This window comes from Rhyacophila brunnea, unplaced genomic scaffold (genome assembly GCF_057557595.1).
Source record: "Rhyacophila brunnea isolate RB1 unplaced genomic scaffold, BYU_Rbru_1.0 scaffold_21, whole genome shotgun sequence".
Lineage (NCBI taxonomy): Eukaryota > Metazoa > Arthropoda > Insecta > Trichoptera > Rhyacophilidae > Rhyacophila > Rhyacophila brunnea.
The window spans coordinates 2,009,556-2,060,908 of NW_028232871.1; the positions used below are offsets into that span (position 1 = coordinate 2,009,556).

Below are 51,353 nucleotides of genomic sequence, written 5' to 3' on the forward strand. Positions count from 1 at the left end.
TCGACGTTCGCTCTCCGATTGCCAGTGAGTCCAAAATTTCGTCGCACCTATAGTTGAAAATTATTTGCCGTTTCACTGAAGTACCGTCTTAATGAAATCATAGTTTTTAAAACCCTGCTTTAATGAAAGTAGGGGTACACCAAAGAATTTGGACTATAAATAATATAATCTTATACGTTATTTCTGTTATAAAATTTGAATTTATTTAGAAAACGCATGACGCTTGGTTAAGTCTGCCATTCCGATGTTTTATATCCACAGTGATTACTTACTCGAGTGCTGTTATACACACTTTTAAACACATTTTACAGGATTGTTCAACTAAATAATAATGCCGTAAGTATAGTAGTATTAACTGCTTATCTACTCATCGTGATAAATTATCTTTTTATACGCCCTGCAAATTGGTAAGTACCTAAATGTAGTAGTAGTTGTGTGAAGTTCTCTGCAAATCAACCTGTATTGCGAAATCATTTGTAGCTAACTTAATTGGTGAACAAGTGTTCCTTTTTTGTTTCAATTTCGTACATTTAGGATCCATCTTTATAGAAGGTTTATTTCAACACCTTTGAGTTACACAGAGCCGACTATCTTCAAAGATTATCTAAGCATTGTGGAAGCTTTTAAGCAGTGCAATAATTATTCTATTAGTTGTTTTAAGCACTGTGTCTAGAACGGCTTATCGCACAGGCAAAATGTTGCAAGGATCCTCCAAATCTCTCATCAATACGAACGACATTTTTGTCTCTGTTTATGCCAGTGTGCGCCGTTCGAAAACAATATTGTAGACCAGTGGTCGGCAACCTACTACCCGCGGGTAATTGAATTACCCACTAAAACATTTTGAGTTACCCACCAAGAAAATATGAACATTTATGTTGGAAAGGTTTTTGTTTGAAATTATCTGTATTTGAAAAACACACGAAGGCATTGAAGATGTAGATTTGAATATAGGTAATTGTGAAATATATCAGCGCTATAAAAACGGAATTTGATGCGAGATTTGATGATGAAACCGGATGAGATAGATTTAAAGGAGAGATTGAGCTCACATATTTTGAATATCTTTTGTTGGAATTGGATTTTATATCTATTATAATTATTATTTAAGTATAGAATTGGATTTTATATTGGAATAAATAATCTGGAATTAGAATACATAGAATTCAAATGTTCAGTTCAAATGGACAGATAAATTTAAATATCTTCGCCAGCATCTTGAAAACACAGAACATGATCACATTACTGTAATACCATCATGCTGGGCGTCATTACTACAAAATATTTCATGCTTAAAAAAAATTCATTTGCTCTATTACCAACATTTGGTTCAATATATTCTTGTAAGCAAACATTTTCTCAAATGAAATGTGTCCAGAATACTCTGCGAAATGTATGCATATGTATCTATATATTTTTACTTTATAAAAATAAAATTGTTTTTTTTAATATTAAAAATTTGTTTCGAACTTTTACCCACTAACCAAATATTTTTTTTTAATTGATTTTTTACCCAATCTCTCAAAAGGTTGCCGACCACTGATGTAGACAATATAAATCAATCCAATTCCCAGATGCATATCACATTGATTTTTATATTTCGGCGACCAAGACTTCAGGCGTCAACAAAAATTAAAGTGTTTTTCCTTATGCACAGATAGAGTCGAATACGGATATCGTCGTCCCAAAAGCAAAAGGGCACTTGTGCAAAAATAGAGTTTTGAGAAAAACGCATTTATTTTTTTTTAGTGAAAAAAAAAATCGTTTGGAGGCATTTTGGAGGTTATTTCTTAATATTTTGAAATAAAATTCAGAGCACAGGTGACTTATTATTCAAAGATTGAAATCTATTTCTTTTTCATAACTTGTGAACATTCTCATCACAACGGGACTTTTTCTGCAACAAAATGTTTTGTTTTTGTACAAAGGCCTTTACACATTTTAAAATAATTACACATAGTAGATACCCTTTTCTTATATTATTTTTTAACCACTGCACATAGACTGACAACATCGTATACATGTTACGTTTTTGCTATACTTACGTTAATTGAAGATTAGTTTACAAACACACAAGTGACCTTTATTTTCTTTCGGAAATTGTGATTTAATGGATTTAGTTCCACAAATGCTATTTTGCCTATAATGTAGAGAACAGAACTACATTCATAACTCAAAATGTCACAAGTGCCCTTATGATTTTAGGGCGAAGATATGCCTTGACTTCCGAAGGGCCAATAATAACTGACAGGCACCTTTCAGAAAATCCAAAAGATAAGCTGTCGAATTTGCTTCTGGACGGCAAATTTTCAATTGACTGCATTGAAAGCATTGCAACTAGGGAATCCAATCCCGACCCAAAATTCTGATCCCGGGATTTCAGGATTACAATTTGACAATCCCGGGACTGATCCCGGGATTGGCATTTTTTTCCATTGTTAATATAAAATTTTTATATTTACAAATAACATTGATAAAATCGGTCAAAAATAAATCTAGTATAATTTATACTATTTAAGACATTTATTGTTAATATTGTATACGTTCAATCTTGGAAATACATAAGTTTTGCTGTTTCTGATAGTAAAGACTTATAGAATGGGTTAGCGAGATTTAAAATAGTAAAGCAAATCATGGTGTACTTATGGCCTTTCCGCTTCATAAATCTAATTAGTCAGCCAAATATGAAACTGCCGTAAAACGTATGAGATCATGGTGGAATTACTTTGTTAATAGTGCTAAGCATTGTTTTTTTCCAATCTTTCTCATTTTTATTAATTTATGTGAAAAAATAAAATGAATCGGCAACTTACACATGGGAATAAATCAAACTTCATTCAAACTTAGTTTATTTCTAATGTAGTTATATTTGTTATTAAAAGTATTTTTTCCTGCTATATTTTCGTTTTTATTTTATTTTCCATAAAAATTGATAAAAAAATCAATCCTGAAAGTCTCGGAATTATGTTTATCAATCCCGGGATTCATAGGTATCGAAAATAGCTCGGGATCCCGGGATTGGAATCCCTAATTGCAACAAATCTTTCATAAATAATGAAGTTAGGTAGTGAATTATTTTACTATTTTATTACCTTTTCTTTGTGCATTCATAAAGTGATAATTTTATAAAAAATCTTATAATTATACAAAAATAAAATGTTAAAGTTATCAAGTATAGTATTATGATTTTTTTATAAAAGTTATTACAGTAAACAAAGAAATACAGAAGAATAATACACAGTAAAAATATTTTAAAAAAAATCGCAGAGGCTTGCGAACTCAGTGGTTAACTTTCAAAACTGGACATGTCCATATATGCCGAAAATGAGTTATTATCGGAATATTATTCTATAACCTCATACACACTTTGTTGACTTTCAAAAATAGCCACAAAACACCAATTTTATATGGAAAAGAGGTAGGTTGATATTCAAATAGGGACACGTCTAACGTTGTTGACATTCGAAATGAGACATGTCACTTTCAGCTAATGGCGGGACTGTATTGAGTCACGTGACCAAGTATGTTGTCATACAATCTGACAGTTTGGTTTTTGTCACGTGCGTGTTTTCGCTCTGTGTTTTTATTTGAAAAGTTTATTATTTATCTCTGAGGAGTGAGTAGTGGACATGTCCAGTTTTGAAAAATAGCCATTGAACTGTTTGCCTTGCTTTATAATGATTGTTCTAAAGACTATTGACTAAACTTCGACAACACTTGGTGGAGAAAGATTGAGAGTTTTTCCGTTCGCTCTTCCTATCGCGAATTCAGGATAGCTGATGAAGCCATCTCGGTCAGTGTCATCTTCCTCCAAAACCTTATCAATAAGTTCTGAAAACCAAAAAGTTTGACATTATTATAATTCAAAATACACGTAGATATACTAGCAAAGACTAGGAGATACCTAAATATTTTGCCAAGGAAGGCGGCCCACTTACTTATGCATGATTCTATAAAAAATAAAATTATAAAAAAATTTAAATAAAATTACTTATTTAATTAAATGATAAAGCTCAACGGTTTTAATACGTTTTTTTATCAGTTACCTATTCATTAATTAAAAATAATTACAAGATAAAAATAGCTTTTTATATAAGTACCACGTTTTTAAATTTTCTGTTGAATCATAATATAAGCTTGACAATTCTATGCATTAATAATTTAGGACAAATAAGGCAATTGTCAACAAATCATTTTTTTAATAATATATAAGTATATATATATTATATATACTTAGTATATTAATAATATAATATATAGTATATTAATAATTTAGTTGCCAGGACCACCCCCTTAGCAACCAATAATAGTGGATTGGATTACGGATTTCTTCCGAAATAACTTTTCATACAAAACAGAATTAACTGAAAATGAATTCAATTCTACTTAAAGATGGCTAAAAGTCTTATAAGATTGCATTGCCATCGTGTTCTGATATATTCTAAAAGTTTCAAATGTCTAGCTAGTCGGGAAGTTAGTTAAAAATCGATTGCAAGATTTGTACTGGATAAACAACCACCGGACAAACAAGAATACGAGCCAAGAAAAACGTGGTAAAATGAATGAGAAATTTAGTGTATAACTAGGTACATGCTTGTAATACATTTTTTTAAACCATGTCCGATCCTAATAAGATCATAATGGGCATCCGCAGAGTGGAGGTTTGTATTAGGTACCAGATTTCTGTTTTTACGAGAAATGGATGTTAACCACTTGCTCAACCTATTAGCAGCGCTCGAAATGGAAAGGTTTACGAACCGGAGTGCTCGACAGTTTTCTGAAGAACAATACATAGTTGTCATAGTTAGAAGACATAGTTAACAAATTTTATGTGTATTTCATAAAAATAAGTATATTAGATTTTCTATCTATCTAGCTCAGACGGTCATTTTTTTTTCCACGAGACGGACCGATAATTTTACCGATTTCACGAACAGGAACGGCGCTCCGGTCCATTTCGAGCCCTGCCTATTAAGTCCATAATCTGACTCAACCACAAATTGTTAAACAATATGTGTATTTTCCAGACCCAGGATTCGAACCTGGGACCATCGACGTTGTAGGTAGGCCAACGCGTGGTCATCGTGGGCGTACCATTTACATATGTATATATACTTGGAAGCTTCAAAATTGGAATTGAAATATATACATATTATGAATCGTCACGGCAGAATACCAAAGCAAGTCTCTGAAACAGTGGGGTTTTAATCTTGTGATTGCCAAAAACACATGAATTTAGTGTCAATGGACTGTGCGAATTTTAAAAATAACTACCTACTTATATACAAATTCCTGATTTTTAAATCTGATAATTTAGCCCAAAGCTTGCAAACATAGTTCGAGCTTACGAGGGAATTGACATTATTTACATATTTTTATATGAATAAGTATAATAATAATTTTCACCTCCTGGGAATTAAAAAAAACGGTCCTCCTTGATATGTAATATAACATTACCCTAAGATTCATATTCCAACATATTATATTATAGTTACATGTAAGTTGTACGTATGCAGTTCATCGTGGGACACTTATTCGTGCGCCGCAGTACGTAAAACATGAGTTCGTATAACACATTATCAAATGACGAGTTCTTCGTTGAACATTTCACCGTGGAATACATTAGTACGTATCTTACAAAATGCGGCGATAGTTTGCATATAGTACTGTTCCAATTAGATTAACCCTAACCTAACCTAACCTATCCTAGTAAAGACATCTCATAAAATTCGCCACATGTTGTAGCAAACGTACAAATATACTCCACGGTGAAATGTTCAACGAAGAACTCGTCATTTCATTAAATGTTACACGAACTCATGTTTCACGTACTGGGGCGCACGAATAAGTCGTCGGTGTTTTGTAAAAAGGGCGAATCAACCATTTTGGCGAAATCGAGTTTTTAATGAAAATACAATATGTACCCCACTAGCTTTGTTGTGTAAAAACGGCGAATTTTTATCTTCACAGGAAAATACTTAAAAACGATAATCGACTAAAATTAAATTAATTAAAATTACGAAATAAAAAGCAAATGTGACATATTAGGCCATTTAAAATATTATATAATAATACCTATTATAATGACAGTATTCTTTCTAAGCTTTATTATAAACTTGTTAGATATTTATAATCATCTACAGGTAAAAAACAAATAAATGTCAAAAGTTAAAAACCCTCCTCATGTAAAGTAGCATTTTGGTTGATTCGCCCTTTTTACAAAACAACGACGAAGTGTCCTGCGGTGAACTGTTTACGTATAAATTTCCGGATACGTTATATATATATATTTTTTTTAGAATTATTAATAACCATGTCCTTGCTTTATCGTACAAGGTGGTTGTTAATAATTTTGAACAATCACAAACACCCAGGCTTTGAGAAAAACACATAAATGTTTTTGTAATGACTGGGAATCGAACCCAGAACTCTCGGGTGGAAGGCCAGCGCCTTACCCACTGCACCACGAGAGCCGCCCGCTGTTACGTTATATTATAGCATATGGAACAACTCGTAGGTACTACTTATTACGAGAAACGCCACAGCGGTGTGAAAAAATAAAATGCCAAGATAATAATAAGAGAAATTTTAACCTATAAATCGCTTCATATCTTCTTCGGACGGAGACGTCGATCCATGATGATCCTCGTGTGGAGTATCGCTGTGGTCTTCATCAGGCAGATCTTCGTGGTCATGATCCATGGTATGATAAATAGCCTGAAAGTATTGCGTTGAATATTATAGTTCCTTATTTTACATAAAGCATTCATTATTATATTGGATTTCGAAGTAGTGTAAAACGTAACACATTGTCTGCCGATTTCAAAAGGTACTCGCTTAACTATAATCCATGCTGGCGGCGAAAATGGATTTGTGCCAAATGCTTTATTTAAATTTAAATTCAGTTTAAAAAGTGGCGATTATCACGACAAGATGAACTACAGTAATTATGAAAATAATTAAAAAATAATTAAATGGCATTACCAACGAAATTATGTATTTCCGGTATTATTATTATTGTCTTGATTTGTGTATTTCTCTATAAATTTATAACTAATCTGTTAAATAACGATACTGATATCGTTAAGACTAATTCATAAATTCCAAAACATTGTATATCCCCAATCCCAACTAAATAAATAACAATAATACACGATTAAATTATGTTCTTCTTATTATTTATTTTACTTTATTAGCATTATACTGCCCTTTCTAGGAAGAAGGCAGTAACTCGCGAAATTTGTGAAATTGAGTTATGAATTCCATCCGTCAGTGGCGAAGGGTGGAGGTAGGCTGTTAAGATCCGCCATAATAAGTGCACATTAACCTCTTTCAGTCAAATGTATATGTTTTTTTGAAATAAGACTACAATTTACAGATGGTATTGGTTGGGTTTTAAAAATCAATTAAACCCTGCGAAACCAAGCCATAATACTCGTAGTATTGGTATATTTTAAGCGATATGACAAAATTGTGCACATTTTTTCATTCTTACTTATTTGTTTTCGTTAGATTAAGAATACGTATTACACATATTGTTGGTTCATTTTTTTAATTCATCAAGCTATGCCTAAACCAAACTATAATACATAAAAAATATTATTCTATCTATAAAATATCCAAATTTATGTATGATTTAATTACATAATTTTAGATATTTTATAGATATACGAGTATTTTTTGACTATTATCTATTATGGCTTGGTTTTCGCAGGGTTTAATTGAATATTAAAAACTAACCAACACCATCTGTAAAATGTAGTCTTATTTCAATGAAAACAAGTATGTATGACTGACAAAGTTTAGTGTGCAATATTTATGGCGGATCTTAACAGCCTACCTCCACCCTTCGCCACTGCCATCCGTTAGGTAATTTTGAAAGCTATATATTATGTTCACTTTAAAATCAGTATTATCACTAAAATACGGTTAAAATTCTTACTGAAAAATAAACATCTGTTGAAATAATACAAATTTCTTAGCAAAAAGCCAGTAATTGCACCTATTTATTGGAGTTACTGCTTGTTTATTATTTCTTTATTTGTATTTTAACATCCTACTAATAAAAATTATCACCACTTTTTATTAATTCACGGTATATAAGTTTAAAAAATAACACATTATGTCATTTATCACGAAAGTGTGTGAGAATCAGTTACTGCCTTCTTCCTTAGAAGGACAGTATACTTATAGTTGAAAATGCCATTTGTAATTATTCTTCGAAGTCCTAATGATTATATGTATTATTAAATGATATTGCCAACGAAATTATGTATTTCCGGTATTATAATTGTCTTTAAGTGAAGTTCTCTATACATTTATAACTAATCTGTTAAATAACGATTAAGGCTAATTCATAAATTCCAAAACATTGTATATTCCCAATCCCAACTAAATAAATAATAATACACGATGTTTTCATTCAATTGTAGCTATCAGTATAAGTACATAATAAATAGGTACCTATGTTCTAACGTACGCATTTTTATTCCATATTTTATTCAAATATGCTTATTTACTGTAATACTTCATACACACCTGTGTCAATACTATCAAAGAACACCAACACAACTGCAAATCGTTTTTAGCGTACAACAATGTCTCTGTAGAGTGTTTTACCTATACAGTAAGTAATATTGATTTGATACAGATAAAACTAAATGTCTTGATAGAAAATCTAAATACGCAGTGAGAATGAGTAAACTTATAATGTTTCCAAATGAAAAAAAAATTAACACCTTCAGCATTTCTAATCCATCTAATAATGTATTGTTGTCGAAATCGTGGAGTTTAAAATAGTGGAATTCCAGTTCCTCGTCGCTCATATCTTCCAATGGCCTCCCCAAGTCTTCTTGGAGATGCCTGAAGAAAGAAAGAAAACAGTATTATTGCTACTGTCTGTTATAATAAAAATAGTTAATCACACAGAAAAACGGTGCGGGGGGGGGGTCCACTTTCAAAAAAATCCATGGTTATTTTTTATTGATTTTTAAAGCGGCGGGAGGGGGTGGGTTTAACAAACTCTACCACAGCGATTTCCAAACTGGGAGGCTCGGAGTGTTGCAAATGGAGGCGCGAAAAGTTTAATACAATAAATTAATGTAGTCATAGGTATGCAGTTTGCAAATGCATTGTTTATAAAACGGCCGCTAGTTATAAACTACATAAAAAACAGTCATATAAGGTTGTTTGCAAACCTGTCTGAAAATATGGAGACTAATTTTATAATACCTCACTTCTATACTATTGTGAAGCGCGCTGGCTATTTCGTGAAAAAATGAAATAAAAGGGTCAAATCATAATGTTGAAATTTGAGACAAATTTGTTTAGGAACGATAATTTTGTGTTAAACTTGTCTATTTGATTGAAATTTAAAAAAAAATCAGTGAATAAATCAATGCAAGGACTACTAATGCATTCACTGATTTAAAAAGACAAGTTCATTCATAAAAAAATTGGAGCTTTGGAAATCAAAATTACAAAAAAAAATATATTTACTGAGTTCTTGGTTAGTTTGCTAATGCACTTTTCACATTATTTTATTAATAGTAAAAAAAAGTCTACTTTGTTTCAGGACTATTAAATATTTTAAATAAGTGGTTGTGCGTTGCAATTTGATGTGCTACCTATACGATGATTGATATACTTAAATGATAACTCCCGTGTATAATTTAGGAAACACTATATTAGAGCACCACACTGTCTTTAACCTCAGCAATAGGCCCGCCAAATATCCTGGCCTGGGGGCCCGCTTCAGGATGTGGGACCCATGATAGAATCCATTTGTCAATGAATGATGAAATGAATGAAATGATGAAATTTAAAAATTAATAATTTTTATTTCATGCGATGAATTAGTACACTGTTGACTATTTAAAAGGGTGTCTGTATTATTAAATGAAATAAAGGGGGGAGAGGCGCCAAGATTAGATTTTTTTTAAAGGGAGGCGTAGTAACATAAAGTTTGGAAACCACTGCTCTACCAGGTGCCACTAACTACCATATTTACCAATGGATTATACTGTCACACTTTTACAGGTACATTGCACATACATACCCAGTGACGTCCCGTTGGGGTAGGCAGATTGAGAATCGCTTGGGGGCGGCAGTTACACAAAAGAAATATATACCTACCTAATCTTAGTAATAACGGAAATATCTTTCCATTAAAAAAATTAGCTCACTGACTGGAAACAAAATGTATTTATCAGGTAGGTACTATAAAAGTTTTAACAGGACTTTTTTTGTCGGGTTCGCGATGTCTAGTTTACTTCCGTTGTCCTTGGACATAATGTTCTTGGTGAACAGCAATGACACGTGCATACCTAATTTAAAATTTATCCATATAAGTTTGCCAGTCACTCGCGAGTTTTGGAAGTTGTCAGGAGTATTTTTAACTGTACCTATCTGAAACCGTAGACTCGCAATATTGTATATTGAAGCACAGATGGCATTTATATTAGATTTAGTGGTATACATCTTGTTAGTAATGCATAAATACAACACATTTCTTAGATATTGTAGTCACGAAAGTATGATAAAAAGTACTGTATAACTCGCATGAGACGGCATTTTGACACTGCTCAGGGGCGGCATCTTGTCTAGGGACGTCACTCCACATACCCAGATACTCCGCTATTTGATTCAAGGAATACACACTCGGCATGCGAGCACTTTGATTCTAGCGATGAACACCTAGTATATTGCAGCTATTACTACGGATATCTACGAGTTATTGTGGCCTCTACATTCACAAAATAAATGGTTATTGAATGAGTTTGGGATATCGGTCATAATTATTAGGACCGTTAGTGATCAAAATGTTTTACGCTATTACATTCAGTGACGTCCCGTGGGGGTAGGCAGATTGAGCGTTGCTTGGGGGCGGCAGTTACTCGAAGTGCGGCAAATCAAGGAACATCATTAGGTGTATATAGGAAGGTATCTAAACTTAGTAATAACGGAAATATCTTTCCATTAAAAGATTGAGCTCACTGGTTGGAAACAAAATGTATTAATTAAAGGGTTTAACGATGTCTAGTTTACTTCCGTTGTCCTTGGACGTCACATTCTTGATGACTAGCTATGACACGTGCATATTTGCGAATTATATTTGAATTATAGGTGGGTACATACGGACCTAATCAATTTATCCAAATATTTTTGCCAGTCATTCGCGAGTTCTGAAAGTTGTCAGGTGTATATTTAAATGTATCTGAAACCGTAGACACGCAATATTGTCTATTGAAGTATGGCAAATAAATTTAATGGTATATATTTTGTTAGTGATTTATTTTATAGGTACAATATATTTGAAATGATGATTAAAAATACTTTATAAAAAATGGGGCGGCATTTTGTCTAGGGACGTCACTGATTACATTTAATAATATGACTAGATTTAATTTTGTTTAATCCGTATTCTGGAAAAGAATTTCTAAGAATGAAAAGTAAATCGTACGCTGTGTCGTGTATAAGATTTGTGTCGCTGGTGAGCTTCTCCCCCGTCGGTTTGTGATGTTTCTGCCCTGGAGGCAGTGGCGCTTCTCGCGGATGGTGTGGCCCTCGACGCATCGGATTGCCACCACCTCCTGCCGCCGCCCCTGTGCCCAGCACCACCGCCCAGCTTAGTGGTAGAAGCAATTCCATCTAAAGAAGAAAACAATTAATATAAAAATAATTACAAGATAAAAAGAACTTTTTATATACAACGTTTTTAAATTTTCTGTTGAATTATTATGCTCAATATGCTCAATCTTGTACTTGATATGAAGTAAATAAAAAACAAATAAGCAAACAAATATAGAATACTAAAATTGTCATTTTGACATTTCATTTTGATTTCCATAGTAACGCACATATATATTAATAATTTATTTGCTAGGACCACCCTCTTATCAACCAATAATAGTCTTTTACTTTTTACTGATTTTTCTGAAATAACTTTCCATACAAAACAGAATTAACTGAAAATGAATTCAATTCTGCTTAAAGATGGCTAAAAGTATTAAAAGAATGCATTGGTATCGTGTTCTGATATATTATAAAAGTGTCAAATGTCGAGCTAGTCGGGAAGTTAGTTAAAAATCGATTGCAAGATTTGTACTGGACAAACAAGAATACGAGCTAATAAAAACGTTGTAATAATAGATACTATCGACCTACGGTACGTGATGGAATTTGAATTGTAATTCTGATTGGTTTTAATGGTGTACTGTTATATTTGAGGTATTTTTGTGATCCAGGTTTCGTATAGTACCTGAAGATGCCGAAAGGCGAAACCCGGTTAGCCAAAAAAGACCGAAATGGAATAGTACAAAACTTAAATTAATGTGAATTAGAATTATTATTATTATATGAAGAGAAACGAGATGTGGCGTTACGAATATTGAAAATCGTGCTAAATCTATTTATCAATAATTGAATAATTACAAGATAAAAAGAACTTATTATATACAACGTTTTTAAATTTTCTCTTGAATCATATAAACTTGACTTGAATACTTAAATGTCATATTAACATTTCATTTTGATTTCCATAGTAACGCACGTATATATTAATAATTTAGTTGCTAGGGCCATCCGCTTAGCAACCAATAATGGTGTCGAAATAACTTTTCATACAAAACAGAATTAACTGAAAATGAATTCAATTCTACTTAAAGATGGCTAAAGGTATTAAAAGCATGCATTGGCATCGTGTTCTGATATATTCTAAAAGTTTAAAATGTCTAGCTAGTCGGAAAGTTAGTTACAAATCGATTGCAAGATTTGTACCGGGCAAATAAGAATACGAGCTAAGAAAAACGTTGTAAAAAATACATTTCGGGCAATAAAGCCATCCTCAGAATGATCGACATATAGGTATAACTAAAATTACATATCGAAATAGCGAACGTTAATTATTCGTGGTTTGACCCCTGTAGGTACATTGCAGTCTACAGCGGCATATATGGCATGCATGGTTTATTATTATATTTAATCAATTAGTTTTTATTATTTATAATTATTATATCAGAATCAAAAGTGGAAGTGTCGTGGGGAGCGAGGATAGGATAAGGGTACTTTTCAAGAACCATCACAATATTTCGGCAGCGATTTTATAGCGCTATAGAACGGAGTGTAAGGACTTTACCCGGAGTCGGGGGCGTAGTTATATTATACCCAAAACTGCGGGGGGGAACCGTAATTCTGCTGATAGCCGCTAAGACGTCCGCAGTCACGATAACCGGCAAGGTCACAGAACAGATTAATAAATATAATTCCGATAGGCTGGCTGTACCCTTAGACTGTAGATACAGGCTGTACCAGCGCTGGAAATGGAAAAATTTACGAACCGGAGCGCTCGACAGTTTTCTGAAAATTTTTACATAGTAAAGTTATCAAAGTTTTATCAATTTTTTGTCCATAAAAATAAGTGTGTTAGATTATCTATTATATGGCCTATCCAGCTCAGACGGTCAAATTATTTATTCCACGAGACGGAGCGATAATTTTACCGATTTCACGAACAGGAACGGCGCTCCGATGCGTTCCGGTCCATTTCAAGCCCTGGGCTGTACCCATGGCCCCCAGATCCTGAACCGGGCCCCCAGGCTAGGATGTTTGGCGGGCCCCCCTACCCATCGCTGAAGGTAAAGGCAGTGTGAAGCACTACAGTAGCATTTTTCATGATGCACGCGGTAAAATTAAGGTGTATTTTTAGCGATTTTTTGTATTTTTAATATGTAAATCTATTTGAATTATAGAGTTATCGAGTATCAGCACACAGTTAAAAATTGCATCGTACAATCAAATATTTAAATTATTAATAACAATTTAACTAAAATAGCGCAGCAGGCGACTTTTTTACTATTAAAGCAAATTTGTAGTCTGTGTTTATCTCACTTATCGGTCGACTCATCACGCCGGGCCCTTCCTGAGCCCTGTCAGCCCCCCCCCCCCCTTGTGGGGGCCATGGCTGTACCCCAATACACTTCATTTTGAAGCATGGTTTTGAATGTGTGAGTGTCCTACGAAAATGAACCATACATTATAGACGTGCAATAATGTGTGTTGCAACCTTAAAATACACCAATATTGAATGAGTGTCAGAACGAAGGACAAGCTTAGAAAGGCGTATTCTTGACACGTGTTTAAGTTTATCTCATATTCTTCCACACTCGAGATCGGTTGCCTCTTACTCCACACCCGTTAGATATTTCAGTTTCCATTAATTCTGTGTTCCCTGGGTAAGGTTATACAAAGGTAGGTATACGGACTTAAAATATCTTTGAATAGATGTTAAAACAGTTTTAAGAGAGACTATTAAACAGTTAGACATAATAAATAATGTAGAAATAATTGCAAGATAAAAAGAACTTTTTATATACAATGTTTTTAAATTTTCTGTTGAATCATATAAACTTGACTTGACTAGCTTAAACGATCAAAAAAAAATCTACTTGATAGAAATAATACTGAAATGTCATTTTGACATTTCGTATTGATTTCTATAGTAACGCACGCATATATTAATAATTTAGTTGCTAGTACCTTAGACCCCTAGCAACCAATAATAGTGGATTGGATTACGGATTTCTTCCGAAATAACTTTTCATACAAAACAGAATTAACTGAAAATGAATTCAATTCTACTTAAATATGGCTAAAAGTATTAAAATAATGCATTGGCATCGTGTTCTGATATATTCTAAAAGTTTCAAATGTCTAGCTAGTCGGGAAGTTAGTTAAAAATCGATTGCAAGATTTGTACTGGATAAACAATCACACCGGACAAATAATAATACGGCCTAATAAAAAGGTTGTAATAATAAGGTAATCTCTGAACTTTTTGCAATGCAGTTATTTATCTCATGTTTCTCCGTCGATGAGTTTTGTCTCATATATGCACATATAGCACGAGTTTGCTTGAAAGTTAGTTTTAAAACCACTAAACATAATATAGCCATGACAATCAGCGTAGCCCCCCATCTACGCGGCGCGTAGAAAGAGATATCTACGATATTTTACTAATAACGTATTCTGTATTAGATCAAATCGAACAATATTCCATCGTAGTTTCAGATTTCGTTGCAAAATAACACTTTGATATTCATACGAGAATTCATCTCAAGGGAACCGGTATTTAAAAAAATTGACTGGGTAAATAAAAACCAAATACTCGCGCTTTAAAATGTACTGAAAATAATAATATAATTTGATGTATACTTATTATATACTTACAAATTAGTGAGATTATTTTATACATACATAAGTAGCTCAAAATGTTAAATGGAATAACAGTCTTTAAACTTGTGACATTCAAACAAAGTTATCATCGAAAAACGGGGTTTACAACTTAAATTAATTTATCTAATATATATAAATATTATTTTTACCACGTTTTTACTAGCTCGTATTCTTGTTTGTCTGGTACAGATTTTTTCTTGTGTGTCCAGTATAAATTTTTTCTTGTTTGTCCAAGATTTGTATTGGACGGTTGAAGATTTTTAACTAACTTCCCGACTAGCTAGACATTTGAAACTTTTAGAATATATCAGAACACGACGACAATGCATTCTTTTAATACTTTTAGCCATTTTTAAGCACAGTTGAATTCTTTTTCAGTTAATTCTGTTTTGTATGGAAAGTTATTATTGTTGATTGCTAAGGGGGTCCTAGCAACTAAATTATTAATATATACGTGCGTTACTATGGAAATCAATATGAAAGGTCAAAGTGACATTTCAGTATTCAATATTTCTATCAAGTACAATAAAAAGTTGTTATTAATACATATTTCTGTTCTTCTATTATGTGTTATGAAAAAATACTCGAGAAAAAATATCTATAATGTAGAAGTAGATGATGTTACGCAGATTTCAGGAATAAGTACCTACCTAAGAAGTATGTTACCGTGGAACATGTGATTCAGTACCTACCTACCGAAATGCTAGGTTGTGTGTTATGAATTTTACTATTTGTAATTTAGAAGTCTTTGATAGCAATGTTGACATATGGACAACTGAATCACCCCTTGCGTTGAATATTCAGTGACAACGAGGGGTAAAATGAATACTTTTAAAACTATTCTGGTATGCCGTAATAGGATCTAATTATCCTACATTTACATTCAAGGAATTGTGTTCTACAAATATATATAATATAAGTAAATGCGTACATAAAATGAACATAATACGAATGATACAATAAAAGGGTTGTGGGTTGAATGGTCTCTGTCAGTGTCTGCCAAACTGTGTGCCGCGAAAGAAGAAAAATATCATTACAACTACGGGAAAATTGAAATCTTTCGCTGACGAGTTGGAGCTGTGTACCAGAAAAGTTACAAATAACTGCTTGATTGCTACCCAGGTGTATACGCTTCCTCAAATATTTTTTTAAATGTCGGAAATACAGAAGATAGAATACCTCTCTGAACCATTTTATACGTATTTCCCATCACTTGTTTGTACAATCATCAATTCTTTCAATGTCTCATTTTCTGACATAGAGCTTGTCAGCTTTTTGCATATCGGTTGGAGTCACAGACATTACACATCTATTGCCGTTTGGGCCGTTGTATCTTGACGAAGGTTTCTCAGTGCTAATGGAAATTGAATTTAAAAAAAAAAACAGGAACGATCAGAATTGGTAGATGAGGTGTTACGTATTTTTTAAAAATCTAATTTAGAGCCGCGTTATAATTATTTCTTAAAATCAATTGCACCCTTCTCACTAATAAAATATATTATATCAATATTATCTACATAACATTATGTATATACTATATACATTGTATTATGTTATGGTTTCCTATACATACTAAGATTTTATTTTAATATTCATATTAATAAAGTATCTATACCTATTTTTTGGGGATTTTTATTGCGTTTATCACGAAATAAATTTCCCTTTTCCAGTGTGACGTCGGGTAAAAAAGTTTGGCAGACACTGCAGTCGACATTCTTATCATATACGCTGTAGAAATTAATATAAATTATAAAACATTACTACTTATTACGCAAAAAATATTTCCAACCATCCAAAACTAAAAATATGGGAGATAAGTTTTAGACCTAAAATAAATTACGATAAAAATACATTTTAAATGTATACAAATCCAACCTATAGATACAGATTATTAATTATTAGATCATTGTATTAGTATCGGTAGGTATAATAACATACTATCTTTAGCCCGGTCGCACACTAAAAATTGTGACGACTGGTCATAAATCAAAACGGGGCGCAATGTTCTAACTCACTTCCTCCGCACAGACGAGGTCATACCACGACAGTGACGTCATGCGACTGGCCGCAAAAATTAAAAAGCAGGTTCTGCACACACGCCGGAAGCGACATTTTGCGACTGCATGTGTGACTGGGCTTAAGGTTGTGACATTATTATTCAATTCCAAATATATCAATCGATACATCAGTTGGTTGGTATCTAAAATTTCATATCGACAGTCTTATGACATGAAAAGTATATTTGTAGGAAGGTTGTTCTGTTGGACTTACTGTCACCACATTGAGATTTGAGTTCCAAATTGTATGCATTAAAAGTAAACAGAAGAAGTTGTCAAACCTGTTACCAGACTTCTGACATACCCATGTAATTATATGTCCTATTTTTATTACTATAGCAATATTTCGCATGTACCTATATCAAATTCCGTTTTAAGGCTATACGTATACTATAAGCACTTCCGGGTGCAACAAGTCACAATTACTCCAGAGTAGTTGACCATCCTACCGGTGGTGACAGTCGCAAGCCAAGTGTACGTCGATGTTATCAAAGCGCGTATGTGGAAGCGTTGATGCGCGGTAATGCAGTGAAGCAAGTTACGAGAGGTCTCGTAATGGACCAAGGTTTTGAAACAGGGTAATTTATGATGATCATGTCATAAAACCCAAGAAAAATAAAGCGCGCTAATTATTCTCAAATATTGAATGCTCGTTACATTTAAGAGACGAACTATAATGCATAGTATTATGATAAAGACGTACCTAACATTGAAGATAACATATTCTTTAACGCGTGCTTAGGTATATCCCATATTTTTACGCTCGATATCCGTAGCCTGTTATTCCACAACCTGTAGGGTAGGTACATAAGCCAAATGCTATTAATTTTGTGTTCCCTGGTTTTGAAGCAAATAGTATCATTCTGTTTTTGTATGCTACGAGGCGTGTTTGGACGTCCCATATAAACACTAATGGAAATACAATCCACTAAGTGTGTAGTTATTGTGTCAGTGGTTGTGGTTTTGGATATTATTATTTATATATTATAAGAACTTATAATATTATATATTCTTAATATTCTATACAAAATGCGTTTGATCTAGAGGTGAGTTGGAAATACTGTCACCAGTTTGTGTACTCAAGTCTCGAATGAAACTACCCATACTCAGTATGTGTGACCCAATAAACTTATTCCAAAAAACTTGTGATGATATCATCGCGAGTCGCTGTTCTGTGCACTCGCCAGTTGGTAGACTTTCAACACTAATGACATTAAATGCGCGCGAACGAGATAGCACTTGAATAGGTACATGTATATTTTAATTTATTAGTCTATTGCATTCGAATGTATAAACAATAGGTCATAAATTTTGAGTCACAGCACAGTGGTGAGATGACGCACAGGCTTAGGCTTGTTATAATTATGACCGTTCAAAACATGTTTAAAATAAAAAAAATACTGTTATTCACTTTTGTTAACAAAAATATTATAACCTAACAGAAGAACAACTCATAAATTTAAAATTTTATAATAAAAGGGACATTTCGAAAAGCGGAGCTCATCGTATTTTTAGCGATTCTATAGAAGCCGATACACAGTCTGAGTTCCCTGAGCCGATACGTATTTCAAAAATACTAATATGGAGTTGGTTTTAGTTCCAGGACTTGTCGCATACGCACGCCAAATGCTCTATATAGTATTCCAAATACTAGTACTTAAGTATTTTGGAACAAGTTTCGATACTAAGTATTTTTTTATACTGGTAGTAAGTATACTTAGTCTTCAAAATCGACCAGTTTTCTCACCTCTAGTTTGATCCTTAAACGACACAGCATTTACTTTTCAATTAAGTACCCAGTTTATTTTTCCACAGCAAATGATTTCATACTAATTGCCTGCGGCTATGTATCCACTTTATCATTCACTACTTCAAATAAAGGACTAATGCATCCCAATGAAACTTATGTACGGTAGGGGAGATTTCAAAAGCTGATGAGGTGTTATCTGAAATCACACCCTGTATCAAAGGGATTACGTGCAAATGCATTGTGAATTAATCGCATTTTACAATCGAAAACAAAAACCTATAATATGACAGTAATTAGTAGCTATTATATAAAATATCAGTTTGGATCTCTGTATGGCTGCGAGATCCTCAACCGAGACCCTCAACATGAGAGATGTCCAAAGGCTAAGAGTCGCACAGCGAGGCATGGAGAGGTGTATGTTGGGCATCACGCGAAATGACCGTAAGAGAAACGAATGGGTTAGGAAGCAGACAGTAGTACGCGATGTAATAGACGTTGCCAAACAGCTGAAATGGAGATGGGCGGGGCCACAGAACAGATAATAAATAGAATACCGATTGGCTATATTCAATACGCCGCACGTTGAAGCAGGGTTTTTGAATATGTGAGTGTCCTACGAAAATGAAGCACGCATTATGCACTTGCAATAGTGTGTGTAATACACCAACATTAAATGAGCGTAAATGCATAAACCGAGAGCAGTTTTCAGTATTAGACGTACAACGTATTCTTGACACGTGTGTAAATTTAACCCGGATTCTTCCTTAGTCGAGACGGTTACCTGCTATCGCCTTACCCGTTGGGTATTTCAGTTCCCATTATTTATGAGTTCCCTGGGCGGGGCACATTGCTCGCCGAAAGGACGGCCGCTGGACAAATGCCGTCATCCAGTGGTACCCAAGGGGCGTGAAACGGCCACAGGGTCGCCCTAAAAGCCGCTGGATTGACGAACTGGTAAAGTTCGGCGGAAATACGTGGCAGCGAACGACACAGGACCGAGAGATTTGGAAGAAGCTTGGGGAGGCTTTCATCCAGCGGTGGATTGACCCCGGCTGATGATGATATAAAATATAATAGCAAAATTAAATAGGTACGTAAAATTGGTTGTGTCCGGAAATTTGTAAGCATGCCGTAGTTCATCGTGATTTGTTGTATCGAAATAGATGACCTTATATTAATTATTATAATTTATTAAATAATTTTTTTTTCCGACCATGTCCGATCCTAATAGGATCATATGGGCCTCCACAGAGTAGAGGTTTGTATTAACAGATTTTGTTTTTTACGAGAAATGGATGTCAGCCACTTGCTCACCCTATTAGGTTCATACCCTGACTCACACACACATTGAAAAACAATATGTGTACTTGGAAGACCCAGGATTCGAACCTGGGACCCACGGCGTGATAGTCCAACGCTTAAGCCGCGCGGCCACCGTGGGTTACCTAATTATTTAAACCACTCAAAATTACGTAACAAAAACCACCGGTATACAAGGTAAAGATATAAGAAAATATGTAGGTAAGTAAATTAGAAATCCAATCATTTTTTTATAATTTATATAAAATTCTGGTAGGTTCTCGTGTCAAGTCTACCTAACTATCAATTATTTGATTATAATGATAGCGTTATTATGAAACATTTGACTCCAATAAACATACAATAAAAGTTATTGTTGAATCTAATAAAACTGGAATAATACTTTCCACGAACAACGCGTTTTTTTTAAATGCTATACGGGAATCTGTTTCCGATAAGGTAGATTCATGTACTTAACCAAAATTCATTGGTACCTTTGGAATGCGATATGTTGCCCTTTTCAACGCATGCTAGAGGTTACGTATATCTTTATTCTGGAAGAAATAAAAACAAAGAAACGGCTCTCCAAAATATATCTCCAAAGAGTTCTAAAATACTTTGGTTAAATAGACAGACGTAAACACAGTAATTTTAAAAATTTGTTACCTGCGTAAATATGGAAGGTCAATGAGGAAGAGAGAGATATTATCTAAGGAAGGACGGTACAGGGCTTTCAATACATCTATGCGGATCAATGACATTAATATGGACGAAGCATCTGGAAAAAAATGGCACTCACTTTTTTGTCGGGTCTGCCGAATGGCATAATCTGTTCTAACGCCATTACAATAAAGGTGATATTGCTATAACTACCCAATGCTTTTTGTCGGGTCTGCCCCGAATGGTTCGGTTCGAACGGGTTCGCTCAAATTAACATTGACAGTAGAAACACTGTTCTAACGCCATTACAATAAAGGTGATATTGGTATAAATTCCCGATGCGTGATATCGCATAATAGAAATTGAGTGACGTCTACCTATACATGTGCTAATGTCGCTATACGCGAATTTACTTGCTAGGTACCGTACTGAGTGCGTTGTCCATTAATAATGTCATTGATGCGGATGGCGGAATGCAGGGATCGCTGGTACACAAGGGGAGAGGGGATTCGGGTTCAGATCCCTACCCAGAAACCCGAAGAAATACAAATTATGTAGATAAATGTAATATTAATACTTCATATTCTTGGTCGCTACCGCGTCACGTTCAAATATGAACGGGTCTCACTCCTCTCGGTATTCTATGACACGCAAGACTCATAAATTGGTGCAACTATCTGGGGCATTCAATTTTTGCGTTAATATTTCGATACGGCATGTCTAAAAGACAAAACAGTTTCGTATTCAATATTCTTTGTCATTGGTGAGGGTGTATGGTGCATGAAGACGCCGAAAGGCGAAACCCTGGTCACAAGAAATTACTCAAATGGAACGATTTGTAAATCATAGAATATGTTTTGGATTAGAATCTAACGTATTCTAAGTTTTTAGAGGTTTTTCTTATAAGCATTTTATTTAATCACAAAACATTTCGGATATATTATATTATCCCCACATTAGAAAGATCGAAATTATTTTCCACAAATGAGTATTAATTCTGACTGCGATCATTTTTCTATCGGGAAAGGCGTCAGTAAGCCGATATTGGTCGCGGTGGGGCGCTAAAGCTCGGGGACTATCCCCTGAAATCGCCCGCGGTGTATTAGTTAGGGTCCCTGCGGGGTGCTCGTTCGTACATCGCAAGCGAAGAGCAAGTGCCCGCTTGGCCAAGGGTGGGATTTCATTGGGGTGTATTTCAACATAAAAGCTTATATATATATTTTATTTTTTTTGAAATATCACTCTATTAAATAATATACTATATTTTATAATTGAATAATAGTATGTCGGGACCTAATTATTACACTCTATAATAGTATATTCCAGTGGCGAAGGATAACTTTTGAAAAGAGGTAGGCTATAGAGGTCTGAGAAAAAGAGCACACTTGTCAGGTATACTTACGAAAAATAAGAAGATTATACGATATTACTACTAATGAATAGGTACACACTAATGACAACGACACACTTATTCAATGAAACTTCGAAAACTCACTGACGACATAAAATTGAGCGATGAGTTTAAATTACGTATTTTTCAAAACATCAAAAATAGAAAAAAAATCTTTTTATTTTTAAAAACAACCTATATTAATATGCGATTAAACGTCATATATATTTTTTTAATTACCTAATTATTAATTATTTTAGACAAAGTGCAATCATGACAATAATATAATGCGAGAAGGTTTTAGGTTCTGTGATAGGAGCCTACCATATTTCATACAATTCAATAGACTGACTGAGGTTACGTGTGGTTAAGACCATACGAAAAAATATCACAATTCCTTGAAAAATAATCCTACATTTATTTACGTCAAAGCAGATGGCGCGCTGTGATATATTTTTTAAACTTTTGCAGCTGTATAATACATTCGTACATATATGACACCCGTCGTTGGAAAATTAAACTATTTTTATAGAATATAAAATAATCAAGTGATTGTTTAAATATGTCAATATCCAATTAAAATATTTTTCCTTCCTTTAAATAATCACCTAGTATGGAGTCTTCGTCACTGGTATAGGTATTCCATTGAAAAGCAAATTTAAAAATAATTCTGATCAAAAATGTATGTGTTTATTTTTGTTGTAGAATCTCCCGAAGAGACGGCTTAAGATGCGAGGCCCGATTGGACCTACTCGGTTAAATTGCCCTAAAAACCGGATTTGCATAATATAACCGATATTAATCTTATTGCGAGGGATACATAATACATCGATGTTAATAATCGCATTGCATTGAAGTGACGAAATCATTAAGTAACTCGAAATTCAATTTTTTGAAGAAAACAAAAGTAATCTGATATACTTACTAGTTTTTGAACATCTTTGACAGCAATTTATGAAAAATATTAACCAATACAGTTTTATTTCATTAATATTTGCATTGTAATTTGTAATTTATCGTGTGTTACAGTGATATGTATATCATTTGAATATTTAAATGTAATCAATCGTATAGAAACATTACTTATTAAAAAGTGACAGGCGACATTGTAATTATTTTTTTTATAAAAAATGATTTTTTACGTTTGATATCTCTAAAAGTGTATATTTAAAAAAAATGCTCCATGCAATCTGAAGATCAAGCAGGTGTATATAAATCAAAGTAAAAATCTAAAATAATTAACATAAGTGCCGTTAACATGTGATGCTTGTGACCGTGGGTTCTTCAAAATCTATTAGCGTAATAATTATAAAGGGTGCTTATCATGTGAATGTGATATGAGATTATTGGCTAATAATTATTAGTTTAATATATTGTTTAATATCTATATTTTGTTAAAAATTAACCTCAAGAAAACAAAACTAGTATCAAAAAAAGCGACACCAAACACCAATACAAACCAATTGAACGTGTGACCCATTATAAATATTTAGGTATCTACAAGGGTTAATGAGAAATGGGCCCAGTCTCAGGAAATAAAAACTAGAATTGAGATCGCAAGGAGTACCTTTCTCAAAATGAGACGCCTCCTTAGCAATCGAGACTTTAACCAAGATCTGAAACTGCGTATGGTACGTTGTTATGTTATCTCAATTATTTTCTATAGTATAGAAATATGGATGCTAAACCAAGAGATATTACGAAGAGTTGAAGCTTTAGAGATGTGGCTGTATAGATGCATCCTCAAAATTTCTTGTACTGACCGGGTGACAAAAGTTGAAGATCTCAATCGAACAGGAAAGGACCGAGAACTTCTGCGTAGTATCAAAACCAAGAAACTACAGTACATCTGCCACATTATGAGAGGATAAAAGTACAGCATTCTCCAAATTGTCATTCAAGGAAAGATCAACGGTAAGCGTAGCAGAGGGCGATGTCGCATTTCGTGGCTTAAGAACCTCTGTGATTAGTACGAGTGCAGTTTAACTGAACTGTTCCGCGTAGCAGATGACAAAGCTAAGATTGCCTTGATGGTGGCTGATCTCCGCTAGGGGAATGCACAATAAGCATAAGAATAATAAATTGTATTAAAAATAGTCAAACTAATAACAAAATATTATTATATAATATACATATGGTCACATGGCTACACCCCTATAACAATTACACGTGGGGAGCACTCATCAAAAAGTATTTTTTATTGAAAGAGGTTTAAGTACATCTGCTTGAATTGTTAAATTTCAATTCGCTTTTTTTTGATGATATATTTTTTTGAAGTGGGTTGGTCCCTAGTTGACATATTGTAGTATTGTCATAATATCGCATTTTTATTTATTTATACGTCTTTATAATATATAATATAAAAGAAACAATAAAATTATTTAAAATAATAATATTCTGGTAAGAAAGGCGCAAGATGATTGATGCATTTGAGATGTGGTGTTGGAGGCGCACGTTAAGGACTCCATGTATGGCAAAGAGGACGAATATATTATCTATTATGCAAGAAAATACAACTGAAAGGCCGGTTTTCTATGTTTCCAGATAATTTTTCGTATCAATCCATGAAGAAAAACGATAATATTTGAAAAGGCGTATCGTCAGTGGAAGCTTCGAGGGTCGATACGGAAGATGAAAGCCACCAAGACGATGGCCCAATCAAGTAAAGGACGGTACAAATCTTCAGTTATCCAGACTATGAAATGCAGTGGTACTTGGAGACGACAACTTCATAAAATAAAGCACAGTCAGCATTGTATCAATCGTATAATCATCGTATAATAATTAAGATACGTTTAAAAGACAATCTAAAATACGTCATAGAGTGCTATTTGAGCATTGTATCAGTGTCAAGTTGAAGTACAGAGACACACGAAGACTAAAATACCATACATACAATTAAATACAAATTATATTATAACCATGAAAAGAAGACTATTGTATTTAAATTCTTTAAAAATCCCTATTTAGCCGTACCAATTCATTTGCACCCACGTTTTGCCTAGTTGGTAGAGCGGCGGTTTCTGTATTAAAACGAAACGATGGTCATGGGCTTAAACTTGCGGCTGGTCAAAAAATGGAAGCTGTTTTAAAATTGTGTTTGATTCAATGACCCACTGTATTAGATAAATGGCTAAAAATATTCCTCGTATAAAAAAACTGTTAATGTAATTTCCAGCTTTTCTATCTACATAAAATGCTCCGATTAGGACCGATTATGATAGTATTTACTTATTCATTGAAAAAATATTGTACTTATGATATATCTATTCTATCTATCTATGATACTTAGTTATATAGTTGGCAACACTGTTCTAAATCATACAACATTGTTCTATTTTTACCACATATAATCTGAAAACATGTCAGTCCAATAAAATCATATTTTAGTTATGTATACCTCAATAGTTCACGGGGATCGTATGTTAGCCATTATTTTCATTTACTTTATCGCTATTAAAACTAATAAACAAGCAAGATTAATGGGCAAGACTATATTATAAGCCAGCTTCTATAATACAATGGCCGAAAATAAAACAAACTGTATTAGTAATTTATTAGTAATGGGCAGCGTAATGCAATCTGGAAGTAAAGATTAAGATTATTTATTAGATAAATCTTTTTCATCAATTTGAATAGATACCATCATTGAAAATATCAATACAATATTTCAAACTAATTAGCAATGATGTGGTTAGTAGGTGTGTAAAATAAGTATTCTAAATTTAAAATAATATTAGGTTAAGATTTTTAAGGAATCTAACCTAGAAGTTTGGAAAATTAAGAAAAATAGAATTTTAAAACACAATACATACCTTTAAAATGAAAGTATATTCTTGGAGTATTCCTTACGTAACTAGATTATAGAAAAATACGCGTATTTTCATTCATATAAACGGAAAACCACTTTGACAGCATGGAAATAAACATTGGCATACTGTTTTTCAATCGATAGAAGAAAACCAGGGGAAGAACAGCTGTGCCATACTATTTTGTACCTTAAAGTAACGTGACATAAGAATACGAATATTATTACTGGCTAACTATTAAACTTAGTGTCACATGTTGATTACCAAAACTCATTTTTAGATGGTAGGCCACATATGAGACGTAAGGGTGGGTTTGGCTTATTCGGCGGTGGCGCTGTAGTCGACAGATTTTCCTACACCGACCGCGGTAGCTTTTTATAATTCAAATTTTCACCGCTGGATGGCAGCAGAATATAGAATGTTTTGAATTTGAATGTAAGTATGAAAATATGGGAAGAGTAAGTTTCAGATCATTATTTGACCATAAACAAAAAACAACGTTGTAATTTTGATAGATTAAAGAATATGAAAAATAATTTTATGATGTACATAATATCTTAATAATTATTAAAATATTTGACGCGAGCTTTTATATTTTTTTTTACGAAAACAGTTTATTCCATGTAGACAATTATAATAAATACCCTTTTCTGTCGGCGCATCGGCTTTTCGATCCAATAATCGTTAATTGAAAATTTGAAATTTTCATACATTTTGATACACCATTATCACAAGCTAAGATTATATGAGATAATATTAGGTTGGGGTAAGTTATATTAGGTTAGGTTATGTTAGGTTAGGTTTGGTTTGGTCTAAAAAGAAAATTTCATGTCCACCTCTGCGGCACATTTACCAAATATGTGTTTTATGAAATATTGTTAATACATACCGTAACTATTATATTCTTTGTTTTTACACCATGTTGTGAAAATCTCGACTTTTAATATTCACTATATAATACTATGCCAAATAAATCAATCTGATTTAAATTTGAATACGATGCATTCAGTCGTATGGTGGCAGGATGTCGGCGAGAGCATAGGAATCTTCAAATAAACCCACAGTCACAAACCCAAAATCGTATTATCGAGACAAACTCACTAAAATCAGTGCGCTTAAATCAGCTTGGTGGATGGCAGAGTTCCTCGTGTAAGGCATCCATAACGCAGATCTCAACAATGTTCTCAGCAGTTTAGATTTCTCCGGACTCCCATACAGAAGAAGTGTTTAATCCCCATTTATGACTGTTTTACTCACACTGTGTATGTTTGCAGCGTATAAAGTTTAGGTCTACGGTTTGTTTGGGAGGCAGTTGGGAGTAAAGCAGCTCTATGATTGAATGTTTTATCAAATGTGAGTTTCTTACTCCATAGGTATGCCAATAAGTTGCAGCGCCAAACTTCTCATGATTCATCGTATCTTCCAGTGGCACTTTTGAGTACGTGGAACCGTGGGGTCGAGGAAGTAACAAATTTGGAAACCGCCTTTCTACACTGCCACTTGCCACCAAAAATATAGTAAAAAAGTCATGCTGTAGACTTTGAAACAGATTTTTGATTGATTTTTTTTTAACTCAGATTGTATAAATATGCATATAACCTTATATTGTTTTAAAGTATCTGTAATGTAAGAGAGAAAATAGACAGCGAGACAGGGGAAAACATATTAAACATATATGTATAAACGTAAATTCTGAATGTGAAAAATATGAAGAATTGTTTATTTTAATCGGGTCGTGAAATAAAATAAATTACACTCTCATAATAGTTTGACAAATGCTTACAGTGCGGTAACAACATATTTTTTTATTATTTTTTTATTTATTTATTAAGGAAACAAACAGTTACATATTGATTACAAAAATTTTAAATATAATAATAAAAAGTTATTGCAACCAGCAAAGTTTCCATGTATACATTATAATATAGTTAAGTTTAACAAGATAGAGAGTAAGAATAACATAAATATAAAGAAATTAGGTACATGATAAAAATGAGGAAGAATAATGAATAATTAACATAAATATTAAAGTAACACAAAAAAAATATATATATAAAAGTATATATATCTATTTATACAAAATTTTGGAGATAGCGCGTTTAAATGATACATGTGAATTATTAAAATGATCAACGGTGGAGAAATATGTATTATAATACAAGAGCGCCGAATAAAAGAGTTTTGTGCATAATTAAAATCGCGACGACTGACAGGGTACAAAGTTTGATTTCGCGTAATTCTTGATGGACAATGGAAACCCACTCTTTCGAGTAGGTTTGGCGAGTCAACAAAACCATTGATAATTTTAAAAAGAAATTATTGATCAGATATAGAACGTCGATTTTCCAAAGATGGTACCATAAAAGATGCAGTGGTCGAAATAGAATTAGATAAATCACAATTTGATATTGATAAATTAATGTGTTATCCAAGAGATATGGATAATGCAGAACCATCAGCTAAGCGTCGCCGCTTGGCAAATGAACGAGTTCAGCAATTGAGTCTTAAACACCAGAACGAAGACAGTAAGACGATAGATTCAATAATGAAAAATAATAGAAATCTCTATTATTTATATTAATACGTAGTGTAAGGAGCCTAATTATTCGAAAGTAAAAAGTCAGTGAGTAGTAATATGTGCGTTACGGAAGTATTCATAATTTCTTTAATGTCATACATTACGATTACATGCGTACTTACATAATAATATTATGTAGATCAGTAGATCATAATTAATATATGACGATATTTATTGCCATGTCAATTTTGCCGTTAGAATTTACGGTTAAAATAATCCGGATAGTGGTTATTCGATTATTTAATTAATAAGTTAAGGGGGATGCTTATACTATCAGAGGCGAAAAGAGGCACCTAACGGAAAAATACGAAGCTTGCAATTTGAGATTTTTTTTGATAATTTACAATTTCAACTGTAGTAATTAATAAATATGTATCTGAAAACACTAAAAAGATTTTTTATTTTTTTTTAAATTTAAAGGTAAACTGGCAATTGTAAAAAAATGTAATAAAATGTGAATTCGTTGCAGGGTAAAATCTTATTATTACATTATATTTTATGGCCATATTTATTATTAAAATTTAGTTTATTAAGTTTTAGATTTTATGTGTTTTAGATTTTTGACTAATTCATCGTTTTAATATTTTTTATATATATTTTAAAAAAACATCGATTTAAAAAAAAATATAAATGTGTATAACTTGAAATCCTTTTTATTTATATCAAATTTTATTTTACACATGGTCACAATATTGAAGCTCGAGTTGATATAAATAAAAAGGATTTCATGTTATACACATTTATATTTTTATAAAAATCGCTTCGTATATTTCCGCTAGGTTCTCTGCTGGCATGCGTCTCCCCCTTAACCGATAATGATATCTATAATGGTTGTCAAAATGATTAGATATCTAATTATATGATTATTTACGTCTCAGACGATATGTCTGAGAAGAATTCTGCAGTTTTTTGGACATGTTGTCAGGCGCGGATCGGACAACCTGGAGAGACTGGTAGTTTTGGGAAGCCTCCAGGGAAGGCGAAGCAGAGGAAGAGCGTCTGCGAGATGACGACCAAGTGAAAGAACTGACTGGGGGCACCATCTATTCTGCCCCGAGAGAAGCGGAAGATCGAGAACGATGGAAAGTCTTGGTCGCTCAAAGGATGGCGAAATTTAAATGTGGTCACGATCCTCAGCCATGAGTGTACGACTAAGAAGAAGAAGGATATTATGTATAAATGATAAAATATATCTAATAATAAATATCTACTTGATAAAAAAATAAAATAAAACAAGATTTCTGTACCATTTCTAAATACTATTTATAATAGATTCACCATGATATTAATTAATAGATTAAGAAAGTAGAAAAATACATAATTAAACATTATTGTAATATTATTTTTTTCATTGATAATTCTGGGTAAAATGACATATTATTAAAAAATAAAAAAACACAGTTATTATAATATTACACACAATACCGATCTCATCATAACATATAATATATTTAATCAGTCAATGTTTCCAGTATGGTAATATAAGTATTATATTTGTCACATTATTAAATGTATGCCAAAAGGTTCGTCTCTTGAACTTTATATGTCGGGTTTGATCCCGCGGTTGCTTGAAAATATGTGTTTGTTTACTTTAAGTTTAGTTTAGTTTGTTAACTAATGTATTACCTATTATGTTTTAATCAATCGGAAAATGCCACTAAGAAACGTCTTAACACTAGAATGTCAAGCCGATAAAAAATCATACACAAGCATATAATTATTTATTCAGTTGAAAAAATGGCTAATAACGAATTCTATCAAAAAATTTCTTTCGATATTTCCACACTGTGGAAATTTTTACTCTGTATGTCCATTTTTAAAGGGAGAAATGGTGATTTACACCTGTATTAAAACACATTCTCGGAGTTAGGTTAACTAGTCTAAATAGATTTGAATACCACAGCTACATCAGCATGTGAGATCATGAAGCAGTGAAATCATCATTATAAACACCTTAGTTTAAAAAAAAAAAAAAAATTTATTCGTATTGTTACCTAACCAGAATCGAACTCGGAGCTCCTGGATGAAAAGGGTAGTATTTTGCATTCTTCTTCTTCTTCCACCCTGTCACGTCCCAACATTGGGGCATAGGGCAAACACAAGTTGGTGCCACTTCCCTCGGTCCATCGCCAACTCTTGCGCCTCCCGCCATGTCAGACCTGCAACACATAGGTCACTCTTGTAGCACCGCTGCTGAGTGAGGGAGGGCCGGCCATGGCGACGGAACCCTTGAGGCTGTGCCACAAGGGTACGAAGTGCCGCACTCTATGGCGGCATCCGGAATACGTGCCCCAGCCACGTAAAGCGTCTCTTCGTGATAACTTCAATCACCGAAGGCTGTTGTGTCTGCTCACGAACTTGGGTGTTTGTAACGCGGTCGTACCAATGTACCCCTCGGCGGAGACATCGATTCTCAAAGCTCAAAAGCCGAGACTCTGGAAGCTTAGTAAGAGCATATTTAAGTAAGCTAGGTATTTTGCATTGGTAGGCTTTAATGTAACTATATACCTATAAAAAATGTAATAACTGGGTAAGTACCTACTTATAAAAAAAATATTAAATACACACTTTGGTATTTTAAGCAAGAAAACTTATTATCATTCAAAACACGTCAACAATGCTAATTAGTATGTTAGGCATGGGATAGAAACATCGAAGGATAGAAAATACGGTGTAACAAAAAAATATTATCTACTGATCGCACAATTTCTTACATAGTTTTTTGTTTGTGTGACGGAATAGAAAATACATATTGGCAAAAACAAAATGAATGCTGGTATCATATTCCCGTAGAGTTGTGTTCGTCATATACGCGTCTAACAAAAGTTGAGCAATGATAGTTTTATACAAATCTAAATTGATTTTATTCCGTGGGTTGAGAATTTGGAATCCGTATGGGTATAGATTGGTTTCTGTATTCAGCTAACTTAGAGTTACGTGGAGGTCAACGATGTATTTTTAGAGAACCAAATGTCGTTTGTTCAACGCGTGCGTGTTACCCGTGCTGCTGTCTACAAGACATGGCATCTTACTAGGCTTCTACTTTTGAGCTGAAAGAAACGAAGTGTCTGCCGAATCATCATCAGCCGGAGTACATCGGTACAACCGCGTTAAAAACACTCAAGTGAGCGAACACGTCAGCTGTCAGTAATTGAAGTAGTAATGAGGAGATGCTTCACGTAGCTTGGACATGTTTTCCGGATAACGAAAGCTTCAAGAATTTTGTTACATTACCCTGTAATGGTACTATACTATGCGATTTACGCGCTGCATGTCACACATTATGAGGTACGAGACTGTTAATAGACCGAGGGAAGTCGTACGACCTTATGCTTACCCTATGTACCAAAACTGAAGCATAATAGGACGTAGCATCTGAAAAATATAAAATTTTCATGAACGACTATTAACAGACAACTACATAGGTCTTCTGATACATCCAATAAACAGTTGAATACAGATAAGTATATATAATATACAATAAGTTACCAATAATGCACAAGGTACATTATGTGTTAGAGACGTTTAAAAAAACTAATCAAAGAATTAAAAACTAACGTTTTTGAAATTAAGAGAAAGTTTTGATGAATAAATCTATAAGTATGTAGGTACATTGTATTTTAAAATATAAATATAGTGAAAAATATTTAAATTATCAGTCCCTTTAAATTTCAGAAAGAGAATATTGTTTAAAGCTCAATGGAAAAAGTATCAAAAACCTATGATTATTATGTCATAAAAGTATGTCATTTTTTATTAATCTATAAAGCGTGGAAAACTGGTAGCGAATTCAGTTTTTTTTTAAATTAATATGTGTGTTTATGCAAATCATATTTTTTTTTTAAAACAACTATGTTAATAAAATTGTAGAAAATCTTAATTCGACAAGTATTTCAATTTACGTTAGAAAGAAATGTTTGAATGTAACTAATTATAATATAAAGTTGAAAACGTGTTTATAGTAATATAATATATGACTGAAAACGTCAAATTTAATAATATTAGATATGAAATGAATTTTCTAAAAATATAAAATCATTGTTGTCTAGTTGTCTTGTTTTGAACGTTGGGTGTCGTAAATGATTTTTGTTTGGAACTTTTGATGGACTCTATATAAGTGACGTGCGGCATTATCCGAATATATTTGCTGGCACGTCTTCTGAAGACAGACAGAGATGGACAGATATTGCTAAACGTAGAGGCAGATACGCTAAATGTACTAAGTACATAATACATCATCTGCGAGAGAGAGGGACGCAACTAGGCCGTGTGTGTGTGTTTAGGATGATCAATAAAACATTCGCTTGAAGGATTGTTTCACTCTCAATTGATAGCGGATACAATGAATAACAATAAAATTTACTAAACCGACTTATTTTGATATTATTGTGTGAATTTAACTTTTTTTAACTTCTTTGGACGTGGTCGGGGACGCGCCTAGTGAGGGTGTTATGGGTGTGAAACACTCAGGCGTTAGGATACAAGGAGCGGCAAAAGTCCGAAAAATTACGTAATAATTAAATTACATAAAATGAAGTTTATGATGAAAAAAAGTTTTTTTTCACGTCAATAAATAGATGTTTCAGTACCTACTTCATCTATACATACCTATTAATTTAAGACGTTTGTGATATAATTCAGAATGTTATATTATTTTATAGATAAAATATGTCAATATTTTCATGACAATAAAATAACTATTTCAACTTTTCTTTGACTCCAAAAAAGCCACCCTTGGAGCGTCTCTGGATATGGCGTTGATGTATGGTTTATGGAGAATGCATTATATACACACCTTAACCCATGGACATTGGTGGAAGATTGAGCAAATCCCCGTTATTAGAAACTGGTGGAATGTGAATTGTACTATGAAAAAAACCAAAATTGGTAGTCAGTTTTCAATATAATAGATCTATTTAAACGGAGAATATAAACTAACGGTAAAATGACGTCTTCCCTGATGTTAAACAATCCAGTACATAATCAGAAATTATATTCGCATTGGGTACAGCGCTCGAAATGGATTTTTTTACGAACCGGAGCGCCCGATAATTTTACGAAAATATTAACATATTTTTCTAATTGAATGTGTATTATATATAGATAAGTGTCTTAGAATGTTTATTATATGGCATATCAAGCTTACACGGTCAAATTAATATTTCCACAAGACGGAGTGATAACTTTGGGGATTTTATAAAGTGGAAGGGCGCTCCGGTGCGCTCCGATCCATTTCGAGCCCTGATTGGGTATCAGTTATAAAAACAAATATTGACGAAGCTGAATGAAAAAATAAAATAAAATTGTTAATAATTTAATCCAGTTGATAAATAAAGTCCTCTCGAAACTGGTCATTTCTTTTTTTATCCTTACAACGTATTTTTTAAATTTTGGTTTTTTTTTTACCAAATTACCGATTACTAGATTTTAAAATAGGCGTTTCGGAATTCTGGATCGGCCTTCTCCACTTTTTCTTATCCTCTGTAAGTCTTGGACTAGACTATGTAAGTTTTTCGTTCAATTTATTTATCTGATGACTGTACCGATTATTTCTAGGCTTTGCCTAGAAAGGCCTAGGCCTAGCAAGCAGTGTGTCCGAAGAATTGTATAATATAATGCAGGTGCACATTCTAAGAATCGGATACAAACCACATCCTCAGGAAATGTCCGAAAATGTCTACGGAAAAGGAAGAGATGCTTAACTTGGTCCTATCAGCCGTTGGACCCTTGGTAGCTAGTCGCCACAAAACCCAACTTTATTGGTTGAAAAAAAATGCAACGTCTTTATAACAACATAACTTTGTCTGTCAGAGTCTGAAGAGTCATTTATTTATTTTTAGTTCAAGTTAGTCTTGAGTATCTGTTCCTGAGACATTCCCAGTCAAAAAAAAACTGCTAATGCTTCACATCCAAAGGTATTCGTGATACGCTCGATTAAGACCGGCTGTGATTTGGAGGGGTCTATGCTTGTGTTGTAATCTTACGATAATGTTAGGCCCGGGAGCTCCGAGTTTGATCAGGTGAGGAACAATATATTTATGTGATTTTCTCAAAGCCTGGGTGTTTGTGATTGTTCAAAATTACTAACAAACCATTTTATATAAAAAAGTAAGGGCATGGTTAAAAAAATCTTACGATTACATATGCTTAGTTCCTATATTACACCTTTTTTCTTAGCTCGTATTCTTATTTTTCCGGTGGTTCTTTGTCCGGTACAAATCTGGTAATCGATTTTTAACTAACTTCCCAACTAGCTAAACATTTGAAACTTTTAGAATATATCAGAACACGATGCCAATGCATTTTTTAAATACTTTTAGCCATCTTTAAGTGGAATTGAATTCATTTTCAGTTAATTCTGTTGTATATGAAAAGTTATTTCGACGTCATTATTGGTTGCTAGGGGTCTGGGGTCCTAAAAACAAAATTATTAATACATACATGTGTTACTATGGAAATCAATATGACATGTTAAGTACAATTTTTTTGATCGTTTAAGCTAGTCAAGTTAAGTTTATATGGTTCAACAGAATTTAAATACGTTGTATATAAAAAGTTCTTTTTATCTTGTAATTATTTCTTCTCATTTTTCAGCTCAATGTTCAAATCCGCTGTATGTAAAATGGAGGATAGAAATCACATATACAATTAAATTAACACTTGAGGATGAGGATTTGAGGATGTGGTCAGATGGAAAACAATATGAAGATAATTCTAGAATAAACAATATGTGAAGAGAGTGAACATAACTAGGATTCCACACATCGTTATCCCGTCACACCTCCCAAAAGATGGAAAGATACCTGGAGCTCAATTTCGCGAAAATCTCAAAACCAGAATAAAACCGAGTTAACCGTCTATAACGAGTAAAATGAAAAACAAAAATATGCACGATAAATTTTATTTTAAAAGTAAATGGAAAATAACCGAAGCTTTTTGCCGAAATAAACTTCAACGCTGCAAACAAACCGTAGAGCGCCTACGCCGTAGTCAGAGCGTAGCTCCGAGCTACGCGTCCGTTGTCACGGCAACTCCCCTCCCCAGTTTCCGTCCCCTCTTCCTCCCGAGCCCTCCGACGAGTCACGAGCCTCCGAAACAACGGCAGTGCTGAAACACAACGGAAAAAACTTTTCCCATACAAATTTGGTCGGCGATTATCGTACACACCGAGCCGTGCCTACGTATATCGATATAGCGGGTATGGTTTCTATTTAAGTTTTAACGGAGTATTTTATTGCATATATGTAGGTATTTTGAATACATTTATCATCATCATTTCAATTTTTTGACTGAGTATAAACATGTAGCAATCATACTACTCAGCATTACATGGGTGACAAACTTTAATACCTATGTATTCCAATGGACTTAAGTTTTGTACTATTACAGTTGAGTCGTTTTTAGGGTTTCGAATTTCGGCATCTTCAGACAATATGTGCACTCACCAAAAGGCAAGTACACACTGACAATGAATACAGTTAACACAAACCCTTAATGATCACATAAAACAAAAAAAAAATCAAGAATATATTTTTAATTAAATAACCACTTGCCACGGTCACGTGCCACGGACGAATTAACTCGCCAAAGCATGTATGTCGCATCAGGCCACGGACGAATATATTCACGGGTTCTTGTAAACGTCATATCTTCTGAATAAACATTATGTGTATATTTTCTAAACAATATTTATCATTTTAGTGTGAAAATATTCACGATAAACTTGATAAACATGTTGTGTTGCTAAGTTTTCACAAATATTTATCATTCCGTTCCTATTTCATATTTTTAAAGGATTTATGTTATTTCGAAAATAGCTGGCCTACAAGTGTCCACCTAGTAAAAATTGGCGGGCAGTGATAAGGTTTTAATCAGTAATACGTTTGGTATATCATAAGACAATTACTTAGGTATTAATTATTAGTTATAATTAGTAAAATGTCCCGGACAATGATTCGGAGGAAACCAGTCGAGCGCATATTCTATACACAACTTATCTATCGGTGGCTATCGAGGGTAGTTTATCATATTTACGTATTGAGATATTATAATTGTTACAATAAGTTAATCTTCTAAACTGTTAAAACTGTCTATCTCGCTCTCAAAGTTAACACAGCCAAGAGATGTGCTGTTAAAACATAGCAATTTTTGAAGGTTCAGACAGTTAATCTATTGTAACAATTAACAGCCTCAATACATTCTTTCTTTTTTTCCACCAAGTCCGATCCTAATAAGATCATATGGGCCTCCGCAGAGTGGAGATTTGTATTAACAGATTTTGTTTTACGATAAATGGATATCAGCCACTTGCTCAACATATTAGGTCCATACTCTGACTCATACACAATTCGAAAAACAATATGTGTACTTGTCAGACCTATGATTCGAACCTGGGACCTACGACGCTATAGGTCAACGCTTAAGCCGCGCGGCCATCGTGGGTGTCTTAATACATACATATGTTAAACTACTCATGATAGCCGCCGATATCAGGCTTGTGTATAGAATAAATGCGCAGGGAATATTTAAGGCTATACCTCAGTTGAGGCATGGTCTATCCCGATCGTGGCTAGGCGATGCGCGGATTGTGGGTCGCGGGTGCAAATGACGCATGCCGAACGAAATATAATTTGTCATATAAATCCAACATGCGTCCATTTAATGTTTTGTTTATTGTTTTATTAGTAACAATAATAATATATTCATTGACATGTTTTCTTTTTAAAGTAAATGGGTAACGTTTTTAGTCATCTTTACACGATTTAAGAATTAATACCCCCGTCGCCATCACGAAACAAATTGACGTATTCAAACCTCGACGTTCACTCTCCGAGTGCCAGCGAGTCCACAATTTTGTCGCGCCTATAGTTGAAAATTATTTGCCGTTTCACTGAAGTATCACATTAATAAAAATGGAATAATTAGTAGTATGAAATTGCGTTTTATTTAAATTAATAATACAATGCATTTCCAACATGAATTGACAGTAAGCGCCATAAAGTCAAAACGTCAATGAAAACCTTTTTTATAAGAGGCTAGAAGAATGCTTTTTTAAACACGTTTGATCTTAATTTATATTGACTAGTGTAACGCCTATATCTGCTAGTTCTCATATAAATATTATGGTCATGGGGTAAAATATGATATACGGAAAGACATGAATGATGTAATACTATTACCAGATACTTTTAGTCAGAGTAAATAAAACATTATGTAGAATGAAGGTACTTTCGTTAGAGAAAACACAAAGAAACGTTGTGTATCATTTGTGAGTCTAGCAGATACGAGGAGGTTCGTCTTTTCCTCTATGTTGAATTGAGGAGCACAACGTAAGACGTAAAAACAAAACCGTAGAGCGCGACTTGCCTTAACTACACCCGTAGATTCTGAACTATTTTATTAAATACACTTTTAATAAAATATTTTTCGTTTTATAAAATCTAAATACTGGCTATTAACATATCGTTATTACAATATACTGACTAATCAGAGCTTAGCTGAAATAAAATAATTACAAGATAAAAAGAACTTTTTAAATTTTCTGTTGAATCATATAAACTTGACTTGACTAGCTTAAACGATCATAGAATACTGAAATGGCATATAAACATTTCATTTTGATTTCCATAGTAACACACGTATATATTAATAATTTAGTTGCTAGGAACATTCGCTTAGCAACCAATAATGGTGTCGAAATAAATTTTCATACAAAACCGAATTAACTGAAAATGAATTCAATTCTACTTAAAGATGGATTAAAAGAATGCATTGGCATCGTGTTCTGATATATTCTAAAAGTTTAGTACTAGTCGGTAAGTTAGTTAAAAATTGATTGCAAGATTTGTACCGGACGAAAAACCACCGGACAATACGACCTAATAAAAACGTTGTTATAAAATATGTCAGTTTAATCAATAATTATCATTTTTAGTGTCTTTTGCTTTGGCTAATGTCGGCATACTGGAAGACAATATAGTCACAATATATTATCCAGTCGATCATCTATTATAAATATAATGTAATTATAATATGAAAGAGTTAGTGGATTATAATATACCTAAATTACAAAGACATATAGGCGTCCGTTTGCGCAATCTAACGACGCCACCTGAGCGCCAGAAAATTCAAGATTACCAATTATTGGACGCATGTAAAGATGAATTGAAAAAACAACAACTAACTAGCAAGGGTGTATCAAGGTATTTTAGCGCCTAATGCAGTAACCAAAAATGCGCCTCTTATGAAACTTGTACCTATACTACCTAACTATAGATATTACGTTCAGCTGAGTTCGGTTATATAACTAATAATATATTATGTATTTTAAAAATATTCGATGCCGAAAAAGATTTTTATGTGAATTACCTACATCTACACATAACATAAATAAAGAATAATAACCAGACAATAGTGCTAACTAATCAAATAATAATTGAAAACTGTTTTTCTAAATAATAAATACTGACAAGCGATCTTTTAAAACAATAAAACATTAATTTTTATTGTGGTCGTAAGAAATATCTTTAGGATGATTCGCTATTTTTTGTGATCTGGGAAATTGATGTGTGCAATGACACTTTTGTTAGGTTAGGTTAGATCAGGTAGCTTCGTCGCATTTTCTTTGAAATGTACACACATTTATTTACTACTTAATATTTTTCTGAAAAAAGTTTTGTTGACCAGTGATTCTGACTACGTCATCATCATCATCATCAGCCTGAATCTATCCACTGCTAAATGAAGGCCTCTTAAAGCTGCTTCCACTTCTCTCGGTCCTGTGCATTGCGTTGCCACGTACTTCCTTAGAACTTTATCATTTCATCGACCCAGCGGCCTCTAGGTCTACCTTGCGGACGTTTTCTACTTCTTGGATACCACTGGATGACTAGATTTGCCTAATGATTGTCTTTATTTTGAGCTATGTGTCCAGCCCATCTCCATTTAAGGCTTTTAATAAACTCTATTACATCGCAAACCCTTGTCTGTTTCCTTATCCACTGATTCCTCTCCATATCACGTTGTGCTACTCTAAGTTTCTGGATCTCTCTTTTACTTACTAGGTCCATGTTTCACACGCATATGTGATCACGGTAAGCACACACTGGCTGAACACTTTGCGCTTTAGGCACAGTGGAAGGTCACTTTTGAATGTGTATTTATTATTATTTATTATTTTATTGAACTATGTATTAAATTTAAATTGTCATTAGTTCTTGACATATGACATCGTTATTTTTACACGCTCAGCAAAACACCACTCTACCGGACTGTCCCTGAGTAGCTGCCCCGTTCACCCATCCATTGCTGCGCCTCTGGTAACTAGTAAAGTAAAATTAATATTATCTGCGTAAACGGCTGGACCATTCGATAGACATGCGTTTATTTTATATATACAATTTAGATGCTTCAAATTATGTTGGTTTTATGAAATTCCTCATAGATTCCGCAATTTTGTCATATGAGTCAATAAACCGTTTTGCATTTTTTTTAAAACTAATACAGATTATTTTTTGATGCCTGGCTCCAGTAGTACCCCCACATGGACAACTCAATCGAGGGAATTCAAGAGTCAATCGACAGGTTGCATAATAAATACTCTCGCGTTGGTGCGAAAATAAACGCGAAGAAAACCAACGTCTTGTGTAATAGCACCTGTCCTGATCCAGATTTCCCTCTGATTAGCGACGGACAAAACATCGAGAGCGTCGACAGCTTCAAGTACCTGGGGGTACACATCACGGGAGATGGCATTTTGCAGAAAAAGCTCGCTATCCGAATGGGATTGGCTGGAGCAACATTCAACTCGATGCGGAATGTCTGGGACTCACGATTGTACTCGGTCAAAACCAAATGCCGCCTATTCGTCGCTTTCTGCCGGTGCTGATTTATGGTAGCGAATCATGGCACCTTACGAAGGCTCAGAGCAACCGTATACTGAGCTTCGAAAACAGATGTTTGCGACGAATACTGGGTGTGCGGTAGTATGATTTTAGGAGCAACGAGGAGATAAGAGAACGCACCAAGCAGCCTCTCATCACTCTGAAAGTGAAGAGGCGACGTTGGACCTGGCTCGGCCACGTGCTGCGGATGCCAGAAGAGAACTTCAACCTGGCTTGCCTGTTCTTCAAGCCGACCGGATTCCGGCGTCCTAGAAGGCCGCTAAATACAATCTAAAGAGTGTATACGGCGGACCTACGGGATGCTGGTTTGACCTGGAACGAAGCAAGAAGACTGGCGAGCGACAAGGATTCTTGGAGGTGCCGCGTGGTGTCCATATGCTCAAGTTAAGGGGCGGATATGGCAAAAGAAGAAGAAGAAGGCCCCAGTAGTGGTGTATATATCTGGATTTATATTTTCCGATATATATATTCGTCTTCAGATGTTTACAAATTAATTAATTACAGTAAGTAATACTTGTTTGTCATAGTCCGTATTCGTATTTTGATTTCTGTTTCTTTAGTACCTATGTCATTGTGACTGGTATTTTTTGGGGCTATATCGACTAAATTATGGAATGTTTTGTACAGTAATAATTGCTATAATTTGCTAAATCATGCTCCAAAGATAAAGATAGAATCCAAGGAATATAGTAAAGTTTTGAAAATGTTAGTTTTAATTTGATTAAGTGTTGCATTAAATTAATGTTGCATCAATTTATTTCGCGATCACGGTACAAGAGCCGCAGCGTCAAGTTGAGAAACTTTCGGTCTTCAAAACAGAGATGGCAGTATACAGAAGAAAGTACACTGTTGTTAATACGAGAACTCAGTGAAGTAAAATGATAATAATTAATCATTATATTTTACACTAAATTAAATTAAATATACTTACACAAGATTAACGAATGTGTGCGTGAGTCAGGGTATGGACATAATATGTTGAGCAAGTGGCTGACATCCATTTCTCGTAAAAGAACAAAATCTGTTCATACAAACTTCTATTCCGTGATGAAATGGTCGAAAAAAAATATTAGAAAAATTGTACAGAAAAATACGTAAAAAAAATCACCAATAGAAAGAGTAGAAGGCACTGTAGAAGTAGGTAGTGGAAAATAAACAAATTTAATGGTATTTTTTAATATTTTCGAGGGTATACTGACAGAACGTATTATTTCAGTTTTTGCTGTTTTTCTGTTTTAAATGCCAAAATGTATACAATTTGTCGCTCTACGTCCTAGTAAAACGCACAAAGGCATAGGAAATAAAGGTGAGAAAATAGAAACATTATTAAATCATATTGTTATTTTTTTATTCTGATAGAAAGCATGATAATGACCTAATGCGTTCTGATCAATAAGGGTTATTGTGTAGTTTGGGTACTACAACACACAAATCGTCAATTTCTATTTTACAATTTCCATTGATTTGTTCATTTCACTTGGCATCTTCTGTCAAACTATCAATGTATCCGGAGCACATAAATATGAAGAAGTTACATAATTATTGAATCCGAAAAAATAAGGCAGGTATATTGCAAATATTTGAAAGGAAATGCATTTGGCATTAGCGCCGCCAGACTCGCTGTATTCGAATAGAATCGAACTCGTTTTACTTGATATTATCATGTTGGCTTGATACTTTATTTTTCCTTTTTTCAAAACAAACTCTACTGGGAAATTTAGTGTACCGCGCGAAGTTTAAATTAAAAAACTTAAGTGTATTATTAAATTAAAAATTATTAATATTTGAGGTTTATTAATAACCGGTCTTTTAATTAATTTTTAAAATAAAAAAATACTAGTTTATTAAAATCATAGCTTAAATTGATATCAAGAGTGTCTACCCAATTAGTCTACGCATTACTTCATACACCAAGAGGCTCGTGCTTTAACGGAGCTTACATCGAAATGAGAAATCGACAGATCACATCATTGATTATACTAATTAAATCATTTATTTTAGTAGTTCGTTGAATATAATTATAATCTAAAATTAAATGATTGACAAAGATATTTTTATTCTAAAATATAAAACGTTGCTTCTATTTTACAGACGTAGACTACCAACACCAATCTTGTTAAATATACAAATAATATGTAAATTTAGATAATATAATTTAGAAATAAATTTAAATAAAGTCAATGTGTGATTCGAAAATTTGAGGTTTTTTCAGAGATAACTCTCAAGAGATTTGAAAAATACTGTAAGGTTTATGAATCCGAATGCTGCTCTAAGTATGTTGAAAAAGAGTATACGTATTTAGCTGAAAGCGAACTTTGCTAAGACTAAAAAAGAGGGGGTGATACTGTACACCCACAGAACAGATAATAAATAGAAAACCGATAGGCTATATTCAATACGCCGCATCTTGAAGCAGGGGTTTAAATGTGTGAGTGTCCTACGAAAATAAAGCACGCATTATGCACGTGCAATTGTGTGTGTGATACACTAACATTAAATGAGCGTAAATGCATAAACCGAGAGCAGTTTTCAGTATTCGACGTAAAACGTATTCTTGACGCGTGTGTAAGTTTAACCCGAATTCTTCCTTACTCGAGTCGGTTACCTGCTATCGCCTTACCCGTTATGTATTTCAGTTTCCATTATTTTTGAGTTCTCGTGTACAGCAATGATTATAGATAACAAATACTTAGTATATTGGAAATTTAAAACGATAACAATCTCAAATAATATAATAAAATTAAACGTTTATTGTCATTCTTATCAATCCCCGCCATTGAACGAACTGAGGTAAGAAGATAAAGAAGAAGACGAAGAAGAAAGGGGAAAACGCGGCCCGCAATGTTGAGACCCGACAACTTTACGTGATAGAGTAGTTGCGCCACGTACGTAATACATATACGTCTACATCAGAACGTAAAAACATGTCCTCTCTCTACAATTAGTGTTACGTATCTGCTTATAACTACCTAATATAATATCTACATACCTATCTAATCTAAATGCAAAAATATCTTTAACTTTATAAAACATATTCTTTACGTCAATTTAAGAAATAATCAAAAAAAATGTTTCTAAATCAGTATAATAGAGTTCTACCACCAGTAGCTGACTTAAGAATGTGAAAATCCGACACACTGACTAATTTAGAAGTCCTCCGCGATACAAATAAAATAAAAACTATAAATTCTAGCTTCATATTTTTATTTATATTTTCCATAACATATTCGATCCTGAGAGGATGGGCCTTTCACAGGGTGGAGGTTCTATTAACAGATTGTTTTCTTTTTGAGAAATGGATCTTAGCCACTTGCCCAACCTATTAGATTCATACTCTGACTCCAAACGCAAATTGAAAAAGAATATTGAGACCCACGACATTATAAGCCGACGTTTAAGCCGCTCAACCACCGTGAGCGTTAAAAAACAAATTACAAACCCATTTACATATAAGCCTTCTATATAAGCCCACACAGAATTGAGGTTTGTATGAGCAGATTTTTGTTTTATGAGATATGGATGTTAACCTCTTGCTCGACCTATTAGGTCCACACTCTGACTTCAAACACACATTGAAAAACAATACTTATGTATATTTGCCAAACCATGGTTCGGACCTGAGACCCACGAAATTATATGCCGACGCGTTAGCCACTCGAATATTGTGGGTGTATTTTAAATATGTATGTCAAGAAATTGCGTCTATAGGAATATAAAAAAAATGAGAGTTTAATCTGTTTTTTATACGTAGTTACGTATTTATCTCAGTACAGACATAACGATAAGAAACAGTGATTAGTTTGGTTTTAATAGATGGAAAATTTTTGCGATTAATCGACAGCTATAATAAACTTTCAAGGTTGGAGGTTATGCGTCAATGACATTGAGTAACTTTACGAACTGCTTGTTGGCGAATTTACATTCTGCCCGTAAAGTCGCCCAGTGTCATCATCGAACAAGCTAACAAGCAGGTTGTAAATAATCTACGGAGAAAAGTTGAAAGTCGGTCAACTTTACAAGCTACACGCCGGCGTGTGGGCCTACTGCGTCTGCGCAGTAAAGCGTAGTAGCGACCTCCCGGTAAAAAACGAACTACGTTCTGTCAAAATAGTCGCTAGCTTGTTGGCTTCTCAGCTAATGGAAAGTTTTGTGTCATGTGTCATCATCACAATCGCAGTAGCTGAATCGCCCGCTTTTGAATTAAATTTTTTTTTTTAAATTCAATTTTAATTTATTTTACATATTGTGGACATTACAAATTATAAGTTTAAGACGTTCACAACATGACATTTAGAAACAAAGAAATATTATTAAAACAGTATTATGTAATACTGTAATTATGCAATATTAAGTTATTCTACAGTATAAATGTGTAAATACAAAAAAAAATATGAAGTATATAGGTACAAGGAAGTACACCGGATGAGTTAAGCAGACCCTATTTTAAGAATTTATAAAATAACATCCACCTATACTCATTCTCACGTAGATGGAATATATCAACATCCGAAGCAATTTGGTTGAAAGGAGTTATTGCCCTCGGGAGAACAAACAACTGATGTTCCCAATTTCTAAGATAGTTATCAGGGACACACAAGTCAATATTACCAAGAATGGCAGAGTTCTCATTCACACCACGTATTAGTCGAAAAAAATACGTGGCCAAATATTGATATCTTCTAGCACTTAAACTACAGTATGTAAGCATACCTAAGAGAAAGTCAGTTGGATAAAGCCACGGATAGTATCCATATAACCTCAAATAAAGGAGTCTCAAAAATTTCTTTTGAACTCGCTCCACCATAAGGTCATTTTTCAACTGATGCGGGGCCCAAACAATCGACCCACTCTCAAGCCGGCTTCTCACTAAGGAATTATCGCCAACAAACAGCTCGTAAAGTAGCTCAATGTAATTGACGCATTATACAATTTAGCATATGAGCTAAAATGTAATAAAATAATATTAATTCAAGTAAATTAAAATAATATTACTTGAATGTCAGCGTCTTTCTAAAAATAGATTCGTTGATTATTTACCGATATTGATGAAATTATATATGATATACTTGACAAATATTTTCCCGCTGGTTATCGGTAAATGGTCAAAGAACGAAGACTAATTTCATGCATGCATGAATATTTCTCCAGCGCACCAACAGTTAAAAATTATTCACTTAGGTATGCAGTTATTGGTACTCTTGTCAATTACGCGGGTCGTAGAGTTCCACCTTATTATATAGAGCGCGTCCGAAGTTTGAATGTTGTGAAACTACACACTAAGCGAGATTAATTATTTTAATCTGATCTAATTGACTTTGTTATACCTTTGTCTACTCATTATGTGGCCGAAGTATGTTAATTTTCTGGTTTTGATACTTGATACAGAGGACAATGCCGCATTCCGTGGCTTAAAAACCTTCGTAATTGGTACGAGTGAATTATTCCGGACAGCAAATGATAACGCAAATTAACTATTTCTTTTATTCAACGAATAATTCACAAGATTTAAGAATGTACCATTCTGATTATTGAACATACATAATTTTGAAAAACACTTTCTGAGAAAATATATTATAACCAATAGAAAAAAAATTTTTGAAAAAAGGAAGCCCGGCAGGGAATCGAACCCTGCATCTCCTGGGTTTACGCCCCGTCCGTCGCATTTACTACAATGCTACGCAGTGACATACTAATTGCGACAAATTTTAACTATTGACCTTTTTAATACCTACTCATCAGCGTTCTTCTAAATCAAGCTATTTTGGCAATCGGTTTTTGTTATATTAAATCAAAGTAGATACCTATTACTTCAATTACTAGTCGTGGATTTCTCCAATATTATGATGTAACTTTCAAAAAGATTTTTTCTATTGGCTATAATATATTTTCTCTGAAAGTGTTTTTCAAAATTATGTATGTTCGATAACGCAAATATTACCCTGATGGTGGCCGACCTCCGCTAAGGGATGGCATGATAACAAGAAGAATTAACTTTGTATATTTCTAATGTATGTGTAATAGTGGCGAGGGGTGTACTTGGGCTGATAGAATTCGATATAAATAGTGCGCACTATACTTTGTCAGTCATACTTATTTGCTTTCATTGAACTAAGAATACAATAATTGAACCTTGCCCAGTGGCGGCTCGATGACTTTCTAGGTGGTGTGGTTTAGCCATAAATTATTAAATATACATGCATGCCCACTTTCTCATATTATACATTATGCACCAAGCTACTTTTAATAATATGATTTAATTAATGGGGAAATGAGTAATTTTTCAGTTTTTTATCTAAAAATCGTGCCTAAAAATAATAACATAATTAATAATAATAGTAATTACCGACTTACAATTATCAGTTATGAACAACGATATATGGCGAGCGTTTTTACTCACCTAGGGGTTATTTGTTTCGTTATTTGTATGCCTATACTAACGCTAATGCGTTCACATACTTTGTAGAAAGAGATTTGTACCACGACTACGGGACGGGACTGAGTGACCCCGGTCAACGAAAAACAGACGCTGTAGCTTTCTTAATTTATACATAGGCGTCACCGTGAAATATGACATAGGTGTTTAATTTAATTAATTGCTTTGATACTGCGTAATCATCATTATCTTATTACATAATTTACAATAATTGATTTATTTATTTGTATACTAGTAGTAATAAATGTCTCTATAAAACTGCGATGGATTTAGATAGAGAAAATAAATTAAATAGTTCATTTAATCATGTAAGTAAGTATATTTTAACAATGATAAAAATATCGGACGTATATTTTTGACATGATAACGATATGGGGATGGTCCCTAAAAACCCTTACTGTAGAGTCGCCCCTGACCTTACATAAACCCTAAATCAAATCATAATAGTTTAGGTTTGCTATGGGCGATCCAACAAAATAGTACATACCTTTTCAGTCATACTTATTTGGTTTCGTTGAATTAAAAATACATAATATTACAGATGGTCTTGGTTAGTTTGTTAAAATTCATAAAGCCCTGCCTAAACCAAACCATAATGGATAAAAAATATTCTTCTATTTATAAAATATCTACAATTACTACTTCTATTTCACCTTGTTCGATCCTAAGAGGATCATATGGGCCACTGCAGACTGGAGGTTGTATTAACAGAATATTATGTTGTTTTTGCGGGAAATAGATGTTAGCCACTTGTTTAACATATTAGGTCCATACTCTGACTCCAAACACAAATTGAAAAACAATATTTGTATTTGCCAGATCCAGGGATCGAGCCTGGGACCCACGACATTGCAAGCTATCTAATCTCCGCCGTTAATTATGCATGGTTTAATGGCATAATTTTTATTTTTACTAGGTGGACTCTTGTAGGCCAGCTATTTTCGGAATGAAATAAATCCTTTAAAACATATGAAATAGGAACGGAATGATAAATATTTGTGAAAACTTGGCAACACAACATGTTTATCAAGTTTATCGTGAATATTTTCACACTAAAATGATAAATATTGTTTAGAAAATATACACAGAATGTTTATTCAGAAGTTATGACGTTTACAAGAACCCGCGAATATATTCGTCCGTGGCCTGATGCGACATACATGCTTTGGCGAGTTAATTCGTCCATGGCACGGATACTAACGAACACTATCTACACATCGTAATCTTAGTTCAATGAAAACAAATACGTTAGGTTGAAAAAATTTACTGTGCACTATTTATGTCGGATCTTAACAGCTTACCTCCATCCTTTGCCAGTAATGTGTAATCAACTATCCCAAAAGAACACGTATTCAAATTTTTGGTTTAGATTTTTTTTTTCTATTGTGATTTTTCTATTTCTATTATTTGAGATAATTATTATAAGCCTTCACACAATGAAGCATAATATTAATACATCTTAACGAAAACTCATCTACCAATTTAGAATAATTCATAACTTGAAAACACCTCAGATATATATTAAATAATGTAAATCAACTCACTGACTCATTAATATTTAAGGAAGTTTAATACTTTTATTCTAATTAGAAAAAAAAATGCTCTAGTGGTTTTTTGCGATTATCTCAAAACTAGATTTTGGAATAAATGTGAGTTATGATTCTAGGCAACTCAATTATTCATCTTTATGTAGCTAAGTTTACAACTGCAAAATGTCGATCATATTAAAAAAGGTAAAAAAGAAACCACGTGAACAGATCAAGGTATATTTTAAAATGTACGTGAAGCGATCTCAAAATATGAAACATATTATAACCATTAGGATGTCCTTTGCTTGTAATATATGTGTATACTCATCCCCTTTGGCTTGGTTTACGTTTAGTTGCTTTTTGGTTAAGGCAAACGCGCCACATCCATACATAGGTGAGTGTGAGTCGCAAATAGATCCAGCCGGCAAGGCGGTAGATGGATTCACTCTCATATGCAAGGTGGCTTTTAGCCTCCTAATTGGCTAGCTTTTAAGTTTTACCCGGCAGAGCTTTTGCGAGCTTTTTGCATCCCACGCCCTCACAAAAGTTCAAGCCGGCAATCCACCGACATCTTGACGTGCATGGATTGGGCATCTCACGATTTTTTTACAACACATATCTTACATTTTTTGGCAACGAATAAATAAATATTTTTTTAAAGCACTAGGTACAACCCTATGCAGATCTGGGACGCTTCATGAAGAGGTTACTTAACATATTTTTGTTTTACGAGAAATGTATGTTAGTCACTTGCTCAACATATTAAGTCCATACTCTTAGTCCATACACATATTGAATGATATAGGACTTTTTACCAAACCGAAATTTGAACTCGACCCCACGACATTATAAGCCTAACGCGCAGCCGCTCGGCTATTTTCATTATTTTTGTTGGTTCTACATAAAAAATAATATAAATATCTTGGATATACAGAATGATGTAATTTTTTTCAAAATTATTAACCAATTGCAAACTCCAATGGAAGGTTTACTGAAGATATATTCACTATAGTATGTATAATGTTAGATAATAATCAAACTAATAATATAATACACGTATCGACAAAAGAATAATTTGAAAACTGCCATGAAATTGCGTCTACCTCAAAATATGGCTTCATTATCAATTTAATAATACTCTCTTATTGTATTAATATATTTTATGTGATTATGAAATTATGAAATATTCTTTTCACGAAGAGAAAACACAGGATATCACAATGACATACATAACTATACAAATATTCTACACAGTTTACAGATTTTTCGGGCTTAGTTTCCAATGATAAACAATATTTGGTACTGTTCGGTTATCAGGAATACAGCGGAAAACACATTTAAAAAATTCCCGATATACTGGATTATTTGTTAGTTTGGGTTAGTTTAGGTTAAGTTAGGTTGGGTTAGGTTAGGTTAGGGTAGGTTAGGTTTGGTTAGGTTAACCCCTAACAAATAATCTAGTTTATCGGCTATTTTCAAAATGTGTTTTTCGCTGTATTCCTGATAACCGAACAATACCCAATAGTTTTAGGACAAATAAAAAATATCAGCCACATGCTCAACACATGATCTGGGTCCAACACACATTAATAACAAAATGTGAATTTGTCAGATGCGTGATTCAAACCCTTGAACCATTATTTAATCAGCGGAAACTTTATACTCATTCATTCGAACGCTTTTCCTATAACTGTAATAACATATTAAATGATTTTCCTTCTAAAACCAGAAGATGCCTGATTAAAACATATATTACACATAAAGAAAATATTTAAAATTATGTAATATTTTTATTCAATTTTAATTATGGTTTGCTAACTTAAAAGATTGTAGTAATAAATAACGTTTAGTGTGAACAGAGCAACCGTATATCTACTGAGCTTCGAAAACAGATTTTTTTTTTATATACTTATAGAATTATTAATAACCATATCCTTGCTTTTTCGTACAAGGTGGTTGTTAGTAATTTTGAACAATCACAAATACCCAGGCTTTGAGAAAAACACATAAATATTGTGTGTCCTGACCGGGAATCGAACCCAGGAACTCTCGGGTGGAAGGCAAGCGCCTTACGTACTGCACCACGAGAGCCGCCGAAAACAGATGTTTGCGTCGAATACTGGGTGTGCGGTGGTATGACTTTAGGAGCAACGAGGAGATGAGAGAACGCACCAAGCAGCCTCTCATCACGCTGAAAGTGGAGAGGCAACGTTGGACCTGGCTCGGCCACGTGCTGCGGATGCCAGAAGAGAACTTCAACCTGGCTTGCCTGTTCTTCAAGCCGACCGGATCCCGGCGTCCTGGAAGGCCGCTAAATACAATATACAGAGTGTATACGGTAGAGCTGCGGGATGCTGGTTTGACCTGGAACGAAGCAAGAAGACTGGCGAGCGACAGGGATTCTTGGAAGCGCCGCGTGGTGTCCATATACCCCAGTTAAGGGGCGGATATGGCAAAAGAAGAAATAGAAGATTACTATACTATTATGTCGGATTTTGGTGGTGGAGTTATGGTTTGGAGTGGTGGGGTGCGGGCAGAGTAGCATACGCCTTCAAACAGTCTAGTTAAGTATTTTGAAAAAAAAAACAAATCGAATCACAATATTTCTTTATTTTTTGTATCTGACAAATTTTAATTTCCTTATTTCACGTGTCGCTAGTTTAAAATTTGTCTGCTATTGTGATTTTGTGGCAATTCAGTAATGGGGAGATGCC

General features: G+C 33.7%; 1 protein-coding gene across 2 annotated transcripts; it reads right to left on the reverse strand.

The window, feature by feature from the left end:
* Positions 1 to 2,513: 2,513 nt before the first annotated feature.
* Positions 2,514 to 26,403, reverse strand: LOC147070601 (multiple coagulation factor deficiency protein 2 homolog). 2 transcript variants are annotated; one of them, XM_085948869.1, is made up of 6 exons: positions 26,203 to 26,343; positions 11,462 to 11,649; positions 8,739 to 8,862; positions 6,594 to 6,717; positions 3,660 to 3,831; positions 2,835 to 3,299 (listed from the first exon to the last, which is right to left on the reverse strand). In XM_085948869.1, exons 2-5 carry the CDS (start codon positions 11,647 to 11,649, stop codon positions 3,701 to 3,703), a joined length of 567 nt encoding a protein of 188 aa, XP_085804995.1. In that variant the 5' UTR covers positions 26,203 to 26,343; the 3' UTR covers positions 2,835 to 3,299; positions 3,660 to 3,700. The 2 variants fall into 2 exon arrangements, with proteins under 2 accessions (XP_085804994.1, XP_085804995.1); XM_085948868.1 differs by having other exon boundaries at positions 2,514 to 3,831; positions 26,203 to 26,403.
* Positions 26,404 to 51,353: the final 24,950 nt, after the last annotated feature.

What these genes read in the sequence shown, in the direction of transcription:
- LOC147070601 (XM_085948868.1), bottom strand. Translation starts at nt 11,649, where the DNA reads ATGGAATTGCTTCTACCACTAAGCTGGGCGGTGGTGCTGGGCACAGGG. An exon ending in ATGGATTAGAAATGCTGAAG is followed by an intron (nt 6,718 to 8,738) that starts GTGTTAATTTTT and finishes CAATACTTTCAG; the next exon opens with GCTATTTATCATACCATGGA. An exon ending in AGATATGAAGCGATTTATAG is followed by an intron (nt 3,832 to 6,593) that starts GTTAAAATTTCT and finishes TTTGGTTTTCAG; the next exon opens with AACTTATTGATAAGGTTTTG.